The sequence below is a fragment of the Muntiacus reevesi genome, chromosome 15 (assembly GCF_963930625.1).
Source record: "Muntiacus reevesi chromosome 15, mMunRee1.1, whole genome shotgun sequence".
Classification (NCBI taxonomy): Eukaryota; Metazoa; Chordata; class Mammalia; order Artiodactyla; family Cervidae; genus Muntiacus; species Muntiacus reevesi.
In genome coordinates, this window is record NC_089263.1 from 47,064,724 (window position 1) to 47,136,812 (window position 72,089).

At 36.6% G+C, this 72,089-nt stretch overlaps 2 pseudogenes; both read left to right on the forward strand.

Annotated features, from left to right (window-relative positions):
• Positions 1-643: 643 nt before the first annotated feature.
• On the forward strand, positions 644-1,460 carry LOC136146976 (S-phase kinase-associated protein 2-like; annotated as a pseudogene).
• A 15,410-nt stretch (positions 1,461-16,870) lies between these two features.
• LOC136146977 (elongation factor 1-alpha 1 pseudogene) lies at positions 16,871-60,533 on the forward strand (annotated as a pseudogene).
• Positions 60,534-72,089: the final 11,556 nt, after the last annotated feature.

A 72,089-nucleotide genomic window follows, 5' to 3' on the forward strand; every position in this document is an offset into this window, starting at 1 on the left:
GCTGCATGTTTCAACATTCTACTGTTTAGGCTCTATCATCTCCCGTCTGAGTCACTGTTTTTTTATGAAAAATATCGTGTTTGCACCTGGGTAGTTTTATCAGCCTGTTTCCTGCCATTAATATTTTGAGCATGAGAGGGTACACAGCTACACCCTTCTTTCATGTTCTACTCTCTTTGTCCTTTTCAGTCCAAGTTGGTGGTGTTTCTTCTTGCATAAAGTACTTGAAACCTTGTGAATCTTCTATTTATGTCACAGAGATTCCTGTCCAGGAGCTCTGCAGGATTAGGCTGGAACGGGCCACACCTGCTTTCCATAGCAATCTGATGACAGTGGCCCTGGGCTGTGTGTTTCTTAGGACTCTCTTCCAGACTTGCTGCTCTTAGGGATCTTTTTCCTGTCTGTGCCTCCCTGAGCTCCTGAAAGTCTCCAGTGTTTGTAAGAGATGGTATCATCTAGTGACTCTCACTGTGAGGACACAGGAGTCCCTGCCCTTCTGTTCACAGGGGTGCTGGAAATAAAGACTCCAGGTTTGACGAGTCTCTGGCAGACTGGAGACCTCGCGGGAAGAACCTCTACCCAGATGTGGTTGGTCGGCTGCTGTCCCGAGGGGTGTTTTGCTTTCTGCTGTCCACGATCATTTATGGATCAACCGTTAGTTGAACATTTCAGCCCTTTTTGTCTACAGCACCTGGGCCTGTCGAACTCCGTGATCGATGTATCTACCTGCACAGCCTTCTGTCTCACTGCTCCAAGTTGCTGAATCTCAGCCTGGAAAGCCTCTGGCTTTTGGATCCCATTCTCAATAATCTTGCTCTGAACACAGATTTACTGCAACTAAACCTTTCGGGTGTTCTGGATTCTCTGAATCTGTCCTGAAGACTTTGCTGAGCAGTTGTTCCAGATTGGATGAGCTGAACCTCTCTTGGTGCTGTGACTTCACCGAAAAGCAAATATAGGTGGCTGTTGCACACGTGTCGGAGACCATCACCCAGCTGAATCTCAGTGAATATCGAGAGAATCTGCAGAGATCAGATGTCTCTACCTTAGTTGGAAGATGTCCCAGTCTTGTCCACCTAGACTTTAGTGATAGTGTCATGCTGAAAAATGACTGCCTTCCAGAATTTTAACAACTCAACTACCTCCAACACCTACCACTCAGTTGGTGCTTTAACATAATACCTGAAACTTTACTTGAATTTGGAGAAATTCCTGGATTAAAAACACTACAAATCTTTGGAATTGTGTCAGATGGTACTCTTCAACTGTTAAAGAAAGCCCTCCCTCATCTACAGGTTAATTGTTCTCATTTCGCCACCATTGCCAGGTTGACCACTGGCAACAAGAAGAACCAAGAGACATGGGACATCAAATGCGGACTGTCACTGGAGAAGCCCAGTTGTCTACGAAGCCTCTACTGCAAGATGGTGTCTTCTCTTTCCTTTGAACAGGGCAAGTAGGCAGGAAGCCCAATTGTGAAGAGCTCAGCTATCTTTATTCTTGGTTTTCCATTGCCTTCTTTACAAGTATGTTAGAGAACCATTGGAGAGAGAAAATTATGAAATGTTGCTTTTTAGAAATGACTAGGAAAGCTTTTGTCACTGCTATACCCTGAAGAGCCTAAGCTCTATGCTTTTTGAAGTTTTAGGGAGAGTGAGCCTATAATTTCAAGATACCCTAAATAGCAAAATTTGAACCACATCTTCAGGTGCCCTTTTTTGTAAATCTATTCAGAATCCAGCTTAAAAATCACCACCAGCAAATCGTTTTCATAGCCTATATGGCAACTGAACTTTCTTCTATTTAATTTCTCGCACTGCTTTATCATAAGACATAGCAAAAAATAATGAGCTATTTGTACTGTAAGCTGAAAAGAATGAGAATCATAGAGTAGATTTGCAGCAATCTCTTCTGAGGATAGCAAGAAAAATAGGCATTTCAAATGTGCCTTTAGATTAGCAATCGGGTTGATGGAAACAAATATCCCAGGTCATTCACCTTAAAACCTAAATAAAGAAAAAATTGACCAACCAGAGGTATAGAATTGGTACAGATTTTAAAGACTCAAGAGACAGTTTTCTATAACAGTTTAACCTGGGGTATCCTCTAATGCACATTAATGAAGATTCCTTTATGTACATTTTTCCCCCTGGAGGAGGAAATGACAACCAACTCCAGTATTTTTGCTTAGAGAATCGCATGGTCAGAGAAGCCTGGCAGGCTACAGTCCATGGGGTCACAAAAAGTCAGGACACGACTGAGCGACTAATACTTTTATTTTCTTTATGTACTGTGTTCCCAGCGTTCTGAATTAGCTGAGGAAATTGAATTGTGGACTTCTGACTTTATGATCAAATTATTTTAATCTGGGTTCTTTAGCTTTTAAAATGACTTGCTTTGTTTTAGAGAGGTGGGAACCAGTCAGTCTCCGGTTCTTGAAATGTTGGATGGAATTCTGAACTGTGGATGCCTGCCATTTTCATTTTTGCTGAGGTTCTTGAAGTTATTTTTATTTTACTCTGGAATCAAATATTTTAAATTGGCTATTTTATTTTTAATGGCCTTCCACAATGATTGCTTCTAACAACCCGTTTCATAAAGTTCTGGACCTGGAGTTCCCTAAGAACTACATGTTCCTTTCAATTAGGAATATACACTAGAAGCAGGTGTGTGTTCTGTACAGTTTCAGAGCAATAAGCACAGCTGGAACCTGCATAAAAGTTAAAACTCTGGTGCTGAACCTTTTGATAGCATCAGTGATTTTTTGTTTTAAAAAAACATAGAAGCAAAAGGATTAAATTCTACTTAAAAAAAAAAAAAGCACAAAACACTAATTTCTTGTTTAAATCGATGACCTTCCCATATGTTCAAAAAGGAGCAAAACGCCCAAACTCATCATATCCTTTAAAATTGCTTTTTTAAAAAATCAGATCTTTCAAATGATAGAAACAATGGTGTGAAGTGAAGTGCCCTTATCTGCTCAACCCTAAGGAAGAACATTTTTACAAAGTAGTGTTATATGGGAAATGATTAGGTTTCAGTTTTGTAGTAGTTTAAAAGTGCTATATACTATTTGAAATTATTGTTTACAGATTAGTGAGATGGACTGGAGGGAGGATCCAGTTGGCCTCTGATTTCCAGATACCCTCACACATACAGTACTTCCAAACTCAAGTCCAGCCATAAGCTATTTTACTAACACATCAGAGTAATCTGTATTTTAGTATGTGATTTCTACTTTTATAGACTTGTTTTAAAATAAAACACATTTTTTTATAAAAAATGAAAAAAAAAGATTCCTGTCCATTGCAAGAGGCTTGTCCATAGATCTTCCTGGACAATTTCATCCTCACTGATGACTGCTCACATGGATGAGGGACCATGCCCTTCAGCTTCCTTGCTGTTCAGTCATTCATTCGCACCCTGCTCTTTGCCACCCAATGAACTGCATAGCATGCCAGACTTCCCTGTCACCAACTCCCAGAGCTTTCTCAAACTCATGTCCATGGAGTCGGTGATGCCGTCCAACCATCTCATCCTCTGTCTTACCCTTGTCCTTCCACCTTCAGTCTTTCCCAGCATCAGGGTCTTTTCCAATGAGTCAGTTCTTCACATCAGGTGGCCAAAGTATTGGAATTTCAGGTTCAGCATCAGTCCTTCCAATGAATATTCAGGGTTAATTTCCTTTAGGATTGACTGGTTTGGTCTCCTTGCATTCCAAGGGACTCTCAAGAGCCTTCTCCAACACCACATTTCAAGAGCATCAATTCTTTGGTGGTCAGCCTTCTTTATGGTCCAACTCTCACATCCATACATGGCTACTGGAAAAACTATTGCTTTGACTATGCAGACCTTTGTTGGCAATGTAATGTCTCTGCTTTTTAACTTCCTAGATTCTTTTAAGTTTAAATGAGATGTGATCCAGACTCCTTAGTCTTTTTAAAGAGCCTTATTATGTGACTGAATACTCTGACCTATTGATCTTTCAGAGGTATAGGCAAAAGATTGTACAATCATGCACTGGGCTTTTTGTCTACAGCATACTTTCTCTTAATTTTAGTATCTTTTGCAATCTGGATAGCCTGGAATTTCTCAAATCCTCGAGTCCTCCTTCCTCTTTATTTAACAATTTAACCTAAATTTATCTCATTCTTCTCACTTTTTATTATAAATATCAAGAAGATCATTCAACACTTTCCCCAACTAAATATGTAAGTGTTGCTGTACTTTCAACATTTTGCTTGGAAAATCTCAGCTAAATGTTCAGTTTTGTCATTTACAAAGTCTGCTTTCCACATAACAGCAAGACATACTTCTACTAAACTTACTGCCACTTTAAGACAGGATCCAGTTTCTACTGTTCTCACTTCATTCTTAGCTCTCATTGGCAGTAACTTTCACGTCCATTTTTCTTAACAGTTTATTCATAATGATTCATATATTTTCTGAAACAATTTTGATTTTTTTTTATCACACATCTCACCTTATTCTAAGTCTTCAGCAACAGAGTCACTAACATCTGTATTTCTTACAATCTATTCAAAGCAATCCAGGCATTTTCTATCATGCTTCTCAAGACAGATGTATGAGAAAAGAAATGTTAGCAAATTATAAATTTTAAAAGCTTGTGACTATGTTAAAGTTTTCAAAATCCAGAAAACTAGCATACTATGTTTTATTAATAAACTGACTGAGAAACCTCTGTGATACTTTCCCTCCTCTATTTTTTGATAACCTCATCCAAATAACTTAAAAATATAAATTTTATTAGAGAGAAGAAAAAGATAATTCTGTTATTCCTCTAACATAAATGATTATTTTTTTCTTATTTTGATATGCTAGAAATATTTCTTTTTGCTTCACAATCTGTTATTGGAAATCCAACATAAAACTTTAGAATTATTATAAAATTTGGGTAAAATCCTTTTCAAGTATTTTCTTTTCTGAATTGTAAGATTTCAAGGAATATACAGTTTTCTTGGATATTCTCCAATCTTAAATACTATTTGAACTGTTCATGGACATTCATCAGCTTGTCACTGATTCTTTCTAACAGCTCTATATTATATTGTTTGTTGTTGTTGTAGTTGTTAATGTCACCATTTTGTGTCAATTGAGAAGTAATGTTAAATATATTTCCCTTATGTTCATATGATTTCACGTCTTGTCATGAATTGGATAATCAAAAATACAAGGGCCTAGTCAATACAACAACCACCAATATAGCAATGAATTTAAAAAGGAGTTCCTCACTGAAACCCATATTTTTCAGCCCATTTCAGTTTCAAGGTGGCATTTTGTGAACCATTTTAAGAAACTGTCAAGCTTCAGGAGAACAAGATGAAACAGATATATAAAGATGTGATCTGATACTTTAGAATATTTAAATGTGTGACCTCACACATACATTCAATCTTTATAGTGGTACTTCTGCAAATACAGAAATTCTGAAAAATTCTATTTTGTATGATTCTCATAAAATATTTTTCTCTGGTCATAACTGTGTACACTATATCATTGAGCATAATTAGGATAGAAAAGAACTGTTTTGAGTAGGTGGCAATGAGTATGAAATTTTGTGTCTACACTCTTATACATATGATTGCTAGAAGAATTTTCCACATACTAAATTATTGTTTAGTACATTTCAACCCTTGTTTCTCCTCTGTTACCCATAGTTTTATTCCTGGATGCCATAGAGTATGTTCATTTGCAAATTCTGACCTTGTTCCTGTGTGTACAATGCCACATCAATCATCCCATCAGTAGTGGGACTATAGGAAAATGACTAACTATATAACAACTATACACAGAAGTGATACATATATTCCATTAAGCTCAATCTAATCATGTCCTCAAATTCTCTTCATTTGGATCCCCAAAATACCTGCAGCCATCCCAGCACCATTACACAGTGGAATTATGATGAAGAGGAAGTTGAAGTAACAAGAAATTGCAGTCAGCTATCTTATTTTGGCAAATTTTACAGAAAAATGATTCATGTAGTATATTTTCAGGACCCCTCCCAAGCCATTGAAGGGGTTCAAAGGGCCGTAAATAAAGGGCCATAAAACCTTAAGGAAAAATTTCTCCTCTAAGGAAACTGATTCATCCTAGGTCTTTTGTAACTTCGTGCGAAGTTGCTTCAGTTGTGTCTGGCTCTTTGTGCCACATGGACTGCAGCCCACCAGACTCCTCTGTCCATGGGATTCTCCAGGCAAGAATATCGGAGTGGGTTGCCAGTTCTTCCTCCAAAGGATCTTCCCGACCCAGGGATCAAACCTTTGTCTCTTTTGTCTCCTGCATTGGCAGGCAGGTTCTTTACCATTAGCACCATCTGGGAAGCCCCATTTGATGGCAAATCCATTAAGAAATATGGAGTGTCTTTGACTTAATTTTTAAATTCATGTTCCCTGTGCTAAATTGCTAAAGTCAAGTCTGACTAGTAAATCCTTCAAAGTATACTCAGATTCCAAACTGTATCACTGTGACTTGATTTTCCATTGACTCTCATTTGTATATTTTAATAGTGTCCTAATGTAGATAGGGAGACAGTGGAAACAGTGTCAGACTTTATTTTTTTGGGCTCCAAAATCACTGCATACGGTGATTGCAGCCATGAAATTAAAAGACGCTTATTCCTTGGAAGGAAAGTAATGACCAACCTAGATAGCATATTAAAAAGCAGGGACATTACTTTGCCAAAAAAGGTCCATCTGGTCAAGGCTATGGTTTTTCCAGTGGTCATCTATGGATGTGAGAGTTGGACTGTGAAGAAAGCTGAGTGCCGAAAAATTGATGCTTCTGAACTGTGGTGTTGGAGAAGACTCTTAAGAGTCCCTTGGACTGCAAGGAGATCCAACCAGTCCATCCTAAAGGAGATCAGTCCTGGGTGTTCATTCGAAGGACTGATGCTGAAGCTGAAACTCCAATACTTTGGCCAACTAATGTGAAGAGGTGACTCATTGGAAAAGACCCTGATGCTAGGAGGGATTGGGGGCAGGAGGAGAAGGGGACGGCAGAGGATGAGATGGCTGGATGGCATCACCAACTCAAAGGGCATGAGTTTGAGTAAACTCTGGGAGTTGGTGATGGACAGGGAGGCCTGGCGTGCTGCGATTCATGGGGTTGCAGAGAGTCAGACATGACTGAGCAACTGAAATGAATGTATTTCTCTTATTTTGCTTTTACTTTTCCTTTCATCTACTCTCAACATGCCAATGTGACTGCTACATTTAACATTCAGTTATATCTAAATTGGATCGTGGTGCTTCTCTGCTCAGCACCCATGACTCATCATCTTAAGTAAAAGCCAGAGTCATTAGTGTGGCCCAAGAGGCCTAGACCCCTCTCTTCTTGGCCTCATCTCCTTTTACCCTCACTCTCCTTTGCTACACCCTGGGCTCTCCACTGCCTCACACATTCTACTGCCACAGATTCTTCAGATTGCTTTTCTTGCCTTCTTTATTTTTAGTAATTATCATTTTCTAAATTCATATGTGCTTTATTTTTGTTTAATTTTCTTACACATAGTCTTTATCTACCACTAAAAAATAATCTCTTTGCAGCAAATGTATTTGTCCCTTTTGTTCACAGTTCCCTTCCAATGCATAGAAGGGTGTATAGCATAAAGTAGGTGCTCAATAAGTATTTTAAATGAATATTTTTAAATAAATGACTTTTTGACTTGGAGAATACACAATCACCTTTTGATAACCTCATTGTTATCAATGTCTTGAGTTGTTCTCAAGTCCTTCAAAATAGAACTTATAATGTCAGTGTGTTACACTATTTTGCAATGACCTGCAAAGTATTGTCATCATCATATGATTGTTTTTTTAATTTTCTTCTTTACTGTACACCTGTTGGGTCAGGGTCTGTGACACAATCATCTTTATATTCTTGGTGTGTAGCTTATCAACTGTAATACAGTAAGCTTTTGAATAATATGCATCAAAATAATCCTAAAATTAAGCGATCACACTGCCTAAATACTAATGATAAATTTTATTCTAAGACACAGAGGTAAGAGTTGTTCTCTCCTCCAGATTAAAAAGAGTCAACAGGTCAAATATTTAATTGTAAGACCTAAGTTAGACAATCCTTGGAGTTCCACGTTCAGCAAGAAAGTAGCATTACAGTAGCTCAGAAGTTATAATCAGAGACAAGCCCATAATGGATTATTCGATTAAACTAGCTGTTTACAAATCACGAGGCATGTAATAAAGGCCCTCTTGGGTCTAAAAGGCCTTTCAGTATTTTTCTTGTTAATGGAAATGGGGAGAATCACTTGAAATGTTCAAGAGATCCTATTCACTTGTGGATTACACTCTGGAGCAGCATCTCCCCAAGTGTATGGAGAAAATTACATTCGTGGGATGTTGATTTGATGAAATAGGCTAAATGAAAAGAAGCAGGAAGGACCTAACAGGTGAAAGAAAGTTAAAATGATTTCTTTATTGCAGGATTTCTCCCAACCTTTATTTATTTATGGCTGTGCTGGGTCTTCGTAGCTGCACGCAGGCTTTCTCTAGTTGGGTGAGTGGGGGCCACCCTTTGTTGCGGTGTGCGGGCTTTCCCATTGCAGTAGCCTCTCTCATTGTAGGGCATAGACTGTAGACACGCAGGCTTCAGTAGCTATGGCTCATGGACTTCGCTGCACAGCGGCATGTGGGATCTTCCTGGACCAGGGATAGAACCTGCGTCCCCTGAGTTGGCAGTCGGATTCTTAACTACTAGACCACCAGGGAAGCCCTCCCCAGCCTTGGATATGTGTGGCGATTCACCAGGGAATGAGTACAGAAGCCCATATTCTTTAAAAGACTTTGTTCAGAGAACCCCTATATTTGCTTTTCCTCGCACCTTTACTTTGAGATACATTTTAGAAATATCTCCATAAACAGCAAATCCTGATGTGTCTTAACAGTTCTCAGAAAGAGAGACCCACAACAGAGACCCTGGCTTTGGGTAATGGTCTCCACAGGTTGTTACCATGTGCTGTGACAATGTTCCAGCTCAAACTGTCTTCCTTTCACACAGTGCCTTAACAGTCATTCATATTTACTACTGAGATACATATTTCTTTGCTTTATTCATTCAGTGATTTTTTTTTCCCCTTAAAAAGACCCATCAGCTGAGAGTTGACAGGATCTTCTAATGCTACCTCAAAGTGAGTAATTCTGAGAAACTATATTAGAGTGGTCCCCCTATGGATTCTAATGGTTCAAACTACTGTAATCATTTTGCCAACCACTGTAGGTATTGTTGTCAGGCCCCGTGATGTGATCTAAATACTTTGCAAATATGAAACATTTTTCTGTTAACCCTGTTTGGGACTATCGGCATTCTCATTATATCATTTGGCAGAGGCCACTTTTTCCAACAGAATATTCTCCATATCTGAAATATTACACAAGACAGTATGGCAGCTGTGTGAAAAGCTGGTTGATTTTGAAGTGATCTCCAGCTTTATGATTGTCTGAGTTTCAAAATAGAATGAGTGTGATTACAGCCTACATAAAATGTTACAGGCTACAGAAAGGCTGGCTCCAAATCAAATGCCAAATAATGCTACGTTGTTTGTACTTTAGAGTTGCTGAAACATTTAGAAAACACTGGGTTTGACTTGACAAACATTTATTGAGCACTCACTGTATGCAAAATAGTTTGTTTCCTGCTAATAATCCCTGGAGCAAAAATAGTCTCACTGTTTAATCCAGAAGCATTTATGGTACACCCAGTGAGATGGTTCTTTGCAATACCACTGTAATTCTGTGTAGCTAATATTCATCCAGGCCATATAAGAAATGTGTGAAGATAATTAAATGAGTGTAATTGGGAAAGGATCAGTAATGCTGACAACCTAGTCACTCTAACTCCACATCAATTCCCCTTTTGATGAACTGGGCAGGTCAGATGTGATTTGACAGGGTTGGATGCTGAGAGAGGAATTATGCCAATAATTTCACCTATTAGAGATTAATTCCCAATGAATTAGAAATTGAATGATTAAAACCAAACAGAAAGTAAAGAGTTTATCTAAGCCAAGACTGTCAGTTCTGAGACTCAAGAGAGAACATAAAACATCTATCCAGTGTCAGCAGTGTGAACGCTAAAATGAGTCTGGGTGTGGAGGGAGCTAGAATGGGCTCAGATGTCATGATGCAGTTCAGGGAGAGGGTCCAGGGCCAAAAACTGAATCGTACCATACTTGATATTTGATAAATGTCAACAAGTGGATGAAGACGTGAACTCAAGTTAAGACTAGGAAACCAAATCAGAAAATCCAGGAAAACATTAGAGACAAGAACAACATCAGCAAAAGTTAATGTGGTGGTTTGAATGAGAGGAACAACCTAGAGGGGAGAAAACATTGGCATTTGTTCTTTTGTTTACATTTAGGAGTTAATGCAAGGAAATGTCAGGCTTCAGGGACTCCTCAGGAGGTGGAGATTCGAGCCTGATACATATGAATTCTTCCTTTCTGAAAATAGGCCCCTGAGAAAAGCAATCTCTAAGTTTGTACCTATTCCATCATCAAAGCAGGAAAGAACTAGGGTTTGTCCAATCTGTTTCAGTTTATCTGGGGATTTGGAAAAAGATCATTCTGGAGAATGGAAGGCAGAAATTCCCACCCACCAGCCCTTCACCTATATTTTGGTGCTTTTCCTCACTTGGGCTGTTGATCACTTTTTTATATCTTTATCTAGGAAATTGGAAGGGGCAGTGGTCTGTGGTGAGGTAGACAAATGCTTATGGAAGAAGAATAAGGATCATTTTAGGCTTAATTTCAGCTGTGTGCTCTAGAGTCCAAATAAACATTGCATCAAGATCTATTTATAGCAGCAAAGCTTATTGCCAAAATACAGATTGTATTGCTAGTATGTATGTAAGTGTTCTTAGTAGCCAAGATTTCATATGATCTCTGCAATCAGGGAAAGCTAAGAAGTAAAGAATTTATTGAATTCCTTAATATATTATTAAGAGATATCAATACAATTCAAGAAATATTCATTGATACCCCTAGAAAGCAAGGTGGGCATTTCTCTCCATCGTGGAGCTAACAATTTAGCCTAAATACATATCATCAGTAACAACCAACTCAAGTGTTAAAAAAGAAGGCCTATGGAGAAGTAGTCTCTTTTAAGGTGCTTAATCTAGTGTTGTGAGTTAAGGACATCTTTCCTGCGTAACTAATAGTTAAACAGAAACTTAAAAACCTGATAATCTGATGAATAAAAGAAATCATGAAATGAGTGTGATGGTATCACTGTAGGTGGGGTAAGTCAATAACTATCACTCATGAAGACTTGGAGTGTGTCAGACGTTTCGTGTGTCTTAGGTCATTTAATCATGACCACAGCCTCAGAAGATGGATACTAGCATCTCCTAGGAAGACTGATGGATTTTCCCAGTGCTGAACATCTAATGATGTAGAGACTGCCTTCACATACAGTTCTGATTTCAAAGCTCCCCATGCCTTTTATCTCAAAGTCCTTTACTAGTGCCTTGCATCCGTAAGAGCTCAGTCCCTTCAGTCATAGCCAACTCTTTGCAATCTTATGGACTGTAGCCTTCCAGGCTCCTCTGTCCATGGGATTCTCCAGGCAAGAATACTTGAGTGGGTAGCCATTCTCTTCTCCAGGGGATATTCTAGACCCAGGGATTCAACCCTGGTCCCCCATATTGCAGGTAGATTCTTTACCATCTGAGCCACCAGGAAAGCGCAATACATACAAGGAGATAAAAGAAATTCAGTGGTTGTAATTTTGATGCCTTTGAGGCCTGCATCGCATCCCTTAGCCAGTTTTGGTTTTAACTGCAACTGGATGCCCAGCCAACAGTGCACTTCAAGCTTGAATAACACACCACGTTTTACTGCCTCTGGGCTTTCCCGGAAGCCATGGGAATTTTCTTTTCCTTGGTGAGTTTGTGCAGGTTAATCAGAGGGTTAATACTCTCTGAAGTAATGCTTATAGAGTGGAAGAGAGTTGGCTGGTGGATAAAGGCCCCAGTCATCTCTCCTTGGAGGGATAGTTCTAGTGCACCTTCCACATGACTCCTCGGAAGGCCCTGGGGTACTAAAACCCAGCTGTTCACACAGGTAACCAGCTTATTAAGGAATGATCCATTTTTCTTGTTTCCCTTTCTCACTCTTTCCACTTGCTTTCTGAGATTATCTCCCAATGAAATCACCTGCATCCCAGTCCTTGTTTCAGGTTATACTATCAGAGAAATTCAAACTAAGATAATGACCTTAAGCATTGACTTTTTAGTAACAATTTTACACTGCATTCCTGTTGGAATCTGCTGTATCTTCAGCAAAAAGTATGTTTCTTGTATTTTACCACCATATGGGAATCCTCGGATACTTTATTAAAAAAAAAAGAACAAAACATGCTTAAACTATCAAATAAAATCTTGGGGAAGTTCAACTACTGAGTAAAGTGTCATTGGAAACATCTATTAGAGAAACTCTATAGAAGAGTTAAAGTATCAAAGGCTAAATATTAACAGTACTAAGTATATTTATGAAGCCAGCATTGTATCTGGAAAAATTATATATACCAATCCCATTGAGTTTGTATAATTGCATTGATATTTATTTGACCATCTCACTGATATTATAAAAAGTAACTTCCTACAGCCATTTTAAGCTGTTACTTCTTGTCAATTGCTGCGGCCAGTGCAGCAGGTAGGGATCAAAAGTGGTTGACACACAGTTTGGAAAAAGGAAACAGATAGAAGTAAGGTTTTAAATATGGGACTGGGGGACTCAAGACCTCTAGGATCGAGAGCCCTGCTGACTGATTCCACATCGCTTTTACTGAGCTCTTGGTATGCAGAAAGTACCTGGTTTTTAGACAGTATAAGATTCCCATGCCCCCAGTCATGCCCCAGAGTTAATGCTCTTCTTTGTACTTTGATGCTGTCTCCTAGAACCAAGGGCATCATACAGCCAGCAGTCCTGGCATGAACATGGAGGAACAATCAGCGCATGTTGCAAGCAGCATTCTGAACCTGCACTGACCTGGCATTCCAAGGTCCACACTATGTACCTCCTTAGCTCAGTAAGGCATGATGACCCCAACTAATCAGCCCCATGGACTTTTTGTTGAGATTATACATAGTTGCTATATCTCACTTTTATTCTTTTCCCATGCTGTTCTTCTCATGGCTTAGCCAGAGCAACAGGCGGCTGACTATTAACCCTTGCAGTCAATGACTTTTAAATTTGTGTTCTTTGAATCAGTGTGTTGTATAGATGGTACCAGTGATTTATAATTTCTCTGAGTAAATAAACCTCCTCATGATCTAGTTTCCTTATAAAATGCCACATGTTTTTCAGAAAATATAGTCTTCCAGGCTTTCTGTCACTCACATATATTTCAGGAGTAATTGCTGTAGTAAAAGGTTTGTGTTTGAAGGGTTTCTATGTTTTTCTGTCTCCTTTAAGTGTCAAATATAGGAACATAGAGAAAGCAAACATCTTGTATTGAACAGTCTGTCATTCACTGGTTGGTGATGGATGGAATCAGACTTGTTCAGCCAGTAAATTCACATCCATTTTCTCAGAAAGCTTTTTGACATAGTTTTGTAAAGTTCTCCCTTGATGTAAAACATTATCCCCTTCTCCCTGTTCTACAAGGCAGTGAGATTTCAATTACCTTGTAGGCCTTTTTAAAAATCGAAAACATCTGATGTATTCAGCAAAAGTCAGTGCCTTGATAATCTAGAACTTTCCAAAGAAAATAAATTATGGGTTTTCTCCTCTTAAAATTCATTAAAATGAGTTGCAAGCAAAGGTAATTATTTGTCTCACATACTGAGAAGCAGGTGTACATGCTATTTGGAGATCCAAATGAACTTGCCAATTAGTGCATTAGGTTTATGTGCAAATGTAGGCTAACTTAGTTGCTGTGTCTGAGAAAATTTGGCTGTTTTATAAAGTAAGTTTGGAAAATGACACTGCTAGTCATTCAAGAGCCATGATGATAGACTTCTAACAGGCAAGTGGAGGATGGCCACACGCTGCATCCACATCTGGACCTTTTGGGGATGGCAAATTTGCAATGTCCGGTGTTCTGCCCCCTCAGTTCACACTTTGCACAATTGCATTGCCACTTGGGATCATGATACTGCCTGGAGCTCAGAGCTAAAGAAAGATAGCTCTGACAGAGCATATATGTGGAGGCGATGGGAAATATGCAACAATATGATGTTGCATTTTAGAAGAATTTAACAAGCCAGAAAAGGACAGGAAAGCAAGGCCTCCCATATCTGATACCAGTATTGCATTTCAAGAGAATTGGCAAAAATTAAGCAACATCCATCTTAAATAATCTTGCTAAAGATTAATGTTGAGATGTCTGATTTCATTTCCTTGTTCTTTTAATTTTAATCTCACAGAAGAGAGCGAGGGGAAGGAGGTTAACTTTCTGAATATTATTGTCTGATGTGTGAATTGTGATATTTTTAGGCCAGAAAGATTATTGATGTTTGGCAGAGTGAATTTCCATGAAGCAAGCAAGCAATGTATAAGACAACTGATGATTTAGAATCAGCATTTATGCCATGTAGGCTACAATTTTGGCAATCTATAAATTGCACCTCTTATGAAAAATGCTGGTGCTCTCATAACCCAGCCACTTGTTTGAGTAGCTCTGTGCTTTGTTAAGAACAGTAAGAGGTTATAAAGGTATGCAAGTGGTGTCTTTGCAATGATAATAAACGGCAAGTTAGTCTTTCCTGAAAATGTTTTATCAATTGTAAATAATAGGTTAACTCAGTGCTGTGTAGCTTTTGCAGCAAATGATTTGAAATAATTGTTTTTTAAATGTGATTTTTGACAATACCAGTATTCTTAGGACACTAGTCATAAAAGTGTAGAAGGACAGAATGTATTAGCAGAAGTTAGTGTTATCTAGTTCCTCCTATTTAGAAAAGTTTAGAGTCTGGGACACCTGCAAGCTGTTACTTGGCCTATACACAAAACAGTCAATTGCTATTTTAGAAAGATATACTACTTAACAGGCAGAATGTTTTTTCATTCAAAAAATATTACTTAGACATCTTTTTTACTATATCTTGGGAGAAATAAAATTAAATTCAAATTTATAATTGGTTCTGCCATCCCTCAAAAAGCATCAAAACTAGTTGTTAGACAAAACATATTTACATGGATTAAATGGCAATGAAAAAGTCATGAATACACGGAAAATACAGTTACTTTATATGCTATTAATATTTTTTCAGAGCAGCTTTTCCCTCATCTTCTCACACCTTCTTGACTGAAACAATGATGACCTCTCTCCATTCCCACCCTTTGAATAACTTTTTGATATTTCTTAACAAAGAAAAGAAGGCTTTTGCCCTATTCAATGTTAATGACTTGACTGCTTTACTTCTTTGGTCCAATTAACTGCACACAGAAGGAGAAGAGCTCAGATGCTGTTATGATAAGACACCTAATATAAATCTCTCCAGTTTAACATCAATAATGAATATATTTTTGTTTTCTCTTTCTAACATCGTCTTTTAATCCTCTTTTTTCACATGTATGCTTTTCCTTGTTTAGAGCTAAGTTCATGTTTCATATAAAGGAAATGTTTGTTGGGAAGCTAAAAGAGCAGTAGGTAAAACTTACAGTGGGTTTTAAGTTTGATATCAGTGAGAGATTTCATTAAGGCTAACGGGCCAGAATTAAATAGCCATTCAGTCTATATTAAAACTGTATAAGATCTGAATGTTTCTAACATTTATTTACCATATTCTAGAGACAAAAGTAAGCATTTTTGAGAGGTATAACTGTGTTCTGCTGGTATAATAGTCCATTCTGTTAATCATAGGCTTCCAGCTGCTTCTTAATGAGATACAACCATAATTCAGAGAAAAATAGACTAAGAAAACAAGACTATTAGTGGCAAACGATGTAATAAGACTTAGAGAGAAAAGAATATGAGCCACAAAAGGATTTTTTTTACCAAGCTCCACTGTAGTATGCTGTGATTGTGGGCAGGCACAAATTGAGATTCAACATTACATTCAAAAGTTACCAACTGTTAAATTGGCAACTTTATGATGGAAAAAAGAGAGTTAAAAAAAGGTCTTTCAATTCTGAATAAAAGTATTTCTTAGATTGATATATGTGGCTGTTTAACTTTTTCTGGATAAATAAAAAGATTTTTCATGCAAGTTCTTTAAATTGTAATTACTGTCAAGCATGCTTAAGCCCAATAGATTAACTTAGAAATTGTGTAATTCTTCAAATGTTAAAAATTGACTATTTTTATCTAATATTATCTGGATATTTTATTATGTAATCACAAACAAGTTAGACTTATCACCTAGCCAGTGCCAGCTATGTTTTAGATGTGTGCATAAATAGACAAATAGGACTCTAGTAGACAGGTAGAAAGGTGTCTACTCTCCTAAAAGATGCTGGAATAATCTTTCTCTCATCTTGCAGGAGAAAGTCTTTGCACGATAAGTACCCAACGTGTTTAATGCTTAGTTGAAGGACTTGGAAGAACTCACTGAACATAAGTGTTTGGTGCACAATTAATAGGTTAGCCTTGAACAGGTTCTGTGAGATATAGACAGTCAGTCACAGGGAAATTTCTGCCTTTCATGATGATGTTTAGTGGAACTTTGATTAGAAATAATTTTACCTGAAATGAGAAGCTAAACACATAGCAGATGAAATCATACAGTACACATTTATTGGCAAGGTAGTTTTTAAAGGTATAGGATAAAAGCACCTAGATACTCATTTGCTTTGTTTGTGCCTTTCAAGAGTCTGTTTCCCAGTCCTGTGTAAGTTCTGGTGGCTCTGTGGTGGGGTTAATGGTGGCCTCCTCCAAGAGGGCTTATGCCGTACCCCAGTCTGCAGCCCCCAGAGCCCCTGCCCCTGCAGCAGGCCGCTGCTGACCTGTACCTCCTCAGGAGACACTCACAGTTCTGTCTCAGTCTCTGTGAGGTCTCTGGGTCCTGGTGTGTACAAGGTATGTTTGAGCTCTCTGAGCAACTCTGGCAGTTATGGGCTTTTATTTTAATGTGATTTTGCCCCTCCTACCATCTTGCTGTGGTTTCTCTGCCCTTGGGCGCAGGGTATATCCTCAGTAGTTCCAGGGTCACGTAGCCACCACTCCAGCACTGTGAAGCTGCTGCTCCAGTGCCTACAGTCTTTCTGGGGCTCTTGAACCCAGGAGAAAGGAGCAGAAAATGCACTGCTCATAGCAAACACACTCTTGCAACAACACAAGAGAATACTCTACACGTGGACATCACCAGATGGTCAATACTGAAATCAGATTGATTATATTCTTTGCAGCCAAAGATGGAGAAGCTCTATACATTCAGCAAAAACAAGACCAGGAGCTGACTGTGGCTCAGATCATAAACACCTTATTGCCAAAATCAGACTTAAATTGAAAAAAGTAGGAAAAACCACTAGACCATTCAGGTATGACATTAATCGAATATCTTCTGATATACAGTAGAAGTGACAAATAGATTCAAGGGATTAGATCTGATTAAGTACCTGAAGAACTATGGATTGAGGTTTGTGACATTGTACAGAAGGCAGTGATCAAGACCATCCCCAAGAAAAAGAAATGAAAAAAAGCAAAATGGTTGTCGTAGGAGGCCTTACAAATAGCTGTGGAAAGAAGAGAAGTGAAAAGCAAAGGAGAAAAGGAAAGATATATCCATTTGAATGCAGAGTTCCAAAGACTAGCAAGGAGAGATAAGAAGGCCTTCCTTCTTGATCAATGCAAAGAAATAGAAGAAAACAATAGAATGGGAAAAACTAGAGATCTCTTCAAGAAAATTAGAGACACTAAGGGAATATTTCATGCAAAGATAGGCACAATAAAGGACAGAAATGGTGTGGACCTAACAGAAGAAGAGGATATTAAAAAGAGGTGGCAAGAATACACAGAAGAACTATACAAAAAAGATCTTCATGACCCAGATAACCACAATGGTGTGAACACTCACCTAGAGCCCGACAACCGGGAACATGAAGTCAAGTGGGCTTTAGGAAGCATCACTACAAACAAAGGTAGTGGAGGTGATGGAATTCCAGTTGAGATATTTCAAATCCTAAATGATGATGCTGTGAAAGTGCTGCACTCAATATGGCAGCAAATTTGGAAAACTCAGCAGTAGCCACAGGACTGGAAAAGTTCAGTGTTCATTACAATCCCAAAGAAAGGCAATGCCAAAAAATATTCAAACTACCGTACATTGTACTCATCTCACACGTTAGCAAAGTCATGCTCCAAATTCTCCAAGCCAGGCTACTATAGTACATGAACTGTGAACTTCCAGATGTGCAACCTGGATTTAGAAAAGGCAGAGAAACCAGAAATCAAATTGCCAACAGCTATGGGATCACTGAAAAAGTGAGTTCCAGAAAAACATCTACTTCTGCTTTATTGACTATGTCAAAGCCTTTAACTGTGTGGATCAAAATAAAATGTGGAAAATTCTTAAAGAGATGGGAATTCAGACCACCTGACCTGCCTTCTGAGAAATCTGTATGCAGGTCAAGAAGCAACAGTTAGAACTGGGCATGGAACAACAGACTGGCTCCAAATTGGGAAAAGGGTACGTCAAGGCTGTATATTGTCACCCTGCTTATTTAACCTATATGCAGAGTACATCATGAGAAATGCTGGACTGGATGAAGCACAAGCTGGAATCAAGATGGCTGGTAGAAATATCAATAACTTCAGATATGCAGAAGACACCACCCTTATGGCAGAAAGTGAAGAAGAACTAAAGCATCTCTTGATGAAAGTGAAAGAGGAAAGTGAAACAGTTGGCTTAAAACTTAACATTCAGGAAACTAAGATCATGGCATCTGGTCCCATCACTTCATGGGAAATAGATGGGGGAACAGTGGCAGATTATATTTTTTTGGGCTCCAAAATCACTGCATATTGTGACTGCAGCCATGAAATTAAAAGACGCTTGCTCCTTGAAAGATAAATTATGACCAACCTAGACAGCATGTTAAAAAGCAGAGACATTACTTTGCCAGCAAAGGTCCATTAGTCATAGCTATGATTTTTCCAGTAGTCACATATGGATGTGAGTCACATATGGATTATAAAGAAAGCTGAACACTGAAGAATTGATGCTTTTGAACTGTGGTGTTGAAGAAGACTGTTGAGAGTCCCTTGGACTGCAAGGAGATCCAACCAGTCCATCCTAAAGGAGATCAGCCCTGGGTGTTCATTGGAAGGACTGATGCAGAAGCTGAAACTCCAATACTTTGGCCATCAGATGTGAAGAATTGACTTTGGAAAAGACCCTGATGATGGAAAAGATTGAAGGCAGGAGGAGAAGGGGAAGACAGAGGAGGAGATGGTTGGATGACATCCCTGACTCAATGGACATGAGTTTTGGTTGGCTCTGGGACTTGGTGATGGACAGGGAAGCCTGGCGGCTGCCGTCCATGTATTCTCAGAGTCCGACCCAACTGAGCGATTGAACTCAACTCAACTCAGATATTCATTGGTTTGCTCTGGAAGCTATACATTTGCTGTGCAAAAATATGAGTAAGTAACCAATTAGAGGCAATCTAAACTATCAAAATAAGAAAATTTTGTCACACATTTAATAAAAAATGCATTTAGGTGAAAGTGATTTGCATTGATTTTTCATATATAAGGTCTAAGGTCCCTCTTATTTTTAAAATTAATTTTTATTGGAGTATTTACAATGTCCTGTTAGTTTCTACTGTACCTCAAAGTAAATCAGCTATACATATACATATATTCCCTTTTTTAAGAAAAATTTCCTTCCCATTTAGTTTACCACAGAACACTGAGTTCCCTGAGCTATAAAGCAGGTTCTCCTATTTAAAAGCAGCAACTTAAATTGATGGAAGTAAAAATGCTCTGTTCCTCGCACCATTTCCATATATCTTCATACATTAATTAGCATTCTTTGTAAGCTTTGGTGAGTCCTTTAATTTTTCTGTACTCCATTTCTCCTGTAGAAACGAGAGACCACTCTGACACAAAACATGTGATCATTTTCCCTTCGAGAGCTCTAGGAGAGAAATTTTATAATCACTTTCCATAAAAATTTCATTGTTTTAATCACCCTTATGCAAGGTATATATATTTTCATCTTTGCATCTAGTATTTTAAAAATCTGTGTAATAGGTTAAACTCTTTTCCTTTAACTGTGAGCTTTAAGGGTCTAGGAAATAGTAGCAGAATCCCCTTGAAATTACTCTTCAAGTTCTAGCAGACAGTTCTGCTTTCCTTCAGGTGAAATGCTTCTGCCGTGCTGACATTTATATGAAGTAGCTCTCTGTTGTTTCAGTAGATGCTAAATAATTCATTCAAGTGGTGCCTCTGGTTCTGAAGAAAATGTTTCTTTAATACAACCCCTGCTTTTCCTCAGGAGCAGTTACCATATTTGAAACAAGTCAAAAAGGTGTATAATGAAAAAAAGCTGAGGAGGTATTTGTCTGCAAAATTAGGTGTATGCAATCATAAATAATTTCACTTTCTCATTCTGTAACCTCACTTAGAGATGTTTTTCTCATTATTGAGGGAACTCACCTAAATTGCTATACATGATACTTGGAACTTTTGTAAATTAGTCAGTTTACTTTAATATTGACATAGACTTTCTTAGGTCTAAGTACTGCTTCTGACTCTGACACTTGGGTGACTTTGAATAAATCTTTTTATATTTAGTGGCCTGAGTTTTCATAGCTTTAGTAAAGTATTAGCTGTGAGGCTATGTGTGTATCTGTCCTTGAGAGTGGTCTTGCATGTAAAAATTACTAAATAGAAATTAATTTTGGCTTTAGAAATTCACCTTCAATTACTAAAGTTCTAAACAAAAAACTAATTCTTAAACTTTGTTTGCGCAAAACTTTTTATCAAAAAGTTTTTAAAGTTGAAGTATACTTGATTTATAATGTGTTAGTTTCAGGTGTACGGCAAAGCTATTTAGTTATACATAGATACATATATATACTTTTTCAGATTCTTTTCCATGATAGGTTATTATAAGATATTAAATATAGTTCCCTGTGCTGTACAGTAGGCCCTTGTTGTTTATCTATTTTATATGCAGTAGTATGTATCTGTTAGTCCCAAAGTCTTAAAGCATCTTTATCCCTCCCTTTCTTCTCTTTCTCCTTGTGAAAGCATAAGCTTGTTCTGTGTCTGTGATAGGAATATATGTAACTTCAACCAATGTTGGGAGTACCTCCAATAGAATTTTGGGGGTAAACTTCCTACTTTCTGGAGATAATACATATTCAAGGACAATGACTGGATTCTCATTAAAATTACCCTACAATTTCTAGATGCAAGTTGTCACATATTTGCATTCAAGTTGCAGATTAATTACATAATTCTTCTGTCTACCTATAGGTTCATGTATATTGCTCCCATGATTTGAGTTTTTTTTTTTTTTTCAAATCTTAATATATATGAATGTATTTTCCAGAAAACTTATAGACATTTGCCCTTGATGAGATCTTTATTATTGTTTCTTGAATCATACTGATTTATAGGTTTTATAATAATAAATGATTAAAGTTTAGATACCTTTAATTGTTCCAAATGATTATTTTGTTATAACTTTGAAAGTCATCCAAATGACATAAAATAATTTAGCAGTGTTTTCAACATTAATACTCAACTCACTTAAAAATTGATTGTGCTTATACTATGCAAAAGACCGTTTCCAGGAATTTGGAAAAATAAACAGTTCATCATGAACTGGCCTTTTAGAGAGCTAAAATTAAAGAGGAAATAAACATTTTAGAGTAGAATTCAAGTACAATGAAATACCAGGTGTTACCACAGATATAAAAATACTAATAGAGTGTTTTGAAAGGAGCATTTTATATAATTTACTAGGAAAAACTAGGTTGGCATCTTAGAGAAAGAAATTTATGGTTGAGTTTTGAAGAACTGACAGATAAGAGGGCAAGAAGTGGATATTATGAAAAACTTTAAAGTAGAAGATATTTAACAAAGCCAAAAATTTTGAAGATCACTAGATGTATTACGGGAATAACTGTATAGAGAAGAGATGAGAGTGAAGTAATATTAATGAAGTATGTATATCCTCCCACTGAAAATACCTTTGAATGCCAGAAGAGAGTCAGAACTTCATTCTATATTCATAACAAACATAACTCTAATAATCATGCACTGGGTAGATTTGAGAGTATTACATAATAAGAAACTAAGAGCTTAGAAAAGAAGATAGTGGTGAAAAGTATACAGTGAGGGAGCTAGTCATATAGAACTTGGATGTGACAGGTGATTTTGCAAGGAGAGAGATCTGATTATTAAGATTCAAAAAAGTATGAACAAGTATATCAATTTATGCATGTGTGTGTGCATGCTCATTCACTCAGTTGTGTCCCACTCTCTGTGACCCCTGAGACTGCAACCCGCCACGGTCCTCTCTCCATGGGGTTGCTGTTGTTGTTCAGTAGCCCAGTCATGTCTGACTCTTTGCAACCCCATGGACTGTTCACGCCAGGCCTCTCTGTCCTTCACCATCTCCCCAAATTTGCCCAAGTTCTTGTCCATTGCATCAATGATGCCATCTAGCCATCTCATCCTCTGATACCCTCTTCTCCTTCTGCCTTCAATCTTTCCCAGCATCGGGGACTTTTCCAGTGAGTCAACTGCTCACATCAGATGATCAAAATACTGAAGTTTCAACTTCAGCATCAGTCCTTTCAATGAGTATTTATGGTTGATTTCCCTTAAGATTGACTGGTTTGACCTCCTCACTGTCCAAAGCATTCTCAGGAGTCTTCTCCAGCACCATAATAAGGCATCCATTCTACAGCGCTCTGCCTTCGTTATGGTCCAGGTCTCACAACTGTACATCATCACTGGGGAGACCATAGCATTGACTCTATGGACCTTTGTTGGCAGAGTAATGTCTCTGGTTTTCAACACACTGTCTAGGTTTGTCATAGCTTTCCTGCAAAGAAGCAAACGTCTTCTGATTTCATGAGTGCAGTCACCATCCAGAGTGATTTTAGAGCCCAAGAAGATCTGTCACTATATCCCAGTTTTCCCCTTCTATTTGCCATGAAGTAATGGGGCTGGATGCCATGATCTTAGTTTTCTTAATGTTTAGTTTTAAGCTGGCTCTTTCATGCTACTCTTTCACCCTCATCAAGAATCCTTTAGTTCCTCTTCACTTTCTGCCATTAGAGTGGTATCATCCACACATCTGAGGTTGTTGACGTTTCTCCTGCCTATCTTGATTCCAGCTTGTAACTCACCCGGTCTGGCATTTCTCATGATGTGCTCAGCATATAGATTAAACAAACAGGGTGACTGCAGACAACCCTGTCATACTCCTTTCTCAATCTTGAACCAATCAGTTGTTCCATACAGGGTCCTAACTGTTGCTTCTTGACCTGCATACAGATTTCTCAGGAGACAGATCAGGTGGTCTGGTATTCCCATCTCTTTAAGAGATTTCCACAGTTTACTATAAGCTACACAGTCAAAAGCTTTGACTTTTAATCAATGGAACAGAGATAGATGTTTTTTTTGGAATTTCCTAGCTTTCTCTATGATCCAGCGAATGATCTCTGGATCCTCTTTTTTTTCTAAATCCAACTTGAACATCTGGAAGTTTTCAGTTTGCATAATGCTGAAGCCTAGCATGCAAGATTTTAAGCATGACCTTACTAGCATGGGAGATGAGTGCAACTGTCCAATGGTTAGCATATTCTTTAGTACTACCCTTCTTGGGAACTGGGATGAGAATTGACCTTTTTCAATCCTGTGGCCACTTCTGGGTCTTCCAGATTTGCTGACATATTGAATGCAACACTTTGATAGCATCACCCTTTAGGATTTTGAATAGTTCTACTGGAATTTCACTGCATCCACTAGCTTTATTAATAGCAATACTTCCCAGCAGTCCATGGGGATATCCCAGCAAGAACACTGGAGTGGGCAACCATTCCCTTCTCCAGGGTATCTTCCCAACCCAGGGATCAAACACAGGTCTCCTGCATTACAGGTAGATTCTTTACCATCTGAACCACCAGGAAAGTCCTACATCAATTCTACCTCAATATAAACAAGAGGAGGAAGGGAAAAGAGAAGGATGAGCACAGCAAGAGGAGTCAGGATGAGAGTCTGTGAAAAATCAACCAGATTTGAAGAAAGATAACCATGATTCAGAATAGCGTAGAGAAAAGGGAAATATGGGTGGTGACTGAATGTATCTGATGCTGGAGAGGTGAGATAATAATTTTAGGAAGGTATGATCAGAGCTCAACTTCATAAGTGGAAAAGAGAAGAGAAATAGAAGACGCAGAAGATACAAAAGCCTTGTCAGTAAGTTTTGTGTTAAAGGAAAATGAAAGGGAATGCATAAGACTTTGAGCAAGGTCAATAATTGGGTGAAAATGGGGAATTTGAGACTATTAGCAGGTAATACCCAAGAACCCAATGAAAAGGGAGTGATTGAACACAAAGAGGGAAATACAAACACATCTAGGAGTTGACAAGGCAGAATAAACATCTCGATAGAGGCTGTGTTAGGGTGGAGATGGGGATGGAGGAAGAGTCTGAGGCAGGACATCTAATGTCTCCTGAGCCGGGAGGAGAAGAACAAAGGGTTGATTCAGATTTCCAGGGTTTTGAGGTAAAGAGAAGAAGAAAAATTTAGGGAATTATTAGTTGTGCTCAGTGCTGTGAATGATTAGTCAGAAATGGTTAGTTAGTAGGGGATAGGTGGGGATCATTTTCCTTTCCATGACTTCAGTAATAACTTTTCTGTTTCAACATGTTTGAGAAGTAAAATGAAATCCAACATTACATTTTATAGTTACTTATCATCATTAATTTTTATGGTACCTCTGGTAGGAAATAATCATGCAGATACATCCTAATGCTTAAAATTGAATTCATTTTAATACTCAAAATGTTACTGTTGTATCCATTTTAAACAATTTTATTTTGTATTTTGAAATTTCATTATATGTTGGTATAAATAATAAAATTTGTTAAAATGACTTTGATGGGGAAGTTTAAGTATCTGTGTGTTAATAATTATAGAAATCAACTCACCAATAGCAAAATTGGGAAAATCACAAATAGGCTATTCACAAAAGATATAATGCTAATGAAAATTCAGCCTCAGTGGTTAGAAACGTGGAAAGTAATTACGTTTTTGATCTACTGGTAGAGATATTTTTAAAACGTGACAGTGCTCAGTTTTGGTGAGAATGGAGTGTAAAATAGTATCGTGGGACAGGGCATTAACAAAGCTCCAGGACCCTTGGTATGTAAGTTCATCTGACTTGAGTTTGAAAGTTCTACTTGTCCTTTTTATCTTACCTGAAAACAGAATAATATGGACAATAGACATTTTGAATAATGAGTAGTATTTTACTACTTATATTATTTTCCTTATTATTATTACTAATATCCTTAGTAACAGTTTTATGGAGTAAGTTTCTCCGTCGCTAGATACCCAGTTAGGGAAAATTCAGATGTGAAACACAAAGGAAAGCAACTTTTCCCCCCAAGCTTTAATCCAACCTGAAAATTGACATGCAATGTTCAAACATATTTATATCCTATGACTGAAGTAACTGAATCAAATCCATTTGAAGATAAATAAAGGAAACTTTAGGCTTGAGCTTCAGTTTCTGTTCCATCTTTACAGTCTCGAGAAGGTTGGTGGTGGTGGTAGTTTTGTCTCTAAGTCGTGTCCAACTCTTGCGACCCCATGGGCTGTAGCTTGCCAGGCTCCTCTGTCCATGGGATTCTCCAGGCAAGAATACTGGAGTGGGTTGCCATTCCCTTCTCCAGGGGATCTTCCCGACCCAGGAATCAAACTCGGGTGTCCTGCATTGCAGGCAGATTCTTTACTGACTGAGCTATGAGGGAAGCCCTCTAGAGAAGATTAGGTCATAGGAATGCAGAACATACTTTGGAAAAATCTTGGACTTTTGGCTTAAAAATTTTCTCATGAATGCAAGGACTTTAAATTATTTTACCTCTACCATGATAATAGATGGAATAGTGGAATTTGTATACTACTGGCACAAAGGGAGGAACTAAGAAAGTAAAAATCAGCTTTACTATTGAGCTGGAGTAAGATGAAGTTACTATTGAGATGGAGTATAGATGAAGCCAGCTGCAAAGTTAGTACGAGACAATTTCCCACCAAAACATGCTACAGATATTGTGTCATAGCCACTTCTTTAATGGCCATTACTCTTATTCACTGAGAATTATAGTTCTCCAAAATCTTAAGCTGTTAGAAACTTGACTGTTTAAAATGATATCAATATGAGAAACACATTTCTTTCTTGTCAGGAATCTCTAAGTCATTTTGATGTTGAGAAACAGCTTTGATATACAACCCAAATGCATAGCTTCTTCAGATAGGAAGTTTCTGGATACAATATGCCACATTTACATTGACTTTGTATTTCATAAGAAATAGGGCCATGAATCCACTTTCTTTGATAATTTTCATATTTTGGGTTATTTTTCCATTCGTCTAAGTTGTTGAATTGTTGGAATTGTACATAACATTCTCATTCTATCCTTTTCGTTTCAGTAGGATTTATATTGAGGTTTTATCTTTCTAATTTATTGATTTCTATGCTTATCATTACTATTTTCTTCTTTCTAACTTGCGTTTCATTTGCTCTTCTTAGTTTCTTAAGGTGGTTATTTAGATCTTTGACTTCTGAGTATTATTCATTTTTTTAATATAAACATTGAATGTTACAAATTTAACTCTGAAGACTGCTTTGGCTTCATTCCAAAAATTTTGTGTTTTTATACTTATGTTTTTGTGTTTGTATTTTTATATATTTTATGACTTCAATTATTTTCTATAGTTTTATGTTATGGCTCAAAATATGGTCAATACTATTGACTGTTCATGTGTACTTCAAGAAAGTTTACTGTGTTTTGCTTGGTAAATATGCTTTACTGGTGTGTTCTGTAAATATTTGTAAGAATAAGTTGGTTAACGTTGTTTAGTTATTCCACATCCTGATTTTCTGTCTACTACTATCAGTCATAGAGAGACATGTTGAAATCTTCAAAGTAAGCTTTTATTCATTGCAGCCTATCCATTTTTTGCTTCATGTATTTTGAAGTTCTGATACTGACTGCATACACATTTAATATTTCCACGTCTTCTTAATGAATTCACTCTGTAATCATTAACTAATTTCCTTCATTATCCCTGTTAATATTCTTTGCTTTCAAATCTATTTTATTCAATACTAAAATAATAATTTCAGCTTCCTTTTATTTAGTGTTAGTCTGGTACACCTTTTTCCATCTACTTTTCTTTCAATTACTTTATAATTAAAATGAGCTACTTATATAATGCAAGAGTTGAGTTTTGCTTTTGATCAAGTTTAACAATTGTGATCATTTTTTTTTTTTTTTGGAGCATTTGGATCATTTATGTTTAATGTAATATTGATATGATTGGGTCTCCTGTTGTTTTGATTTTAATATTTCATGTTACATTTTATATCTATCATTTAATAACTTTGTTTTTAGAGTTTGTTCTAAAGTTTACTATTTTTTAACTTATAACAGTCTACTTTGAGATAATATAATACAACTTTGTTTAAAGACATTGCAACAATATCCTGTTCCTCGCCTCATACTTGTGCTTTAGCTGTCATATATATATATATATATATATTTTACATATGTTACAAACTATACAAGTCACTGTTTTTATTTTTGCTTCAAGATGTTAGTTATCTTTTAAATAATTTAAACATCAGAAAAATATTTACATTTACTAACATATTTACAGTATCCTGTGTTTTCCATTTCCTTGGATAAATCCAAATTTTTACTTAATATCCATTTTCTTCTGCCTTAAACAGTTTTTAAAATATACATTGCAGTGGAAGTCTTCTGGAAATAAATATTTTCAGCTTACATTTTTTTTGCCTGAAATTATTTTTCATGCTCATTTTGAAAGATTTTTTTCTCCGAATATAAAACTCATGTTTTATATTCATGAGAGTAAACATGTTTATTAACAAAATTTAGCACATTAAAGGTAGTGTTTATTTCCTTTTAGTTTGAATTGTTTCTAATGAGAAACCTGTAATCATGCTTATCTTTGTTCTATGTAATATCTTTTCCCTGTCAACTTTGAGGAGATTTTTTCTTCAACTTTGGATTTTAGCAAGCTGATTATGGTGAGCCTTGTTATATTTAATTTCAAGTTTATCCTGCTTTGGAATCTGTGGGCTTCTAATTTTCATACTTTAGGTATTCAGGGCTTTAATTTCTTCATTTTTATCTGCCTTCCATTCCTCCAGGACTCAAACTGTACATATGTTGAACTGCTTGATATTGTCCATTTAGTCTGTTTTTTTTTGTTTCAGTCTTTTTCCTTCCCGTATTTCATTTTGTATAGGTTTTCCATTGATTTTTCCCCCATATCTTTCAATCTGTTGTTAAAGTCATCCAATGTATTGTCATCTCAAATGCTGAATTTTTTAACCTTTAGATCTTACATTTCAGTTCAGTTCAGTTGCTCAGTCGTGTCCAACTCTTTGTGACCCCATAGACCACAGCACGCCAGGCTTCCCTGTCCATCACCAACTCCTGGAGTTTACAAACTCATGTCCATCGAGTCAGTGATGCCATCCAACCATTTCTACTGTCGTCCCCTTCTCCTCCCACCTTCAGTCTTTCCCAGCATTCTCTTCATTATGGTTGGTCATGTCTATACTACATTCTTAAACACGTGAAGAATATATGCGTTGTTTTAATATCCTTACCTGCCAATACTACTACCTCATCATTTTGCCTGTTTCTATTGCCTGACTTATCTCCTGGTTATGAATTATTGTTATTATTTTCTGCTTCCTTGCATGTTTCAACATAACTGATCAGATCCAAGGCACTGGAACTTCTGGGCTGTGTGTTAGAGCTTTTGTTATGCGGGATAGAGTTCTGGTATTGAGTTACTTGGGTCACTGTCAGTTGTGGTCTGCTTTGAAGACTTCATTCTTGGCTTTTGATGTCATTAAACCACACTAGAAAGAAACAGCCTGTGAACTTAATCTGATAGCATGTCTTATGAAGCCTTGCTATGCTGGCTTGTAAAAACAAACTATTCCCAGCTTTGTGTGAGCTTTGGGAATTTTTATGTCTCCTCATTTTGATTATTGTTTCTCAGATTATATAGTTTCCACTTAAGAATGTGCAGGTTTGTATCCAGCTAAGATGTGAGGGGACTGAAGATTTCCAGAGCACTCTCTATGCAACTAGCTCCTTTTTCTTTGGTGCTATGTACCATATATTCTAAATAATTTGATCTCTCAAAATCTAATCCTGTCCCCTCTGCCCAATGAGACCTCAGGCTCAATGGTACCTTCCCTCCTCTCTTTGCTGAAGATTGGAAAGTAGCTCTGGGCAATAAACTGGTATAAATTTAGGTCCTGCCCTTTCTCACAAGGAGCATGGTCCATAACTGCTTGTTGTCTAATGTTTGAAAATCTTTTTTTTTTTTTTTTTTTTGAAAATCTTTTTTAAAATATATTTGCCTAGTTGTCTAATGTAAGAATATAAATCCAATTTCTGTTCCTCCAACTTGGCTGGAAGCAAAAGTCCTTTAACATTCATTTCAATTCAGCTACTAACTTTCATTTTTCATTAATCCTTCTTATGTCATCTGATAGGTAATTTACAGTCTATTCAATTCTTTGTGTTTCTTCTTATTTTTAATTAAAGCCAAGTCATTTTTGCTTTTTAGGATCTAGGCTGTACATTCAGCAAGATCATGGTATCGGGAGGAATGATTATTAATTTTGAAAAATAATGAAAATTCTGAACAACTCAAGTGTAAACCGTTATCAGAGTCTCTGCCAAGGACTGACATCATAGTTTTATATATGTTCTTACTGAGGTTAAGCAATTAAAAAAAAATCAAAAACTATTTTTCCATGCCTGAGTATATTTAAAGGAAAAACAGTGTCTCTGCTTTTTATATTATGCCTTACTTGGTGCCCTGTGCCACTCTTAATGCACAGAGTTGACCTTTTAAAAATAATCAAGCATCAACTCACATTTTATCAGTGGTTCTTGTTCTGGATATGTTCCATAGATACATTTGGGGCTACCTGGAACCTTGCAAATTGATGGAATATTTTGTGTATGTGTATTGATTCTATATTTCTATCTAGTGGTACAGGACCCAGTGATACAGAAATGTTTTAAGAATTGCAAATGACATTATAGATTATAACCTAGCTATTTCTTATGCATATATTTCTAATTTGAAGGAATCACTAATTTTTAAAATTAATTTATTGATTTTATTTTGTCTTTTCCTTTCCTTCATTGCTTTTTAAAAATTCTATATATTTAGAATTTATAATTACAAAGAAATGATTTGCAGCTTTTAAAAGGGGCCTGTTAATCTTATTCAAGTCTTCAGAGATAATGTCAATTTTTCTTAAACTTCCATTAGAATGTGATCCTTGCTATTATTTTAAAGAATGATGGGGAATAATGCCTGGCAAGAAATAACTAGAATTTATATTTTCACTAGGATTTCCAAGCCTTATCAGAAGATTCTGTTACTTCTCTGAAATCTCAGTATTATTTAGGGGGAGGTAGCTAGAAATTAAAGAAAAATAATACCTCTAGCCTACAATATGCTTTTCCTCTAGTAATAACAATACAATGGTCATATTTGTCAAAGGAAATAATCTGTTAACTGAAAAATGGTTGTAGTGAAGAATATTAAATCTCCTTTGGCAATGTTTCACAGAACATGTCTTTGTACTAAAAATATCTTTTTTAAAAACTTTTTTCTTCTCAAGTTGACAGAAAGGAGTTTGGCCTTTTTTTACTGTATTGCTAAAATTAAAATATGAATGTTTTGTATATTTTAATACATTTATTGAGGCATAACTTGATTTACATACCATAAAATTCATGCATTTTAATTGACAGTTTACTGATTTTTAGTAACTTCATAGAGTTGTGTAACTATTATTACATTCTAATTTTAGAACACTTCCATCATCCCCCAAATTCTCCCACACCAGTCTGCAGTTAACTCTTCTCTTATATCCAGTTTTAGGTAAACACTAATCTGGTTTCTATCTCTAGATTTGCCTTTTCTAGAAATTTCATAAAGATGAAAACATAAAATATGTAATCATCTAGATTCGAGTTCCTTCATTAAGTTTTGTAGTTTTGAGGTTCATCCATATTGATAGTGTAATTCAAAGTCTTTTCCTTTTAATTGCTCTAGGCTGCATTCTAAATCAACGTTAAAGTTAATAGTTGCATTAGCAGGATATTTTTGTCAATTTATTTTCAAAATACTATATGTGTATTTGTTGTTCAGTTTTTAAGTCACATCTGACTCTCTGTGACCCCTTGGATTGCAGCACGCCAGGCACCCCTGTCATTCACTATCTCCCAAGGTTTGCTCAAATTCATATTGAGTCTATGAAATACTTTAGGAAATACCTTTAAAAATATTTAAGGGGATTTTGAATTACAACAGTCATACTTAATAACTAAAGGAAATTACAGGTAACAAATGCTCATATAATACCCCCTGCTTTAAACAATGGGATTATATAGATATTTAAAACATACCTATTTCCCTGAAGTTGACTATATAGAAAAACTCATGTTCTTTCTCATGTCATTAAAAAATTCATTTATTTCTTGCTGTGTAATAAAATACTTTATAGTAATAGATTAAAGCAGGGTTCATAAATTATAGACTATGGGCTAAATCTGGTGCACAACCTGTCTTTGTATGACCTGTGAACTAAGAACCATCTTTATATTTAAATAATTGCTTATTTAAAAAACTATATTACTTCTGTATAAAAAACTATATTACTCCTCATAGTTCAGAGAGGTGATTCTTGCTTTGAGTCTTTCATGTGGTAACAGTCAGCTCTTGGCTCGGGCTACATGCTCGACCTTCATTCAGATGACACTTCCTGTCTTGTACTTCATATTCTCACAACATAGTATCTGGATTCTTAAATGGAGCATCCCTTGCTAAACATTCTAAGAGATCTATGCAGAAACTGCAAAGTTTTTTTGGAAGTCATGGAGTATAATTTCTGCTGCCCTCTATTGAATATATAACACCGGTTAAAATCCAGTGTAGGAGGTATGTATCACTTTGAGCAGGGGATGAACTGGAAAGTATGGTTTACTGGGGGACCACTTCCTCGAAGACTAACTTTCACAGTGCCTCCTTCTGAATCCTGATGACTCTTTTCCTACTGAAGTGCAAAATACACTCAGCCCTCCCCAAGACTCTCAAAGTTTTATGTTACTAGATGATCAGGACCAGATTTAAGGTCCAGAATCTAAATCAGGTTGTAGTATGAATGAGACTGGTCAAGAAAGATGCTTCTTAATCTGAAGGTCTGTAAATCAAAGAGACAAATTATCCGCTTCCCACATAACCAACACAGAGTAAGGGGACATGATTAATGCCGTAGGCATATCTGACTAAAACAGGAAATAGGAGGCACATAGAAGTTATTCTTCTACAGCAATTCTGAAATCCAGCTGGGCTCAGGTGATAATTCACCTTACTTTGACTGTAGGAAACATATGGTGATTAAGGCCCAGTTTTGCACCCTGGGGTTTCTTTACTTCTGGTTTTGGCTTTATGCTCTGGGCTTTTGGCTTCAAGCTGATCATTCTTTCTTTTTCATAAGATGTGCTGCAGGCTGTCAGCTGAGAGTTCATAGAAATTTGTAGGGCTTGAGACATCTTTTCATTTTGACTGTCTGTCCCTTTCAGTACAAACTGATACAAATATTTTAATAGTTTGGTTTTTAAGTATCATTGTATTATGTACGTGTATAAGTTGGGTTCATTAGATAGACTCACATCTATATTTCTTGTGGAGATAGTTTCTTCTCTGTTCTGGACTGCCCTTGTGATTTTTAAGAGTCCTTTTCTACTAAAGAGGGTATAAAAGGCAAGTCTCTCAAATTCATAGTCAATCTTTTTTTCCCAGGCAAGAAAAATCTAAGAAGCATACCTTAAGGTCTTTGGAAAACATTTTGGCTAGCCGAGAGGGCCTAGAAGGCATGCCCTTATTATTTTTAGTAATCCTATTTTTTTCTAGTTGTGAAGGTCTACAAGAACTGCCTTAAATCTTTCTGAAGTTTCAGCAAAGGGTCTTACAGATGCTCTCTTAGTCTCAAATTTATCCCGAGGCCACAATTTTACAAAAAGAACTCTGAATTTGATCTTTGCCCAAATGCCTTTTCTTACTTTGAGAAATTTCTGCTGTCTAGAAAGACTAGGTTGGAGAAATGGTTTTGTATTTTAAGCAATCAAGTCCTTGTTTCTTGTACCTCCTATAAATTCTGATAAAAAATTAAAAAGTGCCTTCCGAATTTTCCATTTTCTCTATTTTTTCACATTGTAAGAGAGAAAAATTTGCCATCGCAAAACATGTCTCTGTGGTGTGTGGATTATTTTAAGCTGAAAACGATCAAAGCCCAAAAGACTCAGGAAGAATCTTTGACTTTCCCCCAGCCATCTAAACGAATGTAGATAGAGGACCTATTTCAGGAAGGGAACTATCACCATAGATAAGTATTAATAAAATATGAATGAGGTGTGACAGACAGGAAGGAGTCCAGAAAAATCTGTTTAATATTTCTTTCTGTGTCTCACTGTCTCTGTATGGCTTAGCAAACATTTCTTTACCAAACATCTGTTTTTCCATTTTTGAGTAATTACCCCTCTCTGAAGTCCCAAATCACTACCTTCAACATCCTCTTTTGTTTTTAGCTCAAGATGAAATTTAAGGTGAGGGCTTTGGTTATTTTGGCGAGTCACTCAATTTTCCTAAGTCTCTCTCATGTACAACTGACCCCTGAACAACACAGATTTGAACTGTGCAGGTCTGCTTACATACAAATTCTTTTCAGTAGAGAATACTACAGTGGATGTTTGAATTCATGGATGTAGGACCATGAATATGAAGGAATTGCATATAAAGGAACTGTACACAGAGGGCCAACTATTAATCATATGTGGATTTTCGATTCTGTAGAAGTTTGGCATCCCTAACCCCTGCATTGTTCAAGGGTCAATTGTATACATGTTATTAAACTTTTATTTGATTTTCTCCAGTTACTCTCTCTCTCTCTCTCTCATACAATTTAATTTTAGATCAGTCAGAAGAGCTTAAAAGGGTAGAGGAAAATTTATTCCTCCCCAACTATTTTACTAAAATAAACACGTTGGCACTGTGATATTATTCCAGAAAAAAAAAAAAAAAAAAAAAAAAAAAACCCCTCCTGAGCCATATCAAATATCTCATTAGGTAAATTTCTGATACCAAAAACAGTAATGTTGTTCAGTTGCCAAGTCACGTCTGACCCTTTGCGACCCCATGGACTGCAGCATACCAGCCCTCCCTATCCTTCATGATCTCTCGGAATTTGCCCAATTTCATGTCAATTTAATTGGTGATGCTATCCAACCATCTCGTCCTCTGTCACCTTATTCTGCCTTCAATCTTTCCCAGCAACAGGGTCTTTTCCAATGAGTAGGCTGTTTGCATCAGGTGGTCAAAGTATTGGAGCTTCAGCATCAGTCCTTCTAAAGAGTATTCAGAGTTGACTCCCTTTAGCAATGACTGGTTTGATCTCCTTTCTGTCCAAGAGACTCTCAAGAGTCTTCTCCAGCACCACAATCTGAAAACATCAATTTCTCAGCACTCTGCCTTCTTTACTGTCCAGCTTTCACATCCGTACATGACTACTGGAAAGACCATAACCTTGAATATATGGACCTTTGTTGGCAAAGTGATATCTTTGCTTTTTAATACACTGTCTAGGTTTGTCATAGCTTTCTGCCAAGAAGCAGTCACCTAATTTCATGGCTGCAGTCACCATCCACAGTGATTTTAGAGCCCAAGAGAAAATCTGTCACTACTTTCACCTTTTCTTCTTCTATTTGTCATGAAGTGATGGGACTGGATGCCATTATCTTAGTTTTTTAATATTGAGTTGTAAGCCAGCTTTTTCACTCTCCTCTTTCACCCTCATCAAGAGATTCTTTAGTTCCTCTTTTCTTTCTGCCATTAGAGTGGTATCATCTGCAGAAATAGAACAGTCTACCCAGAGTGTAGGTAATGAAGGAGTACACTATCTGTAGAGAACTAAAAAATGATACTGAAACTAACTAAAAGTTATTCTTTATTTAATCACCACTGAGCAACAATTATAAACCATGTCACTGAGAAGTGCTCCTCTGATAAGACTTTCTACTCCGGTACTCTCATGATTATATTATATGGCAAAAGGGAGTTATAGATATCATAGGTTGAATTACTCAAAGAAGTAATGTCCTTTGTGGGGCTGACCTAATCAGATGAGCTCCTAAAACAGGAAAAGTGTATCTGTAAATTGGACAGAAGTCAGAAAGATGCAATTCTGCTCACCTTGAAGAAACACACTTCAGCTGTGAACTTCCTACGAGGGCCGTATGATTTAAGCTTGGCCACACTCTGAACAGAGAGCCTGACATACAGATATTGTGAGACAGTAAGTGGGTGCTGTTTCAAGGCACTAAATTTATTGTAATTTGGTGCATGTCAATAGAAAAATAATACTTCTGGTTTATATTTTGTTATGCTGTGGTTTTGTATGGGATGAGGGTTAAGAAATGTGTAATGATAGTAAGTTATAAAACTCATTGTGCTATCACATAAATAGTTACAACTATTTAAGTGCTAAATGTTTCTAAAGGAGAACAAAAGTACTCTAAGGGATAAATATAACATCCTTTGAAAATACAGATGATGAAGCAATTGCCTGTTCTTGGAGGTTTTGTGGCAAGATGCATTTGAATGAGGCTTTGAAGGATGAGTAATAGTTGGTCAGGTTGACAAAAGAGGACAGGACATTCTAGGATGAACAGCTTGAGTTGTTTTTTCCCCTGAGTAAAAGTTAAGTACTTGGAATTATGGAGAAGAAACAAACTGAGCATTTAGGTGATCTTGATGTATAGTTACATTTACCACAAAGAATCCAATTTTAGAGAGTACAATAGTTCATTTGTATTTATGGATAAAAATAATTTATTTTCAAAATGGATATGCATGCTATATCACTTCAGTCGTGTCCAGCTCTTTTGTGACCCTGTGGACTGTAGCCGGCCAGACTCCTCTGTCCATGGGATCCTCAAGGCAAGAATACTGGAGTGGGTTGCCCTGCACTCTTCCAAGGGATCATCCAGATCCAAAGATGGAACCCATGTCTCTTATGTCTCCTGCATTGGCAGGCGGGCTCTTTACCACTAGCACCACCTGGGGAAGCCCTAATAATGCGTATAGCTTTCAGGAAAAAAAATGCATTTGTAAATATTAAAATCAATTTCTGTGTTTCTGGATTTTCTTATCAGTTAATATCACATAAAGTGTCAAGCTGGGACAGGTTAAAGAATATGGAAATAGAAGTAATGAATATTTTCTCAGCTATGACAGCAGTCTACACAAAAGTGATATTTATATCTAACTTTAAAGGGTGGCATATTTTATATAGATATATATACTCCTTAGAAATCTCTATAAGAAATCATGAAATTTATGGTAAATGACATGCTGTTTTATGTTTAAAATGTTTTATGTTATCAATATGAAACTATATATACTCTCTTTAAACATATCATATTTTTTTTACTGGGTTTTTATTTTCATTTTTTATTTTTTTGATATTGAGCCTTATGAGCTATTTGTTAATTTTGGACATTAATCCCTTGTTGGCCACATCGATTGCCAATATTTTCTTCCACTCTGTGGGTGGTCTTTTAGTTTTGTTTATGGTATACTTTGCTGTGCATAAGCCTTTGAGTTTACTTATAACTCTAGGGCTGAATCAAAAAAGATACTGTTGCAATTCATGTCAAAGAATGTTCTGCTTATGTTTTCCTTTAAGGATTTTATAGTATCAGGTCTTACTTTCAGGTCTTTAACCCAATTGGAATTTATTTTTGTGAATGGTATTAAAAAAATGATCTGAATGATCTAATTTCATTCTTTTACATGCAGCTGTCCAGTTTTCCCAGCATCATTTATTGAATATTATGTTTTCTCTATTGTGTAATCTTGCCTTCTTTGCTGTAGATTAATTGACCATAGGTGTGTGGGTTTATTTCTAGGATTTCTATCCTGTTGCATTGGTATATAGTTCTATTTTTGTGACAGCATCTGTTTTGAGAACTGTAGTTTTGTACTCTGAAGCAGGGAGCCTAATTCCCCCAGCTCTGTTCTTCTTTCTCAAGATTATTTTGAACTATTTTAGGCCTTTTGTGTCTCCATACAAATTTTAAGATTCTTTTGGTTCTAATTCTATGAAAAATGCCATTGACAATTTGATAGGAATTGCACTGAATCTGTAGATCACCTTGGGTAGTATAGTCATTTTGACATTCAATTCTTCCAATCCAAGAACATGGTATATTTTTCCATGTCTACGTGTCATCTTCTGTTTATTTCATCAGCATCTTATAGTTCTCTAAGTGTCACTCTTCTGCCTCTATAGGTAGGTTTATTCTTAGGTATTTTATTCTTCTTGCTGGGATGGTAAATGGGATTGTTTCTTTCTCTTTCTGATTGTTCATTGTTAGTGTGTAGAAATGCAACAGATTTTTGCATATTAACTTTGTATCCTGCAACTTTAACCAAATTTCACTGTTGAACTCTAGTAGTTTTCTGGTACCACCTTTATGATTTTCTATGTCTAGTATTAGGTCATCTGCAAACAGTTTCAGTTTTACTCCTTTTTCAGTTTGGATTTCTTTTTCTTCTCTTATTGCCATGGCTAGGACGTCCAAAGTTATGTTGAATGAAAGTGGCAAGAGTGGACATACTTATCTTATTTCTTATCTTAAAGGAAATGCTTTCAGCTTTTTAACAGTTGACTATGATGTTGACTGTGGGTTTGTCATATGTGGCCTTCATTATGTTGAAGTATGTTCCCTCTATGCCCACTTTCTGGAGAGTTTTCATCATAAATGTCTGTTGATTTTGTCAAAAGCTTTTTATGCAAATATTGAGATAATCATATGGATTTTATTCTTCAGTTTTTTGATGTGGTGTATCACACTGATTGATTTGTGGATATTGAAGAATACTTGCATCCCTGGGATAAGTCGCACTTGATTGTAGTGTATGATCCTTTTACTGTATGGTTGGATTTGGTTTGCTAGTATTTTGTTGAGGATTTTAATTTATGTTTGTGTTCATCAGTGACATTGACCTGTAATTTTTTTTGTGTGTAGTATCTTTGCCTGGTCCTGGGCTTGTGTTTGATAGAAGTCTTTTAAATCACAGTTTCAGTTTCAGAACTTGTGATTTGTCTGTTCACATTTGCTATTTCTTCCTGGTTCAGTCTTGAAAGTGTGTACATTTATAAGAATTTGTTCATTTCTTCTAGGTTGTCCATTTTATTGGTATATGGTTGTTTGTAGTAGTCTCTTATGATCCTTTGTATTTCTGTGGTGTCTCTTGTAACTTATTTTTCTTGATGAGTCTGGCTAAAGGTTTATCAATTTTGTTTATTTTTTCAAAGTTTAGAGCCATTGATAGTTTCCATTGCTTTCTTGGTTTCTATTTCATTTATTTCCAATCTAATCTTTAGGATTTCTTTCCTTCTATTAAATTTGAGTTTTGCTTGTTCTTCTTTCTCTGTTTGCTTTAGGTGTAAGGTTAGGTTTTTGTTTGTGATTATCCTTGAAAATATAATTTTAAAAAGTGAGAAAGCCTACAGAATGTTTGGTACATCATAAATGAACTAATTTATGTATTATATGGATTCCAGAAGGAGAAGAAAAAGAGAAGGGGGCAGAAAGCTTATTTAAAAAAAAAATAGCTGCTATATCTAAAACAGATAACCAAATAGATTAACAGATACTGTATAGCAAAGGGAACTCATCTCAATATTCTATAATACCCTAAATAGGAAAAGAATTTGAAAAATGATAGATATATGTATATGTAAAACTGAATCACTCAGTTGTACACCTGAAACTAACATAACATTGTTAATCAACTACACTCCAATATAAAAGAAAAAGTTTAAAAAACATAACCCATAATAAAATTATTTTACATTTGCACATTTCATGTCAATTATAAGAGAATTAATTATTTAATCATAATGCATAAGAAAGTGATTTCAGATTAAACAAGAAGTTTGAAATACTTCTATTTGTCATTGTATTGTGTTTCATTTAAATAGAAAATCTATAGAAAAAATATAGCAAGAAAAAATTGAATGACAAAAAAATTTAACAAATTCTGGACATACAACAATAACATTCAGATACCAAGACAAAAGAAATAAATTTTTATTGTGTTTTCCCCTCTCTAATTTAACAGTGCTGCAGAAGTGAGCCCAGGCACTTTTTGCAGTGAGTAAGGAAAATATGAGTTAGCAATAGTTAAATTTGAAGTTTGTTTTATAGAGGATGTATCTAGGGGGGCTTCTGGGATAAAACTCATATTTTTTTCTCTCTTCATCTCCTTATCTCAACTTTAAACAATCTTAACAATAGTTAACAATAACAATAAACAACCTTAACTATAGTGACTTCTGTCTCAGATGAGGAAATTGAGGCTTAGAGAACCTTATAGAATTATAGAATCTCCTATTTGGAATGGAACACAGAGGTCCTCTAAACTATTCCGTCTCCTAGTTTACATCCCTAAGTCACCAAAACCCTCATGTGACATCCTATGAATATTGAAGATTTCATTACTTTAAGATGTCATTACTTTTTAAAGGTAGCTTTATTAGACTTGATATTTAGAAAGCATCTTCATTTTGAATTAAGAGAACTTTGGAAGCACATGGATTAATATGTTTCATATAAAACAGACTATCAAATATTTAAAGATAGGTCTCATTATTGAAGTCCACTATCCACTAGGCCGATTCTTTAAATAACAGTTGAGTGGGGATTAAAGTTCAGGTCTCATTCTACCCATACTTCTTTTTCATCTCTCAATGCTGTCTAAGGGCGATCCAGGATATTCATGTGTGAGAAGGCAAGTCATCATTGCCTTCAATTAAAATCTCAGAAATTTTTACTTGTAGTTCTATATAGTTGAATTTCAAAAAACATTCTATATAAAGGTTTACATCCAGAAGTTTTAATAGAAATTATATGATATTAGAAGTTATGTTAATTTATACAGTTTCCAAAATAACCTTACAAATTATAGAGTGCATCAGAGCTAGTTGAAACAGCTTTCTGGAGTAATTGGGTAAGCCATTTCTAGGAATAAAGAAAGGAGTAAATTACATTTAAACCCATTTCTTATTTGACCACTATAACAGAGATGCAGTATGTACAGATTGACTCATGCATTTTTTTTCTCTTCATTGTAATGATCAGTTAGGAAATAAAGCTACTAGATAGGAAAATATCTTGTCTCTGCTTTTCTAAACTCTCCAGGGAAGATAACACTTGCAAAGGCATTTTTAGCCAGAATATTATGACAGTCTTAATAGTTGACATGCATGCTAAGTCACTTCAGTCATGTCTGACTCTGTGATCCTATGGACTGTAGCCCACCAGGCTCTTCTGTCCATGGGATTCTCTAGGCAAGAATACTGGAGTGGATTGCCATGCCCTTCTCCAGGGGATCTTCCTGACCCAGGGATCCAACCTGGGTCTCCTGCATTGCAGGCAGATTCTTTATCATCTGAGCCACCAGGGAAGGTCTTAACAGTTGAGACATGATTAACTCCCATCTTGTCATGATTATACTGAAATGGAAAAGATGTGCCATTAGAGAAGAGAAGGTGTGCCAGCTAATTAGCACATTAGATGTTCCATCAGCTTTGCTGTTTCCTGCAGACAGTACAATTCAGTATATTCAAATTGATTTATTTGGCATAAAGAAATGAAGCTGCCTTTTATATTTGAACTTGTATAGGTGAAAACATGTTATAGTGTGCTATAGACTAACAAATTCATATGTTAAAAAGCTGCTAGCTAGAGCAATTCAATTGTATTAGGAGGTGGAGCCTTTGGGAGGTGATTAGGTCACCAAGGCAGAACCATTAAGAATGGGATTAGTGACCTTAAAAGAATCCAGAGAAGCAGTTGGCTTGCCACTTCTGCTGTGTGAAGACATAATAAGTCTGTGACCTGGAAGAGGGCTCTTACCTGACCATGCTGGCACCCTGATCTCTGACTCTACCAGTCTTCAGAACTATGAGAAATAAATTTCTAACATTTATAAGCTACCCAGTAGGTAGTATTTTGATAGAGCAGCCTGAACAGACTGACACAATGTGAAAGATACTTGAATTATGTTCAGGGTAGATTTGTATTTCTTTACTTTCATTGGTATTTCATTGATTCTAATGTATTTCATAATCCTGTTTATACCTGAGTCCAATGTAAATGCTACAAAGTATGCTATATCTGCCTTTTAAGAGATGAATTTAAGTTTAGAAAATAATAAAAACACATAATTATGTCATTTTACCCATTTTTAACAGAGAAAAAATGCCTCACTCTTTCAAATATATTTTTATTGGAGTCTAGTTGATTTACAAAATTGTGTTTCAGATGTACAGCAAAGTGAACCAGTTACACATACATATATATCCACTCCTTTTAGGATCTTTTTCCCATATAGGTCATTACATAGTACTGTACTGTACAATATCTATTTTATATATAGTAGTGCACATATGTCAATTCCAGACTCCAAATTTATCCCTTCTGCATTTCCCCTTTGGTAAACATAGGTTTGTTTTCTACATCTGTGACTCTATTTCTGTTTTGTAAATAAGTTCATTTGTGCCATTAGTTTAGATTCAACATATAAGTGATACTATATATTTATCTTTCTGTCTGACTTACTTCACTCAGTATGACACTCTCTAGGTCCATTCATGTTGTTGCAAATGGGAAAATGCCTCATTCCTGCACAATATAGTATTATAAGAAGGTCACTGTAGAACTACCATTTCTAAATGATTTTATGTGGAATACTGAATGGTTTTGTAAAATAAAATTTGCAGTTCAGTTACTAGAAGTATATAATTTTGCTACATGTTGGTCAGGAAAAAAATTATAAAGGATTATGAAAAGGATCTGTTCTAGTGCTGTATGTCTAGGTTTCCAGGATATTACTCTAAGTTTTATGGACAAAAATAAATACATCTGAACTAGGATTATGAAGTGACTAGTCTTGTTAATGTTTACTTTTCAAAGTAAATCTTAACCTGAGAATACTGGTTTCTTACACTTACCGAAAAAAATGCAAATTAGACAAATGTAGAAAGTTGTGGACTTGGAAAGTGAGATATACAAAACCAGAAAATAAAAAAAAAACAAAAACTTTTAGTGAGTTTATGCAACTCAGTAGTCCTTTCTCTTTTCTTCTCCTATTTGCTTGCCTTATTCTGTTGCTGCTAAGTCACTTCAGTCGTGTCCGACTCTGTGCGACCCCATAGACGGCAGCCTACCAGGCTCCCCCATCCCTGGGATTCTCCAGGCAAGAACACTGGAGTGGGTTGCCATTTCCTTATCCAATGCATGAAAGTGAAAAGTGAAAGTGAAGTTGCTCAGTCATGTCCGACTCTTAGCGACCTCATGGACTGCAGCCCACCAGGCTCCTCTGTCCATGGGATTTTCCAGGCAAGAGTACTGGAGTGTGCCTTATTCTACTGGAGTGTGCCTTATTCTACAGAGTAGCAATTAAAGACATTGCATACCTCCTCTTTCCTTCCTCTGTGTTGACTCATTTCCCCTGCTTACAAACATTCAGAGGCCTCTTTTATCTTAAATGAGGAAATCTTTACCTGATCTTGCCTATCTGTCTTTAAATAGAGCCTCTGTCATTAAATGAGACTTTTACATTCATTTACCACACACCATCCGATCTATAAATGGCTTAAGCAGCCCTGGCTATTCAAAGCTAAATAACCAATGTCAAGTCCTGTATCTAAGTTTTGCATTTCATTTTCCATCTTCACTTTCAGGAATTGTCACTATCTTTTCTCTAATATACTCAACATTATTTTTTATTTAAAGTGGAATTTCCCCCCTACTAGTATAAAAAAATATTTTCATGTTTGTGTCCATTAAAAATCAAACAGCACATCTTAATCCTCTTCCCCTACTGTGCCCCTCCCCCAAGTTCTTTCCCCAATGGAATGGGGATTAAGAGGTACAAACTACTACCTATAAAGTAAATAAGCTACAAGGATATGTTTTATGGTACAGGGAGTATAGCCAATATTTTATAACTTTAAATGGAATATACTCTACAAAAATATTGACTCACTATGTTGTATATTGGAGAAGGAAATGGCAACCCACTCCAGTATTCTTGTCTGGAGAATTCCATGGACAGAGGAGCCGGGCAGACTATAGTCCATGGGGTTGCAAAGAGTCACAGACATCTGAGTGACTATCACTCACTCACTTATGTTGTACATAGGGAACTAATCCAATATTATAAATCAAGTGTACTTTAATAAAAAAAAAATCAAACAATACATGTATAAAATCCCTTAGTTTATTACTTACCCCCTATCACTACTAGCTACTTTATCATCTCCTTCCTTTAAGAATCAAATATATTTTGAGAATTACCATTTTTGTCTCTTTAATAAATCATACTGGAAAATTAGACACACAAATCACAGCAATAGGAAGAAACTGGAATACCATCTTACATACAAAAGTGCTTATATACATCTTATATACAAAAATTATCTCAAAAGGCATTAAAGATTCAAAAGTAAGACCACAGACCCTAAATTCTAGGTGGTAAGCTCCTTGACATCAGATGTGGTGTTTTGTTTTGTTTTTTTAATTTGACACCAAAAGTGGATGTTTTTTACTGTCTGACCTACCAGGGAAGCCCCAAGGTGAGTGAAATAAAAGAAAAAATGAACAAGTGAGATGATATCAAACTAAAAAGCTTCTGCTTAGGAAAGGAAACCATTAACAAAATGAAAAGAAAACTTATCAAATAGGAGAAAGTATTTGCAAATCATGTATCTAATAAGGGGTTGATTAATATCCAAAATATATAAAGAATTAGTACAACTCAATAGGAAAAAACAATTTAATGAAAAAGTGAGCAGAGAGTTCTGCTGACCACTGCCAAGGACAGACCCTCTAGTCATCTGTTTCAATCCAAGGAGGACTGTCCATGTGGCAGGCAATACCAAGTTTCCACTGAGTCAGAGATCTCTGTTGTGTTCTTGTACACTGGCTTTTGAAACTCAAGTAAAAGGCCTTACATTTCAGGTGAAATTCCTCTTGGTAGATTGGACCTAGGCTGGTCTTTGGAGAGAGATCAAGTCCTGAGCCGTAGGAGTGGGAGCACTCACCCAAGACCCTAGAAAACCCGAGAACTAACTCTAGGTACTATCAAATAGTGAGAACTCACACAGAGGAAACCACTTGAATACAAGATCCATCATAACCCAACCACCAGGAGCACCCTCTGTAGGAAGCCTTATTTAACAACAAACAAAACAAAAAGACAGACCCAATCATCAGCAGATAGGATTATCACCTCACTCAGCCTTGCCCATCAGAGGGAAAACAAACAAAAACAGCAGAAATCTCACCCTATACGAAGCTCACACAAACCACTGGACCAGCCTTAGGTGGGCAGAAACCAAAAGGAAGAAAGAATTCAACCATGAAGCCGAGGAATAGGAGACCTCAAACACAGTAAGTTAAAAAAAAATAATGAAAAGGCAGAGAAATACTAAACAAATGAAGGAACAAACTAGAAACACACAAGTCCGAATAAATGAAGAGGAAATGTGCAAACTACCTGAAAAAGAAATCAGAATAATGATAGTAAAGATAACAAAAAAGCTTGAAAACAAAATGGAGAAAATGCAAGAATCAATTAACAAAGACCTAGAAGAATTAAAGAACAAACATACAGAGACAAACAACACAATTACTGAAATTAAAAATATTCTAGAAGGAATTAATAGCAGAATATCTGAAGCAGAAGAATGAATCAGTGAGCTAGAAGATAAAATGTTGGAAATAACTTCTGAAGAGCAGAATAAAGTAAAAAGAATGAAAAGAACTGAGGATAGTCTCAGAGACCTCTGGAACAATATTAAATGCACCAACATTCAAATTATAGGCGTCCCAGAAGAAGAGAAAAAGGGTATGAGAAAATTTTTAAGAGATTATAGTTGAAAATTTCCTTAACATGAAAAAGGAAATGGTCAATCAAATCCAAGAGGTGCAAAGAGTCCCATACAGGATAAACCCAAGGAGAAACACGCCAAGACACATACTAATTAAACTAACAAAGACTAAACACAAACAAAGAATATTTAAAGCAGCAAGGGAGAAGCAACAAGTAACATGCAAGGGAAACTCCATTCACTTAACAGCTGATCTTTCAGCAGAAACTCTACAGGCCAGAAGGGAATGGCAGAATATATTTAAAGTACTGAAAGGGGAAAATCTACAACCAAGATTAATGTACCCAGCAAGGACCTCATTCAAAATTGGTGGAGAAATAAAAAGCTTTACAGAAAAGCAAAAGTTAAGAGAATTCAGTACCATCAAACCAGCTTTACAACAAAAGTTAAATGGACTTATATAGTCAAGAAATACAACAGAAGAAAAAAGATCTACAAAAACAACCCCAAACAATTAAGAAAATGGCAATAAGAGCATATATATCAATAATCAATTTAAATGTAAATGGAAAAATGCTTCAACCAGAAGATACAGACTGGCTGAAAGGATACAAAAACAAGACCCTAATATGCTCTCTACAAGAAACCCACTTCAGACCTAAAGACATGTATAGACTGAAAGTGAGAGGATGGAAAAATATATTCCATGCAAATGGGAAGCAAAAGAAAGCTGGAGTAGCAATCCTCATATCCGACAATATAGCCTTTAAAATAAAGAAAGTTACAAGAGATAAGGAAGGACACTACATAATGATCATGGGATCAATCCAAGAGGAAGACATAACAATTGTAAATGTCTATGCACCCAACATAGGAGCACCTCAATACATAAGACAAACACTAACAGACATAAAAGGAGAAATTGACAGTAACACAATAATAGTAGGAGACGTTGCATCCCATTCATACCAATGGACAGATCATCAAAGCAGAAAATGAGTAAGGAAACACAAGTCTTAAATGACACATTAGATGAGATGGATCTCATTGATATCTTCAGGACATTCCATCCAAAATACAGAAGAATACACCTTCTTCTCAAGTGCACATGGAACATTCTCCAGGACAGACTACACTTTGGGTCACAAATAAAGTCTCAGTAAATTTAAGAAAATTGAAATCATATCAAGCATCTTCTCCGACCACAATGCTATGAGACTAGACATCAATTACAAGAAAAAAACTGTAAGAAACACAAACACATGGAGATTAAGCAACACGTTTCTAAATAACCAACAGGTTACTGAAGAAATCCAAAGGGAAATCAAAAAATTTTTAGAAACAAATGACAGTGAAAACACTCAAAACCTATGCAATGCAGCAAAAGCAGTTCTAAAAGGGAAATTTATAGCAATACAATCCTACCTCAAGAAATAAGAAAAATGTTGAATAGACAACCTAACTTTACATCTAAAACAACTGGAAAAAGAAGAATGAAAAACCCCAAAATTAGTAGAAGGAAAGAAATCATAAAGATTTCTTTATGAGCAGAAATAAAAAGAAATGAGAAACAATAGTAAAAATTAATAAAACTAAAAGCTTGTTCTTTGAGAAGATTAAAAAAAAAATTGACAAGCCTTTAGCCAGACTCATCAAGAAAAAAAGAGAGAAGAATCAAATCAACAAAATGACAAATGAAAAATGAGAGGTTACAACAGATAATGCAGAAATACAAAGGATTATAACAGGGAAGCCTGGTGTGCTGCAGTCCAAAGGGTTGCAAAGGGTAGGACATGACTAAGTGACTGAATTGAACTGAATAAGAGACTATTATGAACAACTATATGGCAATAAAATGGATAACCTGGAAGAAATGGACAGATTCTTAGAAAAGTTCAATCTTCCAAGACTGAACCAGGAAGAAATAGAAATTATGAACAACTAATTACAAGCACTGAAATTGAAGCTATAATAAAAAATCTTCCAGAAAACAAAAGTCCAGGACCAGGGGTGGCTTCATAGGAGAATTCTATCAAGCATTTAGAGAAGAACTAATGTCTATTCTTCTAAAACTCTTTCCAAAAATTGCAGAGGAAGGAAGACTTCCAAACTCATTCTATGAGGCCACCATCGCCCTGATACCAAAACCAGACAAAGGTAACACACACACACAAAAAAACTATGGGCCAATATCACTGAAGAACATAGGGGCAAAAATCCTCAACAAAATTTTAGCAAACAGAATTCAGCAATACATCAAAAAGCTCATACATCATGATCAAGTTGGGTTTATTTCAGGAATACAAGGATTCTTCAATAAATGCAAATCAATCAATGTGATACATATTAACAAATTGAAAGATAAAAACCATATGACAATCTTAATAGATGCAGAAAAAGCCTTTGACAAAATTCAGCACCCATATATGACTAACACTCTTCAAAAAAATGGGCATAGAAGGAACCTACCTCAAAATAGTAAAGGCCATATATGATAAATCTACAGCTAACATTATTATCAATGGTGAAAAACTGAAAGCATTTTCCCTAAGATCAAGAACAAGACAAGGGTGTTCACTTCACCACTGTTATTCAACATAGTTCTGGAAGTCCTAGCTACAGAAATCAGAGAAGAAAAAGAAATAAAAGGAATCCAGATCAGAAAAGAAGTAAAGATTTTGCTGTTTGCAGATGACATGATACTGTACATAGAAAACCCTAAAGATAGTATAAGAAAATTAGTAGAGCTAATCAGTGAATTTAGAAAAGCTGCAGGGTACAAATCAATACACAGAAATCACTTGCATTTCTATATACTTACTATGAAAAATCAGAAGAGAAATTAAGGAATCAATTCCATTCACCATTGCAACAAAAAGAATGAAATGTCTAGGGATAAACTTACTTAAGGAGACAAAAGAACTGTACACAGAAAATTATAAGACACTAATGAAATAAAAAATGTCATATACAGATGGAAAGATATTCCATGTTCCTGGGGTAGGAAGAATCAATATTGTGAAAATGACTATATTACCAAATGCAATCTACAAATTCAATGCAGCCCCAATCAAATCACCAATGGTGGTGTTTTTCACAAAACAAGAACAAAAATTTTCATAATTCATATGGAAACACAAAAGACCCCTAATAGCCAAAGCAGTCCTGAGAAAGAAAAATGGAGCTGGAGGAATCAACTTTCCTGACTTCAGATTATACTACAAAGCTACAGTCATCAAGACACAATGGTACTGGCACAAAAACAGAAATATAGACTAATGGAACAAGATAGAAAGTTGAGAAAGAAATCCATGCACCTATGGGCACCTTATTTTTGACAAAAGAGGAAAGAACATACAATGGGGCAAAGAAAGCCTCTTCGATAAATGGTGCTGGGAAAACTGGACAGCTAGAAGAATGTAAAAGAATGAAATTAGAACACTTCCAAACATTATACACAAAGATAAAGTCAAAATGGGTTAAAGACCTAAATGTAAGACCAGAAACTATAAACCTCTTAGAGGAAAACATAGGCAGAACCTCGATGACATAATTCAAAGCAAGATCCTCTATGACCTACCTCCTAGAGTAATAGAAATAAAAACAAAAGTAATCAAGTGAGACCTGATTAAACTTAAAAGCTTTTGCACAGCAAAGAAAAAAATAAGCAAGGTGAAAAGACAACCCTCAAAACAGGAGAAAGTAATAGCAAACGAAACAACTGACAAAGAATTAATTTCCAAAATATACAAGCAGCTCATACAACTCAGTGCCAGAAAAACAAACAACCCAATCAAAAAGTGGGTAAAAGACCTAAACAGACATTCTCCAAAGGAGACATACAGATAGCTAACAAACAGTTGAAAAGATGTTCAACATTGCTCATTCTTAGAGAAATGCAAATCAAAACGACAATGAAATATCACCTCACACCAGTCAGAATGGCCATCATCAAAAATTCTACAAACAATAAATGCTGGAGAGGGTGTGGAGAAAAGAGAACCCTCTTGCACTCTTTGTGTGAATGTAAATTGATACAGTCACTATGGAAGATGGTATGGAGACTCTTTAAAAAAAAACAAAAAAAAAACTATGAATAAAATCACCATATGACCCAGCAACCCCACTCCTAGGCACATACTCCGAGGAAACCAAAATTGAAAAAGGCACATGTATCCCATTGTTCATTGCAGCACTACTTAGAATAGCTAGAACATGGAAGCAACCTAGATATCCATCAACAGATGAATGGATAAAGAACTTGTGGTACATATACACAATGGAATATTACTCAGCCATAAAAAGGAATGCATTTAAGTCAGTTCTGATGAGGTAGATGAACATAGAACCTATTATACAGAGTGAAGTGAGTCAGAAAGAGAAAGATAAATATTGTATTCTAATGCATAATCTATACATAATCTAGAAAAATAGTACTGAAGAATTCATTTTCAGGGCAGCAATGGAGAAACAGACATAGAGAGTAGACTTATGGACATAGGGTGAGGAGAGGAGAGGAGAGGGTGAGATGTATGGAAAGAGTAACATGGAAGCTTACATTACCATATGTGAAATAGATAGCCAATGGAAAATTGCTGTATGGCTCAGGAAACTCGAACAGGGATTCTGTATCAACCTAGGGTGATATGGGGTGGGATATGGGAGGGAGGTTCAAAATGGAGGGGATATATGTATACCTATGGCTGATTCATGTTGAGGTTTGACAGAAAACAACACAATTCTATAAAACAATTATCCTCCAATTAAAAAAAAAAAAGTGAGCAGAGAATCTGAGTAGACATTTTCCCACAGAAGGTATACAGGTGACCAACAAGATCAATAATCATCAAAGAAACGCAAATCAAAACCCCAGTGAGGTACCACCTCATACCAGTCACAATGTCTATTATAAAAAAGACAAGGAATAACAAGTGTTGGCAAGAATGTAGAGAAAAGGGAACCCTTGTACACTTTGGGGGGGAATGTAAATTGGTGCAGCCACTGTGGAAAAAAATATGGAAGCTCTTCAAAAAATTAAAACTAGAGCTATCGGATGATCCAGAAATTCCACTTGTGGACAGTTATTTAAAGAAAATGAAAACACTAATTCAAAAATACATATGTGTCCACATTTTCATTGCAACATTATTTACAATTGCCAAGATATGGAAACAATGTAAGTGTCCATCAATGGATAAATGATTACATAAGATGTGCTGTATATATATACCATGGAATATTAATCAGCCATAAAAAAAATGAAATCTTACTACCTGAGGCAGCATGGATAGACCTTGGAGGTATTCATTAAATGAAATAAGTCAGAGAAAGACAAACCTTGTATAACTTCATTTATATGTGGAATCTAAAAACAAACAAAACAAAAACAAAATTAAGCCCATGGATACAGAGAACAGACTGGTGGTTGCCAGAGGTGAGGGTTGGAGTGTGGCCAAATAGGTGTAGGAAGTCAAATGGTACAAACTCCCAGTTTTAAAATAAATAAGTCATGGAGAGAGAAAGCACAGCTTGGTGACAATAGTTAATACTGTATTGCATATTTTAAAGTTGTTAAGAGAGTGGATCATAAAAATTTTTACTGCAAAAAAAGAAAAAAAATATTTTCTCAGACTTTCTTTATTCATTGTACCTGACCCCTGCCTGAAGTCACTGCAATCTAGCTTCCTGCCCATTTGCAGCCCTGGTGTGGTATGAGCTCAGTCAGTAAAGAATCCACCTGCAATGCAGGAGACCCAAGTTTGATTCCTGGGTCAGGCCGATCCCCTGGAGAAGGAAGTGGCAACCCACTCCAGTATTCTTCCATGGACAGAGGAGCCTGGCAGGCTACAGTCCATGGCGTCACAAGGGTTATACACAACTGAGCAACAAAACCACCACACAGTACTCAATAAGTTCACCAATGACCTCCCTGCTGCCTGTCCTGAAGGCTCTTTACAGTGATGTCTCTAATGTTTCAGAATCATATGAAACTGATGACTACCCTTCTCCCCCTGGAAAACTACTTTTCTCAAGCTTCCATGTTAAAACCCTTTCTCTTCTGGTTTTTCTTCTGAATCTGTATCCATTCCTTCTCGTTCTTGTCTGCATGTTTCTTATTTTCTCATTCTTCACTCACTATTCTCATTTTGTTTTGATCCATTTCCAATGCTCTGAATACCACCTATATGGAGATGAAGACTAGACTCATTTTTTCTTCTAATTTCACCCTTCCTATTGTTAACTGAAGAATGTCACCATCCTGTCACAAAAACACAGGAACAAGACTGACACCCTTTTCTTTTTCCTTCATCACCATTACTTAGTGCTTTAACAAACCCTGCCAAAATTTCCTTTTAAATATTGCTTGTCCCTTTATTCTCTGACTCCACTACAATCACTGCCACCCTTAATCAACCTATGAAGATCTATTGATTGGAAGATACTAGTGTCTTGACTGTCTAACTGTATTTATTCAGCCCATCTTTAATTAGTTCTTTATATTGCAAATGTTAATTTGATCATGTTGTTATGTCTCCCATCCTTAAAATCCTTTGGTAATGTCTCATTGTTATTTGATTAAAGATGATTCATTTGATATGAACTATTAAGACCCTACATGGTCTGTAAACAGCTAAGGAACTCTTGGTTTCTTTGCTCCCATCACACTGCACCCTTCAATCCTTTATATTCAATATATTCTCTCCAAATACTCTTTATTTAAGGCTTTAATTTCAAGTTACAATTCAAGCATTTCTTTCTTAAAGCAGCCTTTTCTATCTCCATGCAAGAATCAGTCATCCTATGATAGAAGCCTGATAATTCTTGCTTTTAGCACTTCCTCCAGTTAGGACTTTGCATTTTTATTAATGATTATTAAATATCTACCTTTGCTACTCAACTGTCGGTTCAACCAAGAAAAGACATTAAGATTTTTGTTCCTTATCATTACATAATGATTACATTACATAATGATGTTCAAGAAATTATTTATTGTGATTTCATAAACGCTTCCTTGCATTAGTTTGCAACTGCTTTCTAGAGAGTTTGTAACTCCAGATTCCATCCTGTTGCCCTGATTCTGCTTTTGAGCCTTTGGTCCTGGCTGTTTCTTCTCTTCTCCATGGTTCTTCACTCTGAGCACTCTTTCAAGAACTTCATTTGGATCTTTCCTCTGCTACTTTATTCTGAGAACTCATAGGCTAGGTAGTTCACCCAGGTCCATAAGAATTCCAGAATTTGGGCAGAACCCGGTTGCTACTTAGAATTGCCATTCTCCTTTTTCCTTAAGAAAATCTTGAATACATCTTTTTACTAGTTTACTTACTGTTCAGTACAGTTACTCAGTCACGTCTGACTCTCTGCGACCCCAAGGACTGCAGCACACCAGGCTTCCCTGTCCATCACCAACTCCCAGAGCTTACTCAAACTCATGTCCATTGAGTCGGTGATGCCATTCAACCATTTCACCCTCTGTCAACCCTTCTCCTCCCGTATTCAATCTTTCCCAGATCAGGGTCTTTTCAAATGAGTCAGTTTTTTGTATCAGGTGGTCAAAATATTGGAGTTCCAGCTTCAGCATCAGACTTTGCAATGAATACTCAGGACTGATTTCATTTAGGATGGACTGGTTGGATCTCCTTGCTGTCCAAGGGACTCTCAACAATCTTCTCCAGCACCACAGTTCAAAAGCATCAATTCTTTGGCACTCAGCTTTCTTTATGGTCCAACTCTCACATGCATACATGACTACTGGAAAAACCATAGCTTTGACTAGACGGACCTTTGTTGGCAAAGTAATGTCTCTGCTTTTTAACATGCTCTCTAGGTTGGTCATAACTTTTCTTCCAAGGAGAAAGTGTCTTTTAATTTCATGGCTGCAGTCACAATACAGTGATTTTTGGAGCACCACCACCCTGCCCCACCCCAGAAAAAAAAAAAATCTTGTCACTGTTTCCATTGCTTCCCCATCTATTTTCCATGAAATGATGGGACCAGATGCCATGATCTTAGTTTTCTGAATGTTGAGTTTTAAGGCAACTTTTTCACTCTCCTCTTTCACATTCATCAAGAGGCTCTTTAGCTCTGCTTCACTTTCTGCCTTAAGTGTGGTGTCATCTGCATATCTGAGGTTATTGATGTTTCTCCCAGCAATCTTGATTCTAGCTTGTGTTTCATCCAGTCCAGCATTTCTAATGATATACTCTGCATATAAGTTAAATAAGCAGGGTGACAATATGCAGCCTTGACGTACACCTTTTCCTAACTGGAACCAGTCTGTTGTTACATGTCCAGTTCTAACTGTTGCTTCCTGACCTGCCTACAGATTCTCAGGAGGCAGGTCAGGTGGTCTCGTATTCCCTTCTCTTTAAGAATTTCCCACAGTTTGTTGTGATCCACATGTCAAAGCCTTTGGCATAGTCAGTAAAGCAGAAGTAGATGTTTTTCTGGAACTCTCTTGCTTTTTCGATGATCCAGTGGATGTTGGCAATTTGATCTCTGGTTCCTCTGCCTTTTTAAAATCCAGCTTGAACATCTGCAAGTTCACAGTTCACATACTGTTGAAGCCTGGCTTGGAGAATTTGGAGCATTACTTTGCTAGCATGTGAGATGAATGCAATTGTGTGATAGTTTGAACATTGTTTGGCATTGCCTTTCTTTGGGATTGGAATGAAAACTGATCTTTTCCAGTCCTGTGGCCACTGCTAAGTTTTCCAAATTTGCTGACATATTGAGTGCAGCACTTTCACAGCATCATCTTTTAGAATTTGAAATAGTTCAACTGGAATCCTACCACCTCCACTAGCTTCGTTTGTAGTGATGCTTCCTAAGGCCCACTTGTCTTTGCATTCCAAGATGTCTGGCTCTAGGTGAGTGATCACACCATCATGATTATCTGTGTCATGAAGATCCTTTTTGTACAGTTCTTCTGTGTATTCTTGCCACCTCTTCTTAATGTCCTCTGCTTCTGTTAGATCCATACCATTTCTGTCCTTTATTGTGTCCATGTTTGCATGAGATGTTCCCTTGGTATATTTAATTTTCTTGAAGAGATCTCTAGTTTTTCCCATTCTATTGTTTTCTTCTATTTCTTTGCAATGATCACTGAGGAATGCTTTCTTATGTATCCTAGCTAGTCTTTGGAACTCTGCATTCAAATGTGTATATCTTTCCTTTTCTCCTTTGCTTTTCACTTCTCTTCTTTTCACAGCTATTTGTAGGGTCTCCTCAGACAACCATTTTGCCTTTTTTGAGTTTCTTTTTCTTGGGGATGGTCTTGGTCCCTGCCTCCTGTACAATGTCACAAACCTCTGTCCATAGTTCTTCAGACACTGTGTCTATCAGATCTAATCCTTGAATCTATTTGTCACTTCCACTGTATAATCATAAGGGATTTACTTACTCTACTCCCCCTTTATTTATTCATACCTTATCTGTCTGAAACTTTTAGCTTCTGATACTATATGCATTCTTATGGGCATTATCATTTATCTCAATGATGTTTGAGCTGTTCAAATACAGGGCATTTGCTCAATGAGATTTTTAAAATATTGGTTGCCATCTTATTTATCGCTCACTATTTAATTATAAGTGTTCCTTGAAAGTTGATTTCTTTGGTTCTTTGAATTTTTTTATTTCTTATGTCTCTGATAACTCATCTATAGCTATGGCTTTGATTTTAGAAGCTTTGTTGAGATATAATTCACATGCCATACAATTCACTCATTTAAAGTTTACAATTCAATGGCTTTTAGTATAGTCACAGGGTGTGTGTGTGTGTGTATATATATATATATATATATATAACCATAGTTTTTAGTAAGATTTTCATTCCCCCATAGCCCTTAGCCATCACCTTTCAATCTCCCTAACTCTTTCCATCCAGTCCTAGTTAACCACTAATCTACTTTGTTTCTATATTTGCCTATTCTGGCATTTCCTTTAATTAATCACACAACATGTTATCCCTTGTGATTAGCTTTATCGCAATGATTTTAAACTATATTACCTTGCCAATTTCTCAATTATTTAATACTAGACATAACTCCTCTTCTGAATTCCAGTATTGAGTTGACAAATGCAAATTTTATATGTCATTCTTAGCACAATTTAAGGTAACTGAAAAACTGTTGACTTTAGTTTTCAACTATCTTGCTTATGTTTATGTCTGTCAATGTATGTCATATCACTTCTCGGGTGGTTCAGAGAGTAAAGAATCTGCCTGCAATGCAGGAGACCCAGGTTTGATTCCGGGGTTTGGAAGATCCCCTGGAGAAGGAAATGGCAACCACTCCAGTATTCCTGCCTGGAGAATTCCATGGATAGAGGAGCCTAGTAGGCTATAGTCATGGGATTGCAGAGTTGGATACGACTGAGCAAGTACCACACACATACATGTGACATCACAGATACTATTATTCTTCTCCAGACCTCATACTTTCTGTTACCCTGTCTATTCAGTGCCTAGCATGTGGGTATTAGATTTATTTTTTTGAATGAATGAATGATTCAATGACTGGATGCATGAGTTTACCTTCTCTCCACTCTCATATCAATTAAATGTCCAAACATTTAATTCCTTAGGTTTGCTGCCCAGTGTCTTTCCACCCCAAAGCTATGGAGCTTCTAATTTCATATTCTTAAAATACCACTTCCCTATTTAGCATATTGTTATATGCTAAACTTTTGCTGAGAAAACAGTCTGGTGCAATTCAAACAACAAAAGATTTAAGGTCATAGGATCTGGGCCCAAGTCCTAATCTCATTACTTCCCTGCTGTGCAATTATGGATTGGTTATTACAGCTTTTTTCATTTTTTTGACTGATCAAGCTCCTCTTCTATAAACTGAGAGAGATGGAATTCATTATGCTTATTTCAAGAAAACCTGAAAAAATCTGCAATACCTAAAACAGTACCTAGTATATCACAGGTACTCAAAAAAACTGGTAGAAAAAGATTTTCAAATGTGATCATATATTTTAAATACTATTTTTTTTTTAAACAAGGGTTGTTATTCAGTCACTCAGTCATATCTGACTCTTTGTGACCTAGCATGCCAGGCTTCCCTGTCCCTCACTATTTCCTGGAGTTTGCTCAAACTCAAGTCCATTGAATCAGTGATGCCAACCAACCATCTCATCCTCTGCCATCTTCTCCTCCTGCCTTCAGTCTTTCTCAGCATCAGGGTATAAGTCAGCTCTTCACATCAGGTAGCCAAAATATTAGAGCTCAGCTTCAGCATCAGTCCTTACAATGAATATTTAGGGTTGATTTCCTTTATGCTGATTGGTTTGATCTCCTTACTGTCCAAAGGACTCTCAAAAGTCTTTTCCAGCACCACAGTTTGAAAAGACCAAGCCTTTGGTGCTCAGCCGACTTTATGGTCCAACTCTCACATCCATACATGACTACTGGAAAAACCATAGTTTTGACTATACAGACCTTTGCCAGCAAAGTGATGTGTCTGCTTTTTAATACGCCATTTAGGTTTGTCATAGCTTTTCTTCCAAAGAGCAAGCATCTTTTAATTTCTTGGCTGGAGTCACTGTCCACAGTGCTTTTGGAGCCCAAGAAAATAGTCTGTCAATGTTTCTGTTTTCATTTATCCCCATCTATTAGCCATGAGGTGATGGGACCGGATGCTACCATCTTCGTTTTTTGACTGTTGAGTTTACAGCTAGCTTTTTTCATTCTCCTTTTTGCCTTCTCCTCTTTTGCTATTTAGTTCCTCTTTGCTTTCTACCATTAGGGTGGTGTCATCTGCATATCTGAGATTATTGTTATTTCTCCCGGGAATCTTGATTTTAGCTTGAGCTTCAGGCTGCCCAGCATTTCACATGGTGTACTCTACATAGAAGTTAAATAAGCAGGGTGACAATATACAGCCTCTATGTCCTCCTTTCCCAATTCTCAATTAGTCCTGTTGTTCCATGTCTAGTCCTAGCTGTTTCTTCTTGACCTGTGTACAGGTTTCTCAGAAGGCATGTATGCTGGTTTGGTATTTCCATCTCCTGAAGAATTTTCCACAATTTGTTGTGATCCTCATAGTCAAAGGCTTTGGCATAGTCAATGAAGCAGAAATATATTTTTTTCTGTAATTCCCTTGCTTTTTCTATGGTCCAACAGATGCTGGCAATTTGATCTCTGGTTCCTCTGATTCTAAATCAAGCTTGTACATCTGGAAGTTCTCAGTTCATGGACTAGTAAAGCATAGCTTAAAGAATTTTCAGCATTACCTTGCTAGCATGTGAAATGAGTATAAATGTGAAATAGTTTGAACATTCTTTGGCATTGCCCTTCTTTGGGATTAGGATGAAAACTGACCTTTCTCAGTTCTGTGGCCACTGCTGAGTTTTCCAAATTTGCTGGCATATTGAGTACGGCAGTTTCACAGCATCATCTTTTAGGATTTGAAATGGCTCAACTGCAATTCTTTCACTTCCAGTGCTTCCTAAGGCAACTTGACTTCATAGTCCAGAATGTCTGGTTATGTGGCCATAACACCACTGTGGTTATCTGGGTCACAAAGACCTTTTTTGTACAGTTCCTTGTGTATTCTTCCCACCTCTTCTCAATATCTTCTGCTTCTGTTAGGTCCATATCATTTATGTCCTTTATTGTGCCCATTTTTACAGAAAAATATTCCCTTGGTATCTCTAATTTTCTTGAAGAGATCTCCAGTCTCTCCCATTCTATTATTTTCCTCTTATTTCTTCACATTGTTCATTTAAGAAGGCTTTGTTATCTCTCCTTGCTATTCTTTGGGTTTCTGCATTCATATAGTTATCTTTCCTTTTCTCATTTTCCTTTCACTTGTATTCTTTTCTCAGCTATTTTTAAGGCCTCTTCAGATAATCATTTGCCTTTTTGCATTTCTTTTTCTTGGGGATGGTTTTGATCACCACCTCATGTACACTGCTGTGAACCTCCATGCATAGTTCTTCAGGCACTCTGTCTGTCTGATATAATCCCTTGAATCTGTCACTTCCACTGTATTATCATGAAAATAGTGGTTTCCCCTACTTCAACTTAAGTCTGAATTTTGCAATAAGGAGTTCATGATCTGAGCCACAATCAGCTCCTGGTCTTGTTTGTACTGACTGTATAGAGCTTCTCCACCTTTGGCTGCAAATAATATTATCAATCTGATTTTGGTATTGATCATCTGTGATGTCCATGTGTAGAGTTATCTCTTGTGTTGTTGGAAGAGGGTGTTTGCTATGACCAGTGCATTCTCTTCACAAAACTCTGCTAGCTTTTGTCCTGCTTCATTTTGTACTCCAAGGTCAAAGTTGCCTGGTACTCCAGGTATCTCTTGAATTCCTACTTTTGCATTTCAGTCCCCTGTGATGAAAAGGACATCTTTTTTTGGTGTTACTTCTAGAAGGTTAGTAGGTCTCTGTAGGTATGTTCAAATTCACCTTCTTCAACATTAGTGATTTGGGCAAGTTTGAATTCCTATGATACTGAATGGTTGCCTTGGAAACGAAAAGAGATCTTTCTGTCATTTTTGAGATTGCACCCAAGTATTTTGCACCCAAGCATTTTGGACTCTCCTGTTGACTATGAGGGCTGCTCCATTTCTTCTAAGGGATTCTTGCCCACAGTATTAGATATAATGGTCATTGGAATTAAATTACTTATTCCCGTCCATTTTTGTTCACTGATTTCTAAAATATCGATGTTCACTGTTGCCGTCTCCTGTTTGAAAATTTCCAGTTTCCCTTGATTCATGGACCTAACATCCAGGTTCCTATGTAATATTGTTCTTGATAGCCTCAGACTTTAGTTTCACTACCAGACACATCCACATTACTACCATTGACACAAGGGCGTTATTTCCACTTTGGCTCAGCCTCTGCATTCCTTCTGGTTAAAAAGGGTAATTTATTGCTTCACAGTGGGTTTGCTGCCAGGACACAGGTGTGAAAACCACTGTTAAGCCTAAGCAAAAATAGGAAAGGAAAAGACCCACACCCACATCGTTGTCACTGGGTACGTAGATTCAGGGACGTCTACCACGACTGGCCATCTGATCTACAAATGTGGTGGGATTGCCCAGAGAACAATCAAAAAGTTCAAAAAGGAGGCTGCTGAGATTGGAGAGGGCTCTTCAAATATGCCTGGGTCTTGGACCAACTGAAAGCTGAAAGCATGGTATCACCACTGATATCTCCCTGTGCAAATCTGAGACCAGCACGTACTATGTTACCATCACTGATGCCCCAGGACACAGAGACTTCATCAAAAATATGATTACAGGCACAGCCCAGGCTGACTGTGCTGTCCTGATTGTTGCTGCTGGTGTTGGTGAGTGGGAAGCCAGTGTCTCCAAGAATGGGCAGACCCGTGAGCATGCCCTTCTGGCTTACACTCTGCGTGTGAAACAACTAATTGTTGGAGTTAACAAAGTGGATTCCACTGAGCCACCCTACAGCCAGAAGAGATATGAGGAAATTGTTAAGGAAGTCAGCCCTTACATTAAGAAAATTGGCTACAACCCTGACATAGTAGCATGTGTGCCAATTCTGGCTGGAATGGTGACAATGTGCTGGAGCCAAGTGCTAACATGCCACGGTTCAAGGGGTGGAAAGTCACCCATAAGGATGGCAATGCCAGTGGAACCACCCTGCTTGAAGCTCTGGATTGCATCCTGCCACCAGCTCGTCCAACTGGCAAACCTTGTGTTTGACCCTCTAGGATGTCTATAAAATTGGTGGTATTGATACAGCCCCTGTGGGTTGTGGGCAGACTGGTGTTCTCAAACCTGGCATGGTAGTCACCTTTGCTCCAGTCAATGTAACAACTGAAGTGAAGTCTGTAGAAATGCACCATGAAGCATTAAGTGAAGCCATTCCTGGGGAAAATGTGGGCTTCAATGTCAAGAATGTGTCTGTCAAAGATGTTCATCATGGCAATGTGGCTGGTGACAGCAAAAACGACCCACCAATGGAAGCAGCTGGCTTCACAGCTCAGGTGATTATTTTGAACCATCCAAGCCAGATCAGGGCTGGATATGCACCTGTGCTGGATTGTCACACAGTTCACATTGCTTCCAAGTTTGCTGAGCTGAAAGAGAAGATTGATCGTCGTTATGGCAAAAAGATGGAAGATGGCCCTAAATTCTTAAAACCTGGTGATGCTGCCATCATTGATATGGTTTCTGGCAACCCCAGGTGTGTCGAGACCTTCTCTGACTTTCCTCCCCTGGGCCGTTTTGCTGTGTGTGACATGAGACAGACAGTCACTGTGGGTGTCATCAAAGCAGCTGGAGATGGCAAGGTCACCAAGTCTGCCCAGAAAGTTCAGACGGCTGAATGAATATTATCCCCAATACCTGCCACCCCAGTCTTAATCAGTGGTGGAAGAATGGTCTCAGAACTCTGTCTCAATTGGCAATTTAAGTTTAGTAGTAAAAGACTGGCTAATGATAACAATGCATCATAAAACCTTCAGAAGGAAAGGAGAATGTTTTTGTGGACCATATGCTTTGTGTGTGGCAGTTTAAGTTATTAGTTTTTAAAATCAGTACTTTTTAATGAAAACAACTTGACCAAAAAATCTGTCACAGAATTTGAGACCCGTTAAAAAAAAGTTTAATGAGGGTAGGAATTAGAAAATACATTAATTGAAAAGAAGAACATGAAAAAAAAAAAAAAAAGTTTAATGAGAAACCTGCGTCTTCTTTGGGTCAACACTGTAACTCCCTATGGTACTAGTTTGCTAAGAGTTGCTCATAACCTATTTCTGGTAAAAACAATTTTCAATTTATGGGTTTGTATTTCTAGGGTGGAGCTTCAGGTTTGTTAACGTTGTGTTGAGAACTCATCTATTTTAATAACATCTTAAGCATTGGTGCAACACTTTCTAGGTTAGGACAGATGAGCAAAAAGTAAGTATGTTTTATATGTAAGCTAGTTTGTAAGGTCAGATTCTACAGTATAAAAGCTCCTATTGCATATAAAATTTTGCATGGTTACATAAATAATGAGTAAATCTATGTCATTTAGTTTCCCAGTTATGAGGATGTGCATTCACATTTATAATATTAAGTAGTTAATCTAAAATATGAGGCTTGAACAGTATTGAGTACTGCCCTGCTAGAGTTAATTGCACACAGGTTCTAGGAAAAATAAAACATGCTGGAGGCTAAAAAAAAAGGGGGTGGGTGGGGGTAATTTATTAATTAACCCTGCTTCAAGCACTTAGAAACAAATGAAAATTTTAAGCCATGTTTTAGGAAGATGAAATTCTATAACTTTCATTACAATGCAATGTAATGTAATGTTTCCTCAATTGAGGAAACAATTTCATGTTTGCAATCTTAGAATATATTTTTCAGTGTGTTTTGAAAAGACTGGAACTTTACTCACATTTGTACAGTCTGGTCTCAGAAGTTAGGCTCCTCTTAATATGAGTCTTACTGTGAATTAAGAGGTAGCTCTGTCAGGGCCATGTGAGGCAACAGGCCCTGCCTTGGTCTGTGCTGACAACTTCAGTTCAGTTCAGTTCAGTCACTCAGTTGTGTCCGACTCTTTGGGACCCCATGAATCACAGCACGCCAGGCCTCCCTGTCCATCACAAACTCCCAGAGTTTACTCAAACGCATGTCCATCAAGTCGGTGATGCCACCCAGCCATCTCCTCCTCTGTCGTCCCCTTCTCCTCCTGCCCCCAATCCCTCCTAGCATCAGGGTCTTTTCCAATGAGTCAAGTCTTCGCATGAGGTGGCCAAAGTATTGGAGTTTCAGCTTCAGCATCAGTCCTTCCAATGAACACCCAGGACTGATCTCCTTTAGGATGGACTGGTTGGATCTCCTTGCAGTCCAAGGGACTCTCAAGAGTCTTCTCCAACACCACAGTTCAAAAGCATCAATTTTTCGGTGCTCAACTTTCTTCACAGTCCAACTCTCACATCCATACATGACCACTGGACAAACCATTGCCTTGACTAGACGGACCTTTGTTGGCAAAGTAATGTCTCTACTTTTTAATATGCTGTCTAAGTTGGTCATAACTTTCCTTCCAACGAGTAAGCGTCCTTTAATTTCATGGCTGCAATCACCATCTGCAGTGATTTTGGAGCCCCAAAAATAAAGTCTGACACTGTCTTAGCAGCTTTCAAATATGCAGTCGAGTATTATTAAAAAGAGTCACCATGTTGTACATTGCATCCACATAATTATTTATAACTGGAAATTTGTACCTTTTCAAAGGTACAAATTTGTACCCTCTTCCTCCATTCCACCTCCCTCATTCTACCCCCACTTGTGGCAATTACTATGCTTTTTTCATCCCTTTCTACATGCTCAGAATATTTTCCTGGATTGCTATAAACACTTCCAGGAACATGGAGGTCCATAATTGTCTCTCTTTTCCTGAAACTCTATAGAATTTATATTCAAAATCACACCCTTTTGGCACTGACTTGCTTTCCTAATGAAATTATAAAATTCTTCATTGTTTTTCTCCCTCTTTATTCCCACCAGTGGCTAGCATGTTATAAAAATGGAATGCAGTCAATATTTGTATATTGAATGGATAGACAGAAATGTTCTGTAAGCTAAGAAAAACAGATACCATTAGGGAAAATTCTCTTAGAAGTTTGATTTGAGCAATTTTAGTAAAAATTATTTTTATAAAGGACTTAACTTTAAACCCAGAGACAGAAAATACCTAAAAGAACAATGGAACAGTTTATCAGTTAATTGAATTTAGAAATTAGTCATTTTTATATGCATGCAGTGTGCTAGTTCCTACTCTAAGTTCAGATATGAATGCCAACACTGAATTCAAATAGAGCTTTGGTGAATGAGCAACTAGCTCAAGGTCAGCAAGAGACTAAACATGCTGCTTGTCTGTTTTTTAGTCAGTATTATGGAAGTTACAGGTGTAGCTAAAAGGTCATTGTAGCGCCCCCACAATTTGCATTTTCAAGACTTCTGGGAATATCATTCTACATCATGATGTCATCTTCTAGGCTGCTTAAGTTTTTAAAGCAGTGAGATTTTATGACCTTGGGAAATGATAGCCCCGCTGCAACCATCTCCTGAAACTTAGAAGAATGACGTAATAATGCCAGTGACATTGTGCATCATTATGTAATACTGATCGTTTGAAAACTCTATCCAGGTGAGAGAAACCTATGGGTAGATAGATAAGCCTTTCATTAACTGGACATGCTAAGTCATTCAATTAATATTTATTAATTGATCTTACATTTAATTAAGTGGTTTGTCTCCACCAAGGTAAAACATTGAACTATTGCATCTCTGTGTATATGTGTAATTGTGGTAATGATGTTGAAACCTGTGTTTTCTGCTCAGCACCTGCTCAAAGTTGTAGATATCTCAGAAATAGAAATACGGTTCATCCCCTCTAGGGACACACAACTGCAAACCTCGCTTGAGACCTTCTCCAAGCCTGGTGATTGAATCCAGTCATTTTAAGTAGAATGTTTTGAAATCCTGATAAAAACACTATAGAATTTTTAAACTCATTTTTTATTAATTTTATATTAAATGCACACAAGGCATTCAGAACCAGTCACATGATTGTGTAATTAAAATGCAAATAATTATGATGTTGTTGTTCACAGTCTCATACTTATGCCAGGGGCAACTCTGTGTAGACAGGTCTAATGTCTATGCATACAAACTTCAAAATCTATCACAGAGATTGGGTGAACAGAGAACATTGGGTTTTCTCCATTTATGTATGGGAAAGAAACACTGATCCTTTCTTTATCTTGTGATGGAATGGAAAGAATCTTGTTTCCATTCTAACCTTTGAAGGGTAAATGAATCTTTCCAAGAGTCATGTAAACCATGGGTCTCCTACTTTTAAAACCTGAAGATATTACCAAGTTGTAGCTTTCATATCTCTTGAAATGTAAATATCTAGAGAGATAAGGCTCCTGTCTCTCTGGTACCTTGGGGCTTAACCTAAGGACCTCATCTAGAGCATTTGGCACTTTTGGATCAGAGCAGTTAACTAGACTCATGGCTGCAGAACTAACTCTCATGATGTGTGAAGAATAAAAGGCTTCTACGGAACCTGAAAGCACACATTTCCAATCTTATGTACATTTCCATGTCTTAGAAGGCCAAGGCTTGTCACAAGAGCACTGAGAAATCTAAGGGCATTTTATCTCCCCACAGGCTAGATTCGGAGACAGGTGCTTTCAAACATATTACTTGATTGTCATAAGAAGTCTGCACAATAGCTATCATGATGGTAGTTTTTAAAGTTCAGAAGAATGAGATTGAGCAAACAGAAGTGTATTGCAATAAGCCAGGTGAAAAATGATGGTGACTATGATCAGGAATGAAACAGTAGAGATAGTAAAAAGGGGCTGGATTCTAGATGTATCATTTTTTCCTTAACTTTATTGAAATGTAGTCTACATATGATAAAGCATGCTCATTTAAAAAAAAAAAGAATGAGGCTCAACAAATTTAAACAACTGGCCTAAGATTATGTAGCTAGATTATTTATTGGTTTAGTAAAAATAAAATTCTGCCTGGTTCTAAGCCTATACTCTTTCTACTATGGCAAGCTAAAGTGAATAAGAGCAATTTTAAGGTATCTCTTGTCACAAGATTTCTTTGACAAATCAAACAGATTTCATTTTACTTACCATGGCCATATCATAGAAAGTTAAAAACTAAAGAAATATGAATCTGTGCTGGTGGCTGGTGTCTGGGTCAACCCTAGGAGGGGAAAAAAAAACCCCACAAAACTTTAATTGTCATTTTCAAAGGAAAACTTTGTAAGTGTATGATAGACAGGGGACCTTTCTAAAAAGGAAAGTGACTTCAAAATGTGTTATTTGCTGGCTCTAGTTACTTCCTCAGATAGACACATCTTCTCTATCTTTTCAATGGCTTCCTGTTCTTCCAAGTTAACATGAAGAGACCCATTCTGAAAGCCAAGATAAGTACTGCTAAGAAATCATACAATAGCACATCATAGCTCTAAGAAAAGTTTCTCACATATCTGAAGCCTAAAGATAGAATTTAAATAAAGGAAACATGCTAACACAGGAAAGCTGGGTGTTATTACTATGTGAAGGGCATTTTTCATCCTGAAGTTGAATGCAAGGCAAGAAAAAATTCTTTCTTTTCTTGAAATAATTCCTATAACCTAAGCAGAGCAGATCAAGCAGCAAACTCTTAAATTCCTTAGTACACACCCCTCATTCCACAGCAAAACAAGTCAATCAAATCAAAACAAAAATTGTGCCTTTATAAGATATTAAGATTTCCTTTGCCTTTTTGAAAAGTGAAAGAAGAAATCAAATTCATAAACTAAAAACTCTTCCAAATTAATCTAGAAAGTTCCAGGAATATTTTAAAACAAATAATACATAATATTTTATAATCTGTCCTCAAAATATACAGTTTTAAATTTTGGTAATTGAGAATGATAGGCAAACATTATCTTTTGTGGAAAGTCAAATGACTGACAGTTGATTCAAGGATTCATTTGAAGAGGAAACAATAATATGAATGATCATTCAAATTGGAATTGAGATCTTGTCCTTTTTTTAACACTGACTTGATTTTTTTAAGGAAGGAGAAGTGATAATATAGAGATCTGTGTATAATTGATATCCTCCTAATAAATTACATATGGTAAAAAATTAAAAACATTTGAAGTTCTAAAATATTTGTAAAGCACTTGCTAAGATTATTTCATTTTTAGGAAAGGCTACAAATTATAAGCTGGGACTGAGACAGTTTTGTCAACTGGGACATGGGGTATATACGTATTTATTCTCAAAATATACTAATATTGAACCTAGTCACTTTCCAGATCCACTTTACTATGAAGCTTTCTACCACACAAAGCTTTTTCAGCCTAACCTACGATGCCTGCGAACCTTTCAGTGCCTCAAGAATCTGCCTGATTTTTATTCCCTAGGCTCAGATTCTTAGTTAAATATACACCTGACTTTATCAAAGGGTGTATTTCATTCATTCATAATTTTCTAGTTTGGTCTTCTCTTTTAGGTGGACAGTCCCTTGACATCATGTGGTTTCTCTTACATGCTATGTAGTGCTAGAGAAAACCCAGTGGAACTAAGATGTTATTTGCATAAAAAAACTGTTAAAAGAAGTTTTTGGAACTACAAGATGTGAGTCATCAGCCCCAAATGAAACGTGATTAAACAATTCACATAAATAGAGACTGGTCCCAAAGACAGATTCTAAAGAACTGAACACTAAATGGGAGGGTGTCATTTGTTAAATGTGAGATATATGATTGCCCGTTTGTCCCTGACCTTGGAAAAATCAGTGAGTTACATTGACAGTCCTTTGACTAGCTAGACTGAACATGAGGAGATTTAAAAATAGCCTTAGCATGCATCAATGAATATCAGTAGAGTCATATTTAAAATAACATATATAATGGAGATCAGATAATGCAGAAGATAAAAAATGCTTAAAATCCTATAGTAACAGAACCTCCAAATGATTTATTCACTAGTTCTACTAAATAATGAAGTCGAAAGTGGTTTCCACTTTTCCCAAGTGAACATGTTACTGTAAGGTACTAAATTACCCCAATTATGACTTAATTTGATATTTAGAGGCAAATGGAATGAGGGGGTAAGAGAAAAGAGTCCCTAAAGTCTGAGTTAAAACAGGTACAGTAGACATCAGGAAACCTCATGGGGGTGCTTCTATAGTAGGTATATAAACTGCTTCTTTCGTACATCACAAGATGTAATTCCTTAGAGCTAAACCAAAGAGCTAAAACCAATTTATTTCCTTTTTTGAAATGTGTGATAAAATATGAAACCTCTTAAAGACTCAATAAGGTTAAAAACAGATCAGTATTAAATAGGGTACCAGGATTTCTACTACCCACATAAAGTGTAATTCATTGTATTGTAGTTGATAGGAAAGAGGTTTTATGGATAAATTTTTCTTTCCTAATCTGCACAAGTCATTTAAATTTAGTTAAGACTTTGTATGACATATAAGCAGCTGAATTGATCTCTTCACATTCTAAGGTTCTCACACCATGGATAATGATTATCTTATATGCTACCACCCATCTTAAGAAACAGGTCTTGCTAGACTTTGAACCTCATATTCTTTCTCTGATGTGTAATGTTCTTTGCTTTATTTTCATCCTTTCTTCCTCTCAAAAGGCTAGTAATTTTTTAAAGCTAGCTCAAGCCAGCTCTTACCTTCATGGATTATGTCATTTGACATATGTCACTGACAATTATGTCAATTCCAATGCATAGTGCTCCATCTATTTGGTAAGAAAGTTATTTTGAGAGGCAGATGAGTAGGGCAGCAACAAAGTCAGCTGTAGATAATTCCAGTGTGTGGCATATTTGCTGGCAATGAAAATCACTCTGGAATTCAGTCATTACTGCACTCTGTACTTCCTCTCACACTGACAGAATGGAATGTAAAGCTGAGCTAGGTCAGACCACAAAGTTTTACAAGAAAGATGACTTGCCTCCTAATATTTATTTTCCCTTGGATTATAAATAGGAAACAAATGCTCAGAATAAAAGATACATATGGCATAAGAATAAATGTGCATACACAAAATAAGTGATTGACCTCCCCTGCATCCTTTGGCTTCTCTTTATCTTCCTTAGTTCTTCTTGGAGGTGACTGCTGTTCTTAATCAGAAAACTACTACAGCCTGTTCCTAGAAAGGAAAGAAGCAGATTTAAACTGCAGATAGAAACCAGAAACTCCTTGCCCTTTATATGGATTGTAAGGGCCCCTACCAATTACTCTAGGTTCCATCCAGCACCAAATAAGGTGACTTATTGCTGAGCCACAGTTATGTAACTGGTACTCTAATATTTCTGATAATACCTTGATCCTACAGGTGCTCCGGCCATGGCTCCCTCCAAAAACATTTTAGCAGCAGTGATATTTTGGCATCAGCCAAGAGTGGATTCCTGAAAGAAATGTCTAAGAATGAATTTATTTACAAATAACTCATGTACCTGGATGGAGAAGGCAATGGCACCCCACTCCAGTACTCTTGCCTGGAAAATCCCATGGGCAGAGGAGCCTGGTAGGCTGCAGTCCATAAGGTTGCTAAGAGTCGGACATGACTGAGCGACTTCACTTTCACTTTTCACTTTCATGCATTGGAGAAGGAAATGGCAACCCACTCCAGTGTTCTTGCCTGGAGAATCCCAGGGACGGCAGAGCCTGGTGGGCTGCCATCTATGTGGTTGCACAGAGTTGGACACGGCTGAAGCGACTTAGCAGCAACAGCAGCATATACCTGGGAAGGAACAACAGATACCAATGCTCAGAGATACAAGCATGTTTACACTTCAGTGCAGTTCAGTCTCTCAGCCGTGTCCGACTCTTTGTGACCCCATGACTGCAGCATGCTAGGCTTCCCTGGCCATGAAATCTTGGAGCTTGCTCAAACTCACATCCATCAAGTCAGTGATGCCATCCAACCATCTCATCCTCTGTCATCCTCTTCTCCTCCTGCCTTCAATCTTTCCCAGCATCAGGGTCTTTTCCAATGAGTCAGTTCTTCACATCAGGTGGCCAAAGTATTGGAGTTTCAGCTTCAGCATCAGTCCTTCCAATGAATATTCAGGACTGATTTCCTTTAGGATTGACCAGTTTGATCCCCTTGCAGTCCAAGGAACTCTCAAGATTCTTCTCTAACACCACAATTCAAAACCAGTAATTCTTCGGCGCTCAGCTTCCTTTATGGTCCAACTCTCACATCCATACATGACTACTGGAAAAACCACAGCCTTGACTAGACAGACCTGTGTAAGTGTTTATACTTAATTAAAAAAAAAAAAAAGAGGGGCACTGCATTTTGTTTAATTGTTAAATACAGCTATTCTCTCCTTTACTGCCATATCTTGCCTTATTCTGTGAATTAGATTCTTTTTTTTTTTTTTTTTTTTTTCCATTTTGTGCCCTTGTAGAGCATATTTTGCTTCTTTTGGTCCTGGTCAATTGACCAAATTTCCATCTATTGTTCTGTTCTTTTTTAGTTCTTGCTCTCCTTTGATTCTTTCAGGATTTCCTACTTTTAGATGGTTATGGAAAGTGGCATAGTAAATTGAGTTAATTACACCTTTTTTTCTTGGTTAGGTTGTACATGGCTCACTGCCCTTGTTGTTGAAAATATCTTACTATCTGGGGAATCCTCACTCTGTTCTAAAGTAATGGACAAAAGTAGATATAACAGGTGTCTTAGCTCCTCTTTATATGACTTGTAAACTTTTTCCAAAATTGTATCTTTTAAACTACTCCTTTTTCTCTGATCAAGAATCTTGAGTGATTTTTTTTTTAAAAATTATGCATTAGATATAATCCAAACATCCTCATTGTTCATTTGTAATCCCTTACAACTGTGTCCGAAATTGAAATTAACTTCTCCTATAAGCAATTAATCTTATATATTCATTATTTATGACTTGATTTATATTCTCTTACTTACTTGGAAAAATATTTATTCCTTTTCCTCTAATCTGATATAAACCATAAACAATTTTTGTATCCAAATCAAATATCACCTTTATGATATTTTATTTTAGCTGTCTCCCTCTTCTGAAATCATATATGATTTATATTCTCTGTGGTTCATTTTCTGCTTTTCATAAAGTCTTACTTATAAACTATCTCCACACATCAAATACTTTTTCAACTACATTGAAAATATCATAATAAACTGGTCATTTTTTTTGTTTTTATTACTGCTCTAGTAAGACTTTATGATAGTAAGTTGCTTAGGAAATATTCATTGTATTTTTGCTAGACCACCACAGCAGATTATACCATATTGGGTATAACAGTCTAGTGTAGGAGTTTCCTAGTGATTCCTAATCAAAGAATAGCTCAGGTAAAAGTGTTAATGCTGGTGCTGTCTATCAGGCTGCAGATGCATGATATATTCGTGTGAGGAGACTATGACTTATACTTCAGATTTTTATATCCAACGTGACAACCATTTGTGTTTAATCTTTTTTTTCAGTAGATGCATTGATTGAGATTACTGTGTTACCTTAAAAAATACAAATATAAGTTTGACAGATAGTTATTGTGAGTCTTTATTAATCTTATTAGCTAATAAATCTGAATTTCAATACTTTACAAAACATCTCTATTTTTGACCAGGACTTATATAGCTTGTGATATCATTTCTCTCCTAATACCATATTGTCAATATTCCCTCCCCAATTTAGCATTGTACAACATATGAGTCCACCAGTACCGTGTGACAACGGATATAGAGGGATGATTAACTGGAGAGAAAGGATAACTGTTTGGCATTTATCCTTGGATTTCATTCCTATTTTCTTTTGGCAAGTCTTGTCATCTTATGACCTTAAGCATCCATCATTAAACTCTAAAAAGTGGAAAAAAAAAAAGCCAACTTTGCTAGATCTGTTGGTGTTAGGGTCTTTCTAACACATCTAACAATAGTAGATAAGCAGGTTACATGATGGCTGGAGAGAGATGTAAGTCAGAGACATTTGGAGAGTACAATTCTCACTGATTTGTTGGCAGTAGATAAGGAAAACAAGATTACTGAGGAAATATAAATTTGCTGTACCTATGTTGTAGGTATAGGCAGAGAATACTGAGAACGTTGAGAGAGGCCAGTATACCACCCACTTCTGCCTTTATAAAATGAATAGTTTGAGTTTAAGGTGTTACAGAATATCTAAGTAGGGATAAACTTTAGATAATTGAATGTACATGTATTTCAGTTCAGTTCAGTTCAAGTCAGTCACTCAGTCGTGTCTGACTCTTTGAGACCTCATGGACTGCAGCATGCCAGGCTTCCCTGTCCATCAACTCCTGGAGCTTGCTCAAACTCATGTCCATTGAGTTGGTGATGCTATCAAACCATCTCATCCTCTGTCATCCCTTTCCTCTTCTGCCTTCAATCTTTCCCAGCATCAGATTCTTTTCCAATGAATCGGCTCTTTGTATTAGATGGTCAAAGTTTTGGAGCTTCAGCATCAGTCCTTCTAATGAGTATTAAGGGTTGATCTCCTTTCAGATTGACTGGTTTGGTCTCCTTGCTGTCCAAGGGATTGTCAAGAGTCTTCTCCAGCACCAGTTCAAAAGCATCAATCCTTCAGCCTTCAGCTTTCTTTATGGTCTAACTCTCACATCCATACATGACTATTGAAAAAATCATAGCTTTGACTAGATGGACTTTTGTTGGTAAAGTAATGTCTCTGCTTTTTAATATGCTGTCTAGGTATATGTGTTTGGATCCTGATAAAATTGTTAAAAATAACTATACTTACAATATTTTATTAATGGATTTACAATGTAAAATATATAAATTGTGACATTAGAAACATAAAATATATGTGTGGGGGGAAAGTTAAAAGTTCACAGAACATTTCTGTGCAACTATAGTTGTCATCAGCTTAAAATAGACTGTTATAAATATAAGACATGCTATGAAAGTTTCATTGTAATCACAATGCAAACTCCTAGAATAGATACACAGATGATAAAGAGAAAATGCAAAGCATACTACTATAAAAATCATGAGTTTAGAAATAAAGATTGAGAGAGAGGAAGAAAGCAACAAAGGAACTAGAAAACAATCAGAAAACAATTATTAAAATGATGACAGTAAGCTTTTACACATTTATAAATATTCTAAATGTAAACTGAACTTAAATTATCCAATTAAAAGGCATATAGTGTAAATGGATTTTTAAAAAAAGACTCAACACTATTCTACATACAAGAGACTCACTTAAGATTTAAAGATCCTCATAGGCTGAAATTGAAGGGACAGGAAAAGATATTCCATGCAAATGAAAGCCAGTTGAGGCAGGGCTCAGTCAGTCAGTTCAGTTGCTCAGTCGTGTCTGACTCTTTGT